Raw genomic sequence first — 72,089 nt, forward strand, 5'->3', positions numbered from 1 at the left:
GCACACGAGATCATATAACGAAGTGACAACAAGATAATTATGAAGCATGTCAAGGTAACGCTGAAAGAACAGTACGGACATCCGTACCTGGATAAACGTGTAAAGCTCACGAAGTCAGAAAGATGCTCCAATATCCTCAACAACAGCTACCTAGAATAATTTAACTAAACTTAGCATTCAACCTCAAATTCCTAATGTTACAATGACCCTTGTCCCAATATTGTTGTTATTATTATTATTATATTATTATTATTATATACCTTATTAGTAGTTTAATATTTTCTTACAGTCAATTTATTATGAGTTTTATCATTTTTTTCTTTTTAATTATGAAATTGTGCATAGATCAGGGGTTGAATCCGTTCATTTACTATTCTGTTAGCTAGTGTTGCCATCTTACACATACTCCAGGGTTACAACTGTATTTAACCAAAAATTCTTATATCATCTTCTTCAATTTCGTATATGTATAGACTAAAATTTCAACTTCAAGATTTATTTCTTCTAAATCTACTAAATACCCGATTTCTTTTAAACTTAATGTAGTGTATTAGCAAACACTATTATGTTCCTATTTGCTGATAACGTTGACACTTTTAAATCCCGAAAGTTTCCTATTTCGGTTATTTTAACGCTAATTTGCATTCCTTAATTATAACAGAGAAATGAACATTCGTTCGATAAAGCTTAATAACATGTTAATGTTCAAGATTAGTTAAGAATTACCTCCCAAAGTTAACCCGAATTTACACCGTAAGACTTCTCGTTTTCGTTACTAAATCATACTCGTACATTTTAGGACCCGAAACATTTCGATATAATCACGAAACATAGTTTTAACTTTAACGTTTGATTTCGATTTGTTTCTATCTTATACATAAATATTGTATGATCATAAAACTAAATAAGATAACAATATTCAAGTTTACTTAAAAGTTACCTTCAAGGGTTAAAAGGAATGATGATCGTAATATAATCTTGCTTCCTTTAATTTGCAATGTGTTATCTTCCGATAAATGTTTTAGAATGGTACTGTGTTGTGTGAAATGGTGATAAGTGGGTACTTCAAATATAGAGATGTATATAACACCAATTTGGCAAAAAGTTCGGGATACTACCCACGTATATGTGCAACGGTTTTTGACTGGTTCATAATAAGTGAATATCTAGTGACTACTTCCAGATAATTCTTAAAATTTCAATTTAATTAAAAGCCATGTTCAGAGATATGATCTATTTATTATTGTCATTTTATTTTATTTTTATTTTTCTTTACGGTAGTTTGCATCTCAACTTACCTCGAGTGTTTAATTACTATTACTGTTAACGTTATTATAGTTAGGATAACAATTAAGATAATTAATGTCTCATTAATTTATTTATCTGGCATACAAGTTTACAAAGTTATGAGTTATTAGTTGAGATGTATTAAATTAAATAGTTCACTCATATATATATTCACATTTTATATATATATATATATATATATATATATATATATATATATATATATATATATATATATATATATATATATATATATATATATATATATATACTTAATACTAAATTTAAGTAACGTTTTATTTAGGGTCATTATAGTACAAGTATCCATTGGCAAGAAAGGCTTAAAATATGCCATGTGCTACATATTATATTAACATAAGCTTCAATTCACTTGCTTCATATATTCTTCGCGCAAATTTCTCAAGAATATGGAAAATATGCGTAAGACCATAAATGAATCGCGATCAAATTTTATCAAGTACAAACGTGTACTCTATTTTTTACAAGTGTGAACCACTTGGCGTATTTAAAACGCATTTTTTTCTAAGGATCTCCTATGGCGGACTTAGAAGATTCATAATGTAAACATGTTATACAAAAAAGATTGTTTCGCAAAAGTAGATAAATAAAAGCAAGTTTTGCAATTTTTTTGCGTGTTTCTTTTATATAAATTGTGATAACTTCGCGTGTTAAGATGTAGTAATATTTAAAAGTGATGGAAAAGCCCGCTATATTTGAACACAAATTATAGTTGAAGTGTTTGCGAATTGATGGAACTTGTACATATTATTTTCCTAAGTTGTGATATTTCCCAACTTAGATGCTTCGCAATCACATTTAACACAATATTTTCCCCAAGGGTTGTTTCGGAGGACTTGGTAGATTCATAAGGTATATTTTATATACGCATAAAGATTGTTTCACGAAAGTAAATATTTGTTATGTGCACAATAATAAATATCGAAATTGCAAAGGACAAGTCTAATATTATGAATAAATGAAAAGCGCTATATAATTAAAAGTTGCAACATGATATTTTCTGCATCATTAAGGGCACGCAAAAGGCTCTACAAACAAAATGCATCATTCACTTGGAAGTTCGACACCATATACGTACAGTATATATGATGTGGTAGCACGGGGTTACGAAATAGTGTATATTTTTAATACGGAATGCTACAAAATTTAACAAGTTTTAATTAAATATTTACAAAATGGATATACCAAAACCTTGCTACAACACAATAGGCAGTGTACCTAGTCGCGAAGTAGTATAGTTTTTAGTAAGTCCGGTTCGTTCCACAGGGAGACGGGCTTATGAAACACTTTATTTTTATATAACAATATATAAATATAAATATAAAAAGGGGGGTTTTACCGTTTAATGACCGGTTTGTCGATTTTAAAACTTTAGTCGCAGTTAAAACCTAATGTAAAATATAAAATAAATACAAGACTTAAATTAAAGCGTAAAGTAAATAACGATAATGAAATTGCGAATAATAAAAGTGCGATAAAATAAACTTGCGATAATTAAAAAGTACGATAATTAAAAGTGCGATTAAATAACAATAAATAAAAGTGCGATAATTAGAAGTGCAATTAAATATAAAATAAAGAAAATTAAATATGAAATAAAAGAATTATGCTTATTTAAACTTCCGTAATCATGATGTTTGACGTGTTGATTTTAGTTTTATGCCCATGGGTTAATTGTCCTTTGTCCTGGATTACTTAATATGTCCGTCTGGTTTTTGTCCATAACAGTCCATCAGTCATAAATATAAAGTGCGAGTGTCCTCGTCAAATTATTCTTATACCCGAAGTTAAATATTCCAACTAATTGGGGATTCGAATTGTAACAAGGTTTTAATACTTTGTTTAATGAATACACCAGGTTATCGACTGCGTGTAAACCAATGTTTTACTACTTTGTTAACAATTACACCAATTACCCTTGAATGTAATTTCACCCCTGTTTTAATTATTCTAGTGGCTATTAATCCATTCCCGTGTCCGGTTAAATGAACGATTATTCGTACATATAAATACCCCGCCCATCGTGTCCGATCGAGTGTATATGGTAATTTATAGGGACGCCCAATTGTAAATCTTTATATTAACATTAACAAACTATCATTTAGTTAAACAAATATAAAGCCCATTAATAGCCCATAGTCTAATTTCCACAAGTGTCGTTCTTTTGTCCAAACCCCAATTATGGTACAAAGCCCAATTACCCAATTTTAGTATTTTAGCCCAACATCATGATTACTTCGGTTCAAATAAGCATAATAACAACTTAGTTACGAGACATTAATTTAAAAAGGAGAACATAGCTTACATTGATTATTTATCGCGTAGTGGTACACGGACAGAGCTCCGACTTTAAAAACTCGTAAAAATAACCTTTACATAACCCAAACTAATCTAATATAACACTAATCTATACTATATATACATATATATATTTATTTATATTATGGAGTATTATTATTATTATGTGTCTGGTAAACTGGAACGAAAACTGGCAATTTATAGAATGTGAGCTGATTCTGATCCTCATGCGACTCGCATGGGTTTATGCCTATTTGCCATGCGAGTCGCATGGCCACGCTGGACAGCTCACATATCTTTTGTCATCTTGTTCGTCGACATATTTATTAAATATATATAAAATATAAATAATTTTAATAATTATTTATATATTATATTATATTTATATGCATAGTAGACTAGATATTTTTGGTCCATTGCGTCGGGCGTTTCTTCTTGGCTCGGGTCCCGGTTCCGGATTTTCGAACGTCCTTGCGTACTATTTTATATCGTGTACTTTGCGTTCCGCAACTTGTACTCTTATCATTTTTAGACGTTCTTCATCAATAATTTGAACCACTTTAATTGTATCTTGTACATTTGAGCATTTTGGACCTTTCCGTCTTCAATTCTTCGTTTTCGCCTTTTGTCTTCGCACTTATTAAATATAAATGAATATTACTTGAATATGGAACAATTACAACTAAAATCCTGTCTTTCTTGGGGGATAATGCTATGAAATATATGTTCCTTTTTAACCTTATCAATATCCCCACACTTGAGCGTTGCTTGTCCTCAAGCAATACAGTCTTGAAATAATATAATACATCACACGAATCACTTCTTTATTCTTCACACTTTGTACATCAGTGATTTTGATAGAGCGGTATAAACAATGATAGTAATGATAGAACCATAGTTAAAGGTGGGTGTGTCATCCACAGTTGCCTTGGGTTTAGGTCAACGACACTTGCAATCAAATAGCCGATTTACTTTCGGTTTCCAAAGCAAAGTGCACATTTGAAAGGCGGTTTACAGTCCCACATGACTATAAAAATTGTAGATCCTTAAGGAAATAGGATCTTTATGAAAACATTTGATCTTTTGAAAATTCATTCTAGCTTTTACCCTAGATAAGTTTTCTGATTTAATCCACCATCTGTGTTGCAAAATATATTTGTGGATCAATATTTTGGCTTAAAACTTTTAGGTTCGTGTAATCCACTGCTATCCCGGTATCGGAAGCACACATCCAGTTTACTTGTTCCGTATATTACCTTTCGGTAAACTACCGTCCGGTTGTAAAGGAAAGCGATGAACAAGAAACTGTTAAGGCAATGTCTAATGACATGCATTTGTTCATGGTCTAATTAACGTGTCGGATGCTAGAACTATCCTTGGTAGGAGCAATAGTAAAGATCATCCTTTGATTTTTCGGTCTGGCACAAGGTCCTGTCTTCGACCATGCTATGCAACCACCGTTCTTACGGTTGACACCCGATTTGGTTCAGGTGACCTAATGAATTCTAGGTGAATTCCTAGGATTTTACGTTCAATAGTAATGAACGCATTGAAAATAGGTTTTCAGAAAACAAATCGGTCTGTAATTTTGATCAAAATATTTTCTCGTTCAAGCTCGAGTTTAGATATCATCGAATTCCATGAGTTTGTAATTCTCAATCTTTAAGGTCAATCTCAAGGATTGAGTAATATCAGGCTTAAAAGCTGATTTTTAATCTTTAAGGAGATTATCCTTTCTGGGGATCTGATTCATTAGTCTTATCAAGCTAATTTGCACGGTGCCTCCCCATTGTACGAGATAAATCCTTCTCATGGTTAGGATAAATCTGACCACTTGGCGACCCTGTTTGATGCTGAGGTCCGTGGATTTCCAGTCGATTTTAGTGATGACTTTTCTAGATTTTTCGTCAACCTACAGCTGGTCTGGACGACAACTTCATGACCTAAATCAAGAAGCGCGTGTCTTTTTCGGAAGACTTTACTTCCTTCTAATGATGGAATTGATTCATCGTGTAGATCCATCTTTCTTTCAAAAGTATCACAATAAACCGGGTAAAACTATTAATTTAGTTCAAAACAAAAGCACCTGCAATAACTTTACAGAAACATGTGATAGATAATTTTTAATTGAATAACTTGGTACATTCTCCCCACACTTAGTTTATTTCTTTGCCTTTTTATTCTCTTCTATTCCATTCTTAAATGAATTCAAGCGTTTTGGGTTGTTTCTCAATTTATGTCCTTTTTAAGGTAACGATAATTTCGGTATTAACACCTAGTTTTCATCGTTCATAAATATGTATAAACATGATTTTAAATTCATTTAGTTGAAATTTTTTTCAAATTTTCACAAAATTTGGCAAATAAACCAAGTGTAAACCCGAGAGAATTTATAACCCTTCCCCACACTTGAGATCATGCAATGCCCTCATTTGCATGAAATCAGACTCTAATTATAAATTCATGAGGGTGATTAGTGTAGAAAAGTGATTAAGAATACCTAGTTTGTACTTACAAAGCTCGACGAATGATAGATGGCGCGCCTCATCGTTCATTCCTTCTTGTATTATCACACATGTTTTTCTTCAAAAATGGTTGCTTTTCTGAACTGTTTGCTAATCTTTGAAAATGCATCTTTTACCCTAATTTATCATGCATGTTTATTAACGAGTTATGCACTAACCCGAACCCCTAATTTAACGTTAAGTGGGGTTAGACTTCCCCACACTTAGCTGACGACATGTGAAATCGGTGGAATAAGTTCCACGAATTAAAATAGTGAGCCAGTTATTTGCATCTCGGGTGGTGTATAATATATCAATGGGTTTAAAGTTTAGACTCACCCGATCGTCACTACTTAATTCTTTTTTAAGTGTAGCTTTTAGTAAATGGATATGTCTCTTTTCTGGTTCTTGGTCAAATGGATCGATATACACCGACATACTTATATCTATAGGGTGGACAATTTCTAATTTTTCCTTCCGTTTATTCTCGAGATCAAAGGTTTCACCTCTATTACCCAATTGGGTAAAATCCGAAGTGTCATTATCTATTACAGCTCGTGGTTCATCTTCTGTAGATGACTCGTCTATTGAGAATATTGGGTTGGAAGGTTGTGAAATGGTGAAGTTTGGTTTGGTCTCGGGGGTAAAATTTTTAACGTTATCGTTTTCCCTAGAGTACCAAATTGTTACCCTTATTTCTTTTTCATCATCCATTGATGGATTGATGATTTCGTCGGTAGAGGCTAATGTGTCGATATGTTGTGAAATTGGTAAGACTGAATAAAAAGTATCATCGGGATAGTTGGTGATTTCGGAACTCTCGAATTCATCAAAATTCGATGATTTGAGATTTTCTTGCACAATACTCCTCAGATCAACAGGTATGTAATCTGATAGAGTTTCAGCTTGCCTATTTACAAACTCTCTCATTTGTTCCTTTTGAGCATCAAGTTCTTCGAGTTTGATTTTCATATTGTCTAAAGAATTTTCGGACACGTAATTTTCCTCGTCTTCTGGTTGTTGGATATATTCTTGGGAATAATCCCAGTTTGAATTGCGTTCTTCATAATCGTTCCATTCAGGTTCTGTGGGTACGTAATTTTCCATAGGAACGTAATAGTAACATTCCCATGTCGAGTGATAATCTCCACAGATTTCACAACCAGTTATTGTTTCATCTTTCGCGATCCAAGATTGACTGACTGAATTGTCATCAACACCCGTTTGAGAGTATTGATTTAATTGATTTTGGAGTTCAAAAAGAGTTTCCAAGGCCTTGTTTTCAAAATTTTCCATTTTATTGCGATGGCCAAATTTTAGCTACAATGTGATGCATTCACGAATTATCCTATTAGTTATAAAAATAAAAAAACTTATATAAGTTGTCCAATTAATAGACTTTTCTGATTTTGCCCACGTTTCGAATAGCCAAAAGATGCAGCAGGTAGCCAGGACCCTTTAAATCGGAAGCCCACAACTAGCCACTAACAAATCCAACTATTACTACGAACCAGAAAAATGTCAACGTCCATTAATTTAACCGCTTAAATAATTTTTCTTTCCGTTTTGAGAATTAGATAAGAAGTAGAGAAAATTCTAGGTCCTAAAAACTAGAGCGTCGAGAAATAAGAAAGAAATAGATTGCGCGTCGAAAAACGTCGAAAAATAAAAATAAGAAAGAAAAACGTCGAAACTTAAAAGTCTAAAAACTAAATCTAAAAAGTTGCGCCTAAAAGTCTAAAGGTAAATGCAATTCTAAAGGAAAAACGGCAATTACGTTATTTAGGCACTAAAATCTATTTAAAACTAAAGCGAAAAACGGCGTCGCAAAATTCTAAAGCAACTAAATCTTAATCTAAAGAAAAAGCACTTAAGAGATTTTACGGCAAAGCCTAAAAATCTAAAAATAAAAATAACAACAGCAAAAACTATGACTAAAAACTAAGTACGAACGATAAAAATACGAAAATTACGCTAAAAACGATTAAAAGGTACAAAAATAGAAATAAGTTTAAAATTGATAAAAATATAATTTTTATAAAAATATTATTTTTATATTATATTATATTAAAGTATTAAGTTTTATATATAATAAAACTAAATATAAGTAAATATAAATTAAATAAACTTAAAACTTAAATATAATAATAATAATAAACTAGGGTTTATAAATAATAATAATATAATACACCGTATTAAATGCGAAAATAGGGTAAAACCTGGCCTGTCAGTTGACCTCATGCGACTCGCATGGGTTTAGGCAGGGGGTCATGCGAGTCGCATGACCTGTTTGGCCAGTTCAGATGACAGTTCAAATAAAGGTTCAATTCGTTTTATTTTATATTTATATTATATTTTCTGTTTTAATATATATAACATAAAATATATATAATTTAAATAAAAACTTAATATTTTTAAAACTAAAATAAAAAGAAAATACTTTATAATTTTATAAATATATAAAAAAAAACTTAAAAATAGATTTAAAAATATATTTTTTTTTCGGTTTTTAAATTTTTTTTTTTTTTTTTTTAAGTTTTTTAATTTTTAGGATTTTATATTGTTTTTCTAAAAATAAAATATAAATATATTTATAAAATAAAAATATAGAGTTTTGCCGACTTCCCCGGCAGCGGCGCCAAAAACTTGATGTGGTAGCACGGGGTTACGAAATAGTGTATATTTTTAATACGGAATGCTACAAAATTTAACAAGTTTTAATTAAATATTTACAAAATGGATATACCAAAACCTTGCTACAACACAATAGGCAGTGTACCTAGTCGCGAAGTAGTATAGTTTTTAGTAAGTCCGGTTCGTTCCACAGGGAGACGGGCTTATGAAACACTTTATTTTTATATAACAATATATAAATATAAATATAAAAAGGGGGGTTTTACCGTTTAATGACCGGTTTGTCGATTTTAAAACTTTAGTCGCAGTTAAAACCTAATGTAAAATATAAAATAAATACAAGACTTAAATTAAAGCGTAAAGTAAATAACGATAATGAAATTGCGAATAATAAAAGTGCGATAAAATAAACTTGCGATAATTAAAAAGTACGATAATTAAAAGTGCGATTAAATAACAATAAATAAAAGTGCGATAATTAGAAGTGCAATTAAATATAAAATAAAGAAAATTAAATATGAAATAAAAGAATTATGCTTATTTAAACTTCCGTAATCATGATGTTTGACGTGTTGATTTTAGTTTTATGCCCATGGGTTAATTGTCCTTTGTCCTGGATTACTTAATATGTCCGTCTGGTTTTTGTCCATAACAGTCCATCAGTCATAAATATAAAGTGCGAGTGTCCTCGTCAAATTATTCTTATACCCGAAGTTAAATATTCCAACTAATTGGGGATTCGAATTGTAACAAGGTTTTAATACTTTGTTTAATGAATACACCAGGTTATCGACTGCGTGTAAACCAATGTTTTACTACTTTGTTAACAATTACACCAATTACCCTTGAATGTAATTTCACCCCTGTTTTAATTATTCTAGTGGCTATTAATCCATTCCCGTGTCCGGTTAAATGAACGATTATTCGTACATATAAATACCCCGCCCATCGTGTCCGATCGAGTGTATATGGTAATTTATAGGGACGCCCAATTGTAAATCTTTATATTAACATTAACAAACTATCATTTAGTTAAACAAATATAAAGCCCATTAATAGCCCATAGTCTAATTTCCACAAGTGTCGTTCTTTTGTCCAAACCCCAATTATGGTACAAAGCCCAATTACCCAATTTTAGTATTTTAGCCCAACATCATGATTACTTCGGTTCAAATAAGCATAATAACAACTTAGTTACGAGACATTAATTTAAAAAGGAGAACATAGCTTACATTGATTATTTATCGCGTAGTGGTACACGGACAGAGCTCCGACTTTAAAAACTCGTAAAAATAACCTTTACATAACCCAAACTAATCTAATATAACACTAATCTATACTATATATACATATATATATTTATTTATATTATGGAGTATTATTATTATTATGTGTCTGGTAAACTGGAACGAAAACTGGCAATTTATAGAATGTGAGCTGATTCTGATCCTCATGCGACTCGCATGGGTTTATGCCTATTTGCCATGCGAGTCGCATGGCCACGCTGGACAGCTCACATATCTTTTGTCATCTTGTTCGTCGACATATTTATTAAATATATATAAAATATAAATAATTTTAATAATTATTTATATATTATATTATATTTATATGCATAGTAGACTAGATATTTTTGGTCCATTGCGTCGGGCGTTTCTTCTTGGCTCGGGTCCCGGTTCCGGATTTTCGAACGTCCTTGCGTACTATTTTATATCGTGTACTTTGCGTTCCGCAACTTGTACTCTTATCATTTTTAGACGTTCTTCATCAATAATTTGAACCACTTTAATTGTATCTTGTACATTTGAGCATTTTGGACCTTTCCGTCTTCAATTCTTCGTTTTCGCCTTTTGTCTTCGCACTTATTAAATATAAATGAATATTACTTGAATATGGAACAATTACAACTAAAATCCTGTCTTTCTTGGGGGATAATGCTATGAAATATATGTTCCTTTTTAACCTTATCAATATACTATCGAACTGGGGGGACTTGATAGTGTACATGACACTATATTCCTCATAGCCTTATTGCATATGATGGCATACTTACAAGTTCGACATTATATATCTTTAGCATATAATACCAAACTTGGGGGACTTGATAGTGCGTATAGCACTACCTTGCGCATTGCACAAGGATTGTGCTAAGTTTCAGCACCCTTTTGCTAAGTTTCAGCGGAATTATGCAATGTTTCAGCGGAATTGTGCAATGTTTCAGCGGAATTGTGCAATGTTTCTGCGGAATTGTGCAATGTTTCAGCACATTGCGCATGCAAAGAATATGTGCAAAGATCAAATGTACAATCCTAGAGGCATGACTGATGTTAAAGCAGAGGGGTACAAAATAGTTATATTTTTGTTACGAAATACTATAAAATACGATACAATTTTACACAAGTTATTTATTTATTTATAGATTGGATATACCTAAACCTTGCTACAACACTTATAGGCAGTGTACCTAATAGTACAGTAGTGTAGTTTTTAGTAAATCCGGTTCGTTCTAGAGGGTGCTAGCCAAGTTTAACGCTATATTTTTAAAACTATATTTGTATAAATATATATATATATATATATATATATATATATATATATATATATATATATATATATAAGTAGTAGTATTATTATTATTATAAAAGGGGGTTTTTACCGTTTAATGACCGGTTTGTCGATTTTAAAGCTTAAGTCGCAATTAAAACCTAATGTAAAATATTAAAAATAAATATAACTTAATTTAAAGCGTAAAGTAAATGACGATAATTAAAATACGATAAATTAAAGTGCGATAAATAAAATGACGGTAAATAAAAGTGCGATGAAATATAAAATAAAGGAATTATGCTTATTTAAACTTCCGTAATCATGATGTTTGACGTGTTGATTTTAATTTATTACCATGGGTTAATTGTCCTTTGTCCTGGATTATTCGATATGTCCATCTGGTTTTTGTCCATAACAGTCCATCAGTCATAAATATAAAGTGCGAGTGTCCTCGTTAAATTATCCTTATATCCGAAGTCAAATATTCCAACTAATTAGGGACTTAAACTGTAATAAGGTTTTAATACTTTATTATCAATTACACCAAGTGTCCTTGCATGTAATTCACCCCTGTTTTAATGAGTCCATTAACTATTAATTCATTCCCGTGTCCGGTTAAATGAACGATTATTAGTACTTATAAATATTCCGCCCATCGTGTCCGATCGAGTGTATATGGTTATTTATGGATACGTCAAATTGTAAATCTCTATATTAAATTAACGAACTATCATTCAGTTAAACAAATATAAAGTCCATTAATAGCCCATAGTCTAATTTCCACAAGTGTCGTTCTTTTATCCAAACCCCAATTATGGTCCAAAGCCCAATTACCCCGTCTTTAATATTTAACCCAACATCATGATTATTTCGATTAAAATAAGCATAATAATAACTTAGCTATGAGACATTAATTTAAAAAGGTTGAACATAACTTACAATGATTAATAATAGCGTAGCGTTACACGGACAGAATTTCGACTTACACACTTACAACATTCGCTAACATAACCTTATTATTATTAATCTTAAATTAAAATTATAAATATATATATATATATATATATATATATATATATATATATATATATATATATATATATATATATATATATATATATATATATATATATATATATATATATATATATCGTGAGAGAGAGATTAGAAAAAGATGTGTTTTTGCTCGATCAGAACCCGACTTTTTATAGGCTAAATTCGAATTACTGTTCACCATGCGATCGCATGGGGATATAGCATAGAAGCCATGCGATCGCATGGCCCCTCTGTCCAGCTCACAATCCTTTGTTTTTTAGTTTGCTGACGGTTTTAATATATAATATAATATATATATAATTTTAAGAATTAATTATATATTATATTATATTCATTTGCATAGTTGACTTGTAATTTTTAGTCTGTTGCGTCGCGTGTTGAGACTTGATTCTGGTCCCGGTTTCGAATTTTCGAACGTCCTTTCGTACTATTTAATATTTTGTACTTTGCGTTTCGCGGCTTGTACTCTTGTAATTTTGAGACGTTTCTTATCAATAAATTGAACCACTTGAATTGTACTTTGTACTTTTTAGCGTTTTGGTCGTTTGCGTCTTCAAATCATCGAATCTGTCTTTTGTCTTCACCTTTTATTATTTAAACGAATATCACTTGTAAATAGAACAATTGCAACCAAAAGCTTGTCTTACTTGAAGGATAATGCTATGAAATATATGTTCGTTTTTAGTATTATCAAATATTCCCACACTTGAGCGTTGCTTATCCTCAAGCAATATCGAACTTGAAATAAAAACATATTTGAATCACTTCTTTATTCTTCAGACTTTGTACATCAGTGATTTCTATATGGTGGTATGAACAATGATAGTAACGTTGTGGTTTACAGTCCCACATGACTATGAAAATTTAGATCCTTTAGGAAATTGGATCTTTATGAAAACATTTGATCTTTTGAAAATTCAATCTAGCTTTTACCCTAGATAAGTTTTCCGGAATAACCCTTCACCGGTGTTTGCAAATTGTTTTTGTGGGTTTTGTGGGTTTCAGATTTGAAAATTTTAGCTCAAAACTTGCGATTTTATGTCACCCACTTGCTAACCTTGTTTTGGGAAAGCAACACGTCCAGTATACTTGCTCCGTGTATTACCTTTCGGTAAACTACCGTCCGGTTGTAAAGGAAAGCGTTGAACAAGCAACTGTTAAGGCAATGTCCCGTGACATGCTTTTGATTATGGTCTATATCGTGTCGGATGCAATTACTATCCTTTGTAGGAGCAATAGTAAAGATCACCCTATAGTTTTTCGGTCTGGCACAAGGTCATGTCTTCGACCATGATATGCAACCACCGTTCTTACGGTTGACACCCGATTTGGTTCAGGTGACCTAATGAATTCCAGGTGAATTCCTAGAATTTTACGTTCAATGGTAATGAACGCATTGAAAATGGGTTTTCAGAAAACAAATCGGTTTGTAATTTGATCAAAATATTTTCTCATTCAAGCTCGAGTTTAGATATCATTGAATTCCTTGAGTTTGAATTCTCAATCTTTAAGGTCAATCTCAAGGATTGAGTAATATCAGTCTTAAAAGCTGATTTTTGATCTTTAAGGAGATTATCCTTTCTGGGGATCTAATTCATTAGTCTTATAAGCTAATTTGCACGGTGCCCCCCATTGTACGAGACAGATCCTCTCATGGTTAGGATAAGTCTGACCACTTGGCGACCCTGTTTGATGCTGAGGTCCGTGGATTTCCAGCTGATTTTTGAGAAAACTTTTCAAGGTTTTTCGTAGACTCTACAACTGGTCTGGACGACAACTTCCTGACCTAAATCAAGAAGCGCGTGTATTTTTCTCTCGGAAGACTTTACTTCCTTTTAAATTTCATTTATATTACAATAAACTGTATAAAACTGATTAATATCGTCCAAAACAAAAGTATCTTCAATTATTTGTACAAAAATATGTGACATATATTCTAAATAACTTGGTAAATTTTTTCCACACTTGGCTTTTATTTTTCTTTCTTTGTCTTTTTATCTTCATCTATTCCATTTTAAATGAATTCTAATATTTTGGGTTGTTTCTCAATTTATGTCCTTTACGAGGTAACAATAATTTCGGTGTTAACACCTAGTTTTATCGTTCATAAATATGTATAAACATAATTTTGAATTCATTTATTTGAAAAATTTTAAAAAATTTACTAGAATTGGGTAGTCGGTATATAAGACTAGGGCTGTTCTTTATTATCAGAGAGCACTAGATTCTAATACAACTACTGCGTTACTAGTATTTTTAATGGTAACCAAGTGTTTAAATTTAAAATTTTAAAAATTCGAAAGAATTTAACCCCTTCCCACACTTAAGATCTTGCAATGCCCTCATTTGCAAGAAATCAGTAGCAATTTAAATTATTGAGGGTGAGTAGCATAGAAAAATGATTAAATTTTATCAAAGTTTCCAAACATATTGATGTTTGTTTATTGAATGATAAATGGTGCACATCATTTATTCATTCCGTCTTGTTGTTACATCACATTTGTTTTTCATTTTGTCGTCAAAATTAGTAGCTTTTGCTGAACTTAATGCCAGTCTTTGAAAGTTCGTTGTTTTACCCTGTTGTGTACATGAGATAAATTACAAACAATACAAATATAAACATGCATGGTAATTTGAAATGGGACTTAATATCCCACTTTCAAATTACAAAAATGAAATATTAGTATACAAAATAATAAAAATATTAAAACTTACATAAAAGTATCACAATATTATATATTTAAATATAAATAAATAAAAATAATAAAAAGATAAAAATCATAGAAATCACCAATGGAACTATATCAATCTGGATAGGGGTTCCAGTTCATGTCGTCGGTCAGGTTCCACGGTTGGTTATAGGTGTGCTGATAGGCTTGGTTGGGGTCATAGAGAGTAAATGGTGGTCGCATATCGGGCTGGTGTGGAGGATAGTAACCAGGTCGGGTTGGTACGTAGTTATTCTGTACCTGAGGTGATAGCTGGCTCATGATCTGATGCTGATGATAGTGCCATCTATCATGATGTCATTGCCTGAAATGCTTGTACACATTCTCGGCGTGCCACTGCTCGTACTGACTATGTCTAGCCTCGTTTGTCATTTCTACCTCATCTATACGCTGGTAAACATCAGTAACAGCCTCCCTAATGACATCCCTAATATCATCCGCTTCCTCCATTTCCTCATCTGAACCTCTCTCTACCTGTGGATGACGGCCCTCATATGGTACTGCCTTATTGCGTCTGCTTTTTAATACCTTTGCACCCTAATAGACCCGCAATCCTAAAGTCTCAACTTGTTCCCTACACATCATCAGTGGACCCCCTTGATCCCTATCTACACCCAAATACTCTTCAATGAGAGTAACAAAAATACCTCCTCCTATTATTCCCCCGTCCTGTATTCCTTTCACCATTTTGGACAGATAAAAACCAACACAGTAGGGGATATTAACAAAGCTTCTAGTGTTTCGAATACACTTAAGGTAAAATAAATCGTGTAAGGTCATTTTCTCCTTGTTGTTACCTCTTTGTGTAATCGAATTAGCTAAAAATCTATGTATAATACGAAGCTCTGCTTTGTTAATATCTAAATAGGAGTGTCTTCCTCCCCGCGTAAAAACATTATAATTTGACATACGCCTCCAGACGGCATCAGCGTCAAAATTCCTATCTACCCTTTTACCATGATAAATTAAATTTGTACAATCAGGTAGTAGTAATTCACCAGGAGTGTAAATCTGTAAATCCCTGGCCATGTCCAGCATGGACATCCTATACATCCTACGGCCAAGTAAAAATCTAAGAAAATTCCTATCGTCTAACCTAACTACATACGTATCAAGTGATATAGTACTCATACGCTCAACACACCATTCCTTATATACAGGCCTACGAATGGTAAATAAACGTTCCCAATCACGAAAAGAAGAATTCCCATACCTTTGGATTAGATGCTGCCTAACTGAGTTAGCTAGTTGGACCATATCCAAAGGCTCCCAATCGATTACCCTCGGTACTTCTACATTTTTCGTTACCAGTTTAAATTTATTACTTTGGTACGTCGGGTAATCTCTCCAACTTCGATCAAATCTCAAATTGGGATGCAACTGTTCTTCATGAATTGTTGGGTGTTCTATTATTGGATGAATCGGAAATTGTACGTAGGCATTAACATATTCTTGTTGCGGATCATAATGTGGTATGTGTTGATCATTATGATATTGTTATTCTTGTTGTTGTTCCTGTTCAGGTTCTGGTTCATATTGTGGCTCATATTGCATTTCTGGCTGTGGTTTGTTTTCAGGTTATCTGGATGATGATGATGCACCGCCAGATTTGGTATATTTCTGCAAAATACATTAAACACAAAATTTGTGCATCCAAATATGCATTAGTGTTAGCAAAATAACAACTTGAAACAATTATAATGACATGTTTAATCCATATTAAACTCATGCTCATTTTCATATTTTTATCAATTCTAAACTTTTTCAAACAAGCATATATGAAAATGTTTACAAAGTTCATAAGCATTCAACTCAAATAACATGTCAAAATAATCATTACTAGCCACAACAAGTTTCAAATGGCATTTATTTCAAATTAATCAAGTTCATGAATTTTAGACTTGAAAAGTCCACTTTAATTCTCAAAAATCATGTTTAGGATCAAAATTTTGATCATTTAGCTACCTAAATATGTTACACTACTTAATTTAGCAATAATTCATGACAAAATTCGGCCATAACCTGTTTATATCAAAAAGCCCCAAATTGCTCAAGAACACAAACCCTAGATTTCTAAAAATTTTGAAGTTTTTGGCTTCAAATCATGTTAAATAGCATCAATCTAGGTTATACATGCATAATATACTAACAATTTAACTCTAATTACACTAGAAATTAACAAAATCAAATTAGGTAAAATTTAGCTCAAGAACACTAAAATTCAAATTTAAAGAGTTTTAGGGGTGAAATCTTTACCTTTCTGCTTCCCCATCTGAGAAAAGACATGATTGTAGCAAGAAATTTGGTTGATTTTGGTTGAAAAATGGCAAATTTAGGGGTGTTTTTGGGAGGATTTGCGTATGTTTGTGTATGTTATTGTGAAGACAGAACACTCGCTGGAACTTATGTTCCTGACCAGAATTTTAGGATCATGCGACCGCATGATATAGTGGAGGAAACCCCATGCGATCGCATGGGGCCCTGACCTTTTTTTTTTATATATAAAACCTTTAACTAATGAAACAAATAATTAATTAAATTTTTAAAAATTTTGTTTCTTTTTAGGATGAGGGCGTTTCGGATCGTTGTCCTAGTTCGTCTCTCGAGAAAATTTTAAAATTTTTCACTTTAAAGCGTTGTTTTAAAAGCAAAGGTTTTTGGTTTTTTTTTTTTTTTTTTTTGCATACTTTAGATCAATAAGATTAAAAATAATGATAACAAAATTTCTCGTCCCTCTCTTGGGTAAAGCAATTTCGGTTCAACGACCTAGCCTTCAACTCACGACGAATTTTCAGAAATCACATTTTTAACTTAATGAAATAAAGTACATTTTTGTTTTTAAATTCACACCAAACTTAAATTTAAAATGCATAAAATTAAAAATTCATATAAATATCATTAATATTTTTATACATTAATTTTACAAACTTATATTAAAAATATTAATTTTTAAAATATTTAAAAACTTAAATATATTGATTTTAAAAATTTACTATATTAATTTAATATTAATTTAAAAACAAGGTAAAAAATAAAATTAAATTTTTTTTTGGTCTTTTATCCCACTTTAATCAATCAAATATTATCAAAAATATACGCCCCTCTTTTGGGTAAAGTAATTTCGGTTCCATAACCTAGTTTTACTCCTGACGAATTTTTAAAATATTTTGGGTTGATTGATTAAAGATATTTATACCTTAAGAATAAACGGTAAATTTCGCAGTGATGTAATAAATTTTTGTATGATATTAATAATTTCGGTTTCGCATACCTAATTTTATTGAATACCAATTTAATAATTTATAGCGAACGATTCGGCGTTTATTATCAAAAGGTTGAAAGCAATAAATAAAATAAAAACTGTACATACTTACCTGTGAGATAGAATTCTCAGAGACCTGATTTAGCTGACTCATATGAGAGTCGTGTGATTTGATTTTCCATAGCTACATAAGCGTAACCTCGATTCTTCAATAACTTTTCTTCTAAACACATGAATGGTCCTTCTCTGCATAGAGTAACAAATTCGGTATTTGAATATGTTTGATTGTTTGAACATTTACCTTCGTGTGACCATTTTCCGCATTTATGACATCTTTCAAGGTGTCGTGCACTTCTTTTTGTTGCGGATTTTGATTTTCCTTTACCAAAATGTGTCTTATGATGATCTTTCCTAAGTTCTTTCCTTACTTCGTCCATTTTTCCTCTTATGAATGATACCAGTTCACTCGGGAAGATGTTATTATTACGTTTAGTAATCATAGCGTGTAGTAGTAGACCATGGTTCAGATCAAAGGAATTCTTCATCTCGTAAAACCTAAAAAATAAAAATTCAGAATGGAGGGAGAAGACTAGTTCTTTAGGGTCTGCTAGGGAAAGACCATTCGGATTCCATTCTCAGAAACTACACGAAAACAGAATATCTAACTCTAACAGAAATATATATTATACTTAAAAGATTCAAACCTTCCCACACTTAGTTAGCTGTGGTGTCGAAATTGTGATTTACTTCATCTTCAACTTCCATTGGATTATCTATGTAATGTTTAACTCTGTGACGATTAACCTTAAATTCAATCCCATTTGAATTTATTAATTCTACTGTTCCGTATGGGAAAACTCTTTTGACTATGAATGGTCCAGACCATCTTGATTTCAATTTTCCAGGAAATAGGTTGAATCGTGAATTGAAAAGAAGAACTCTGTCTCCTTCTTTAAATTCTTTTGAACTTCTGATTCTTTTATCATGCCATTTCTTCGTTCTTTCTTTATAGATTAACGAATTTTCGTATGCTTCATGTCTCAATTCTTCTAATTCGTTTAATTGACTTAACCGTAGACGTCTGACTTCATGTAAATCAAGATTACATGTCTTCAAAGCCCAAAATGGATTATCGGAAATTTGAATTGGAGTACTTGGTCGACTAGATGACGATTCTAAAGAAAAATCAATGGCGACAATATTGGCTAGATGTCTTGATCGAGTTACAGGTGGTGAACGTATGAAAGGTGGTGAACGTTTTACTCGGTGCATTCACTGAATATCCTATTAGTTATAAAAGATAAAAATTATATAAGTTATCAAATTAATAGACTTTTCTGATTTTGCCCACGTTTCGAATAGCCAATAGATGCAGCAGGTAGCCAGGACCCTTTAAATCGGAAGCCCACAACTCGCCACTAACAAATCCAACTATTACTACGAACCAGAAAATTTTGGATGTCTATCAATTTAACCGATTAAAATAATTTTTCGTCGAAATTTAAAGAAAATAAAGAAAATTCTATGTCTTAAAAACTAGAGCGTCGAGAAATAAGAAAGAAAAAGAGTGCGTCAAAAAAGTCAAAAAATAAAAGGTCGAAAAATAAGCGTCGAAAAATAAGCGTCGAAAAATAAAAGTCGAAAAAAATAATAAAATGCAGCGTTGAAACATAAAAGTTTAAAAACTAAGAATTAAAACTTACGTCTAAAGGTATTAAAGCTTAAAAGGAATTCTATATCCAAAACGGCAATAACTTAAAAAGGCACTAAAACTTAAAACGGCTTCGCAAAATTCTAAAGCACCTAAATCTTAATCTAAAGAAAAAGCACTTAAGGGATTTTACGGCAAAGCCTAAAAATCTAGAAATAAAAGTAAACTACGGCAAAATACCAGTCTTAAAACTAGTTACGAACGATAAATTACAAATTACGAATTAAACGATTAAAATATACAATTTGTAAAAATAAGCTTAAAGTTATAAAAATAAATTTTTTTATAAAAATATTATTTTTATATTATTTGTATAAAAGTATTAGTTTTATAAATAATAAAACTAATTAAAACTTAATATTACAAATTAATTAATAAAACTAAAACTAATATGAAAAACTAATTAAATAATTAAACCCTAATTAGGGTTAATTAATAATAATAATTAATAATACTCTAACCCTAAACTGGTCGGACTAGGTATCAGACGTTTCACCTCAGCTCATGCGATCGCATGAGTTGAGGGTTAATTTTTCATGCGATCGCATGGTCCGTGGATCCAGGCCAGATGTTGGGCTGCTACAGTTGGGCCCATTACTTTTACTCTTTTTTTTCCTGTTTTTATATTTATATAAAATACTTATATAAATTAAATAAAACTTATATTTAAAAACTAAAATAGAAATAAAAATACTTTATAATTTTATATATTTTGAACAACTCTTAAAAATATATATATTTTGTTTTTCTTTTTATAATTTTGAATTTTAATATTTAAAACGTATTTTTACAAAAAGAAATTAAAACTTAATAAAAAAAAATTATAACGTTTCGCTTCGGCGATCCCCGGCAGCGGCGCCAAAAATACTTGATGTTAAAGCAGAGGGGTACGAAATAGTTATATTTTTGTTACGAAATACTATAAAATACGATACAATTTTACACAAGTTATTTATTTATTTATAGAGTGAATATACCTAAATCTTGCTACAACACTTATAGGCAGTGTACCTAATCGTACAGTAGTGTAGTTTTTAGTAAGTCCGGTTCGTTCCACAGGGAGCTAGCCAAGTTTAACGCTATATTTTTAAAACTATATTTGTATATATATATATATATATATATATATATATATATATATATATATATATATATATATATATATATATATATATATATATATATATATATATATATAAGTAGTATTATTATTATTATTATAAAAGGGAGTTTTTACCGTTTAATGATCGGTTTGTCGATTTTAAAACTTAAGTCGCAATTAAAACCTAATGTAAAATATTAAAAATAAATATAACTTAATTCAAAGCGTAAAGTAAATGACGATAATTAAAATACGATAAATTAAAGTGCGATAAATAAAATGATGGTAAATAAAAGTGCGATGAAATATGAAATAAAGGAATTATGCTTATTTAAACTTCCGTAATCATGATGTTTGACGTGTTGATTTTAATTTATTACCATGGATTAATTGTCCTTTGTCCTGGATTATTCGATATGTCCATCTGGTTTTTGTCCATAACAGTCCATCAGTCATAAATATAAAGTGCGAGTGTCCTCGTCAAATTATCCTTATATCCGAAGTCAAATATTCCAACTAATTAGGGACTTAAACTGTAATAAGGTTTTAATACTTTATTATCAATTACACCAAGTGTCCTTGCATGTAATCCACCCTGTTTTAATGAGTCCATTGACTATTAATTCATTCCCGTGTCCGGTTAAATGAACGATTATTAGTACTTATAAATATTCCGCCCATCGTGTCCGATCGAGTGTATATGGTTATTTATGGATACGTCAAATTGTAAATCTCTATATTAAATTAACGAACTATCATTCAGTTAAACAAATATAAAGTCCATTAATAGTTCATAGTCTAATTTCCACAAGTGTCGTTCTTTTGTCAAAACCTCAATTATGGTCCAAAGCCCAATTACCCCGTCTTTAATATTTAACCCAACATCATGATTATTTCGATTTAAATAAGCATAATAATAACTTAGCTACGAGACATTAATTTAAAAAGGTTGAACATAACTTACAATGATTAATAATAGCGTAGCGTTACACGGACAGAATTTCGACTTACACACTTACAACATTCGCTAACATAACCTTATTATTATTAATCTTAAATTAAAATTAAAATTGTAAGATATATATATATATATATATATATATATATATATATATATATATATATATATATATATATATATATATATATATATATATATATATATATATATATATATATATATATATATATCGTGAGAGAGAGATTAGAAAAAGATGTGTTTTTGCTCGATCAGAACCCGACTTTTTATAGGCTAAATTCGAATTACTGTTCACCATGCGATCGCATGGGGATATAGCACAGAAGCCATGCGATCGCATGGCCCCTCTCTCCAGCTCACAATCCTTTGTTTTTTAGTTTGCCGACGGTTTTAATATATAATATAATATATATATATAATTTTAAGAATTAATTATATATTATATTATATTCATTTGCATAGTTGACTTGTAATTTTTAGTCCGTTGCGTCGCGTGTTGAGAGTTGATTCTGGTCCCGGTTCCGGATTTTCGAACGTCCTTTCGTACTATTTAATATCTTGTACTTTGCGTTTCGCGACTTGTACTCTTGTAATTTTGAGACGTTTCTTATCAATAAATTGAACCACTTGAATTGTACTTTGTACTTTTTAGCGTTTTGGTCGTTTGCGTCTTCAAATCGTCGAATCTGTCTTTTGTCTTCACCTTTTATTATTTAAACGAATATCACTTGTAAATAGAACAATTGCAACCAAAAGCTTGTCTTTCTTGAAGGATAATGCTATGAAATATATGTTCGTTTTTAGCATTATCAATGACCCTCACGTAAAAATTGGAAGCTTGGCCTCTCATTTTAGGTTGTTGATTCTGTGCAATTGCTCTGGTTCCTTTGTGATATACTTGTGAACACGCCCAACTATCATTCATAATCGAGCTAAGGTAATTATGGATGGCAATAGATCTAAAAAAATCCGAGATTCGCGGATACCCGCGCCCTTGATGGGCAGATAAAATCAAAAATCTTTACCCGCGGGTGGGCGATGGATATAATCTTGTACCCGTTGACGGGTCGCGGGTGGGTGATGGATGTAATAGATCCGTTGCAAGTAAAATCCGATCCGAATATCCTCAATACCCGTTTAAATAATCCACTGATATACACGTTCTAAATGGGTGAAAATCTTAACCTTGAATAAATGGTCAAAAGGTAATAATTTACTCCGTATAAGTTTCTACATTCCTCATATCATTTTGGTATCTAACTTTTTTTAGTAACTAGAACATTTCACAACTACACATTACATGTATTATATAATTAAAGCATGTTGTTATTTGTTTCGTTTATTAGATCATCTCAATAAATTTAATTTTTACCTATCACTTAAGTAATTCGTTAACCTACTGTATGATTAGGTTTAGCAACTAAGTTTTTATTGTTAAATTTAAACATTGTAGCGTTACATATATTAGCAAAAACAAAATATAAATAATATATGTTTTCTCATTTTCTTATATTATATAAATGAGTATATGTTGGATGATATTTTTCATGTCACATTGAATTATATAATGATATTTATTTTTGATTTTTAATACTTTAATTTGCATATACTTCATGAATAAGATCCGCGGGCAAACCCGAGACCCGCGAATATTCGTGGGTACGGGTATGGATCTAAATATAAATCTGTTAACCAAGATCCAAATGGATCTTCAAAAAATCTGCGGGTGCGGGTGATGAAAGTAGTGGATCCGCGCCCACGACCCGCGGGTGCCATCCCTAAAGGTAATGCAATCAAGACCGGGATATGGTTATTGATCACTTGAATCTAAGTGAAAGACGATTATAAGGTCCCAAAAATATTATCAACACCACCATCCACCCCTCATTGCACTTAATTCCTAAATTAGATCTAAACATCTAATTTAGGATTGATCACATTGCACTCAATTCCTAAATCAGATCTTAGCATCTGATTTAAGATTGATCACACACATTTTTTTTCTTTATACGTGTTGTCGATCATAATTTTGTTGCAGTGTACATACTTTAGCTTCTAGCTTTTCTTCTTTCACTTTGCTTTGAGAAAGATGTAGATTCATTTCCGTGATCTGAGCTTTTAGCTTAGAAATCTTTGAACCAATTGTCATTATGGTGTAAAGTACGTGAAACGTCGAGCAATTATCAAGAATTGTCTCCTTTTCTCCCCCCTCAAAATATGATTCTCGTGAATCAAATTTTGTTTTTGGACTTTTCGTTAGCTTCCATTAAGTTTTGTTAACATTCGTTAACTTTTGTACTAGTGAAAATTTTTGCGCCGCAGGTCCAAATCGGTAAGGACCTGTCTTGCAAAGAGTTAAATCCTGAAATGTCCCGTTCATATTGATTATAAACGTTCCATATTAATTGATTTCGTCGCGAGGTTTTGACCTCTATATGAGACGTTTTTCAAAGACTGCATTCATTTTTAAAACCACCATAACCTTTATTTTATCGATAAAGGTTTAAAAAGCATTACGTAGATTATCAAATAATGATAATCTAAAATATACCGTTTACACACGACCATTACATAATGGTTTACAATAAGAATATATTACATCAAAAATAAGTTTCTTGAATGCAGTTTTTACATAATATCATACAAGCATGGAATCCAAATCTTGTCCTTATTTTAGTATGCAACAGCGGAAGCTCTTAATAATCACCTGAGAATAAACATGCTTAAAACGTCAACAAAAATGTTGGTGAGTTATAGGTTTAACCTATATATTATCAAATCATAATAATAGACCACAAGATTTCATATTTCAATACATCCCATACATAGAGATAAAAATCATTCATACGGTGAACACCTGGTAACCGACATTAACAAGATGCATATAAGAATATCCCCATCATTCCGGGACATCCATCGGACATGATATAAAAACTGGAAGTACTAAAGCATCCGCTACAACGGATGGGGTTTGTTGGGCCCAATAGATCTATCTTTAGGATTCACGTCAATTAGTAGACTGGTTTACTAATTCTTAGGTTACCAAGTAAAAGGGGCATATTCCGCTTCGATCGTTCAACCATAGAAAGTAGTTTCATGTACTTGTGTCTATTTTGTAAAACATTTATAAAGCTGCATGTATTCTCATCCCAGAAATATTAGATTTTAAAAGTGGGACTATAACTCACTTTCACATATTTTTACTTCGTCGGGAAGTAAGACTTGGCTACTGGTCGATTCACGAACCTATAACAAATATGTACATATATATCAAAGTATGTTCAAAATATATTTACAACATTTCTAATATGTTTTAATGTTTTAAGTTTATTAAGTCAGTTGTCCTCGTTAGTAACCTACAACTAGTTGTCCAAAGTTAGATGTACAGAAATAAATTGATATATATTATCTTGACCCAATCCAGGACCCAGTGTATACACGTCTCAGGCTAGATCACAACTCAAAGTATATATATTTTTGGAATCAACCTCAACCCTGTATAGCTAACCCCAACATTACTGCATATAGAGTGTCTATGGTTGTTCCAAATAATATATATAGATGGGTCGATATGATATGTCAAAACATTTGCATACGTGTCTATGGTATCCCAAGATTACATAATATATTAGAATATATGTATTATATAATATAAGTTAGCTAGGATATGATTAATATAGATTTGTTACCAATTTTCACGTAGCTACAACAAGTAAAAATATCCAATCTTGTTTTACCCATAACTTCTTCGTTTTAAATCCGTTTTGAGTGAATTCAATTGCTATGGTTTCATATTGAACTTAAGTTTATGAATCTATATCGAAAAAGTATAAGTTTATAGTCGAAAATACAGGTTACAAGTCATTTTTGTAAAGGTAGTCATTTCAGTCGAAAGAACGACGTCTAGATGACCATTTTGGAAAACATACTTCCACTTTGAGTTTAATCATGATTTTTGGATATAGTTTCATGTTCATAAGAAAAATTATTTTCTCAGAAGAACAACTTTTAAATCAAAGTTTATCATAGTTTTTAATTAACTAACCCAAAACAGCCTGCGGTGTTACTACGACGGCGTATATCCAGTTTTACGGTGTTTTTCGTGTTTTCAGGTTTTAAATCATTAAATTAGCATATAATATATATATAGAACATGTGTCTAGTTGATTTTAAAAGTGAAGTTAGAAGGATTAACTTTTGTTTGCGAACAAGTTTAGAATTAACTAAACTATGTTATAGTGATTTCAAGTTTAAACCTTCAAATAAGGTAGTTTTATATATATAAATTGAATGATGTTATGAACATCATTACTACCTCAGGTTTTGTGGATAAACCTACTGAAAATGAGAAAAATAGATCTAGCTTCAAAGGATCCTTGGAAGGCTTGAAAGTTCTTGAAGCAGAATCATGACACGAAAACAAGTTCAAGTTAGATTTCCACTCGAAATAAGATTGTTATAGTTATAGAAATTGAATCAAAGTTTGAATATGAGTATTACCTTGTATTAGAAAGATATCTTACTGTAAATAAGAAAGACTTCTTGAGGTTGAATGATCACTTTACAAGATTGGAAGTAAGCTAGCAAACTTGGAAGTATTCTTGATTTTATGAAACTAGAACTTATAGAATTTATGAAGAACACTTAGAACTTGAAGATAGAACTTGAGAGAGATCAATTTGATGAAGAAAATTGAAGAATGAAAGTGTTTATAGGTGTTTTTGGTCGTTGGTATATGGATTAGATATAAAGGATGTGTATTTTTGTTTACATGTAAATAAGTCATGAATGATTACTAATATTTTTGTAATTTTATGAGATATTTAATGCTAGTTGCCAAATTATGGTTCCCACGTGACTCACATGGGCTGCTAAGAGCTGATCATTGGAGTGTATATACCAATAGTACATACATCTAAAAGCTGTGTATTGTACGATTACGAATACGGGTGCACACGAGTAGAATTGTTGATGAAACTGAACGAGGATGTAATTGTAAGAATTTTTTGTTAAGTAGAAGTATTTTGATAAGTGTCTTGAAGTCTTTCAAAAGTGTATGAATACATATTAAAACACTACATGTATATACATTTTAACTGAGTCGTTAAGTCATTGTTAGTCATTACATGTAAATGTTATTTTGAAGCCTTTAGGTTAACGATCCTGTTAAGTGTTGTTAACCCATTGTTTATTATATCAAATGAGATGTTAAATTATTACATTATCATGATATTATGATATATTAATATATATTAATATGATATATATACAATTAAATGTCGTTACAACGATAATCGTTATATATATGCCTCGTTTCGAAATCCTTAAGTTAGTAGTCTTGTTTTTACATATGTAGTTCATTGTTTGTTAATATACTTAATGATATGTTTACTTATCATAATATCATGTTAACTATATATATATATATATATATATATATATATATATATATATATATATATATATATATATATATATATATATATATATATATATAACATCACATAGTTTTTACAAGTTTTAACGTTCGTGAATCACCGGTCAACTTGGGTGGTCAATTGTCTATATGAAATCTATTTCACTTAATCAAGTCTTAACAAGTTTGATTGCTTAACATGTTGAAAACACTTAATCATGTAAATAACAATTTCATTTAATATATATAAACATAAAAAAGTTCGGGTCACTACAAATCCTGTCAGGGACTATACCTGAAAATTGTCCCCTAGTTACACTTGGGCTTAATTAACTATTGGGCTTACAGATTTGGTAAGCTTGTTGGACTTGATAACTTGGATACTACTACTTGGGCTCAAAGTGATCCGGTTAGGAAGCTTGAGGCCCAGTAACAATACATTCACTGCAATCTGGTAACCGAATTAGGAATATGAACCGATAAGCTGTGAGATCTATACCGAATTAATCAACACCGAATCATCTTCATCTACCGAAGCTCATACCGAATTTGTTCATAAATTTACCCGAATCAGTAACTGCGACCGAAATCAGATAAAGAGCATTACTGAATCATCTTCATCGAGTGTTCTGCATCTTCAACCTGCTTCTGATTCATCCTTGTTTATTGATTGATTAAATTAAGACATATAATCACTGGAACTTAATTCCAATAGCGGCGTCTAACAAGATTCGTGAAGAATCTATAACTAAAACAGCATCAAATCTCAAAAATCACCACGAATCTAGTCATTTTTCATCATATGAACACTAAAATCAAAATCATCTTCTGATGCGTTTCAAGTGTTATCATCAACATGAAATCGTCTCATAATCACCTCCTAAATCCTTGAAAATTATTAATTGATTCTAAAATTGAGTATATCGTTTGAATTTGAAGTTTGAAGATGCAGTTGACTTTTTATAACGAACGTTTGACTCCAAAATTAGAACTCTAATCAATGAATTATAGCTTCAAATTTTGCACGCACATTCACGAGATGCAAATGAAGAGATCTGCACTTTTACTTTTTCTCGAATTCCTTCCGAAATGATCCGGTGACTAAATTCGTTTGACTTTTCGACTAATGATGAACTCGATCTCAATTCTTCAAAATTTGTTGCTATTAATCAATGATGATCACACACGAGAGCTGTATATTGTATAAGGATTATGAATCCGAACTTCGATTGTGTAGATTATCATCACAAAATGAATTTGAAATTTAAAGCATGATGAAGTTCATGTTCGTGGAAAGTAGCAGACAATTTGAATCTGTGAATTGAAGTTCTATATTTTGAAATCAGTAAATGAATATAATAAAGATAATGAGTATGATCTCAGGTTTGTGTTTGATGAAAATGAAGAGATGATGTTGAAGATGAAGGTTAAGAAAAATAGATTGATGAATTTTTCCTTCATTTTTAGATGAGAGAGATGATGTTGACTGATATCTGTATGTATATGTGAGGAGAGAGATTCGGTAAAAGAATATGATATGTGTACAGTAGTTGTCAGAAAAGAATTTTTAATTTTTAATTTTTTATTTTGAGTTTTGAAATATGAAAGTGAATTTTGTTGAGATTCGGTTTCGGATATTATTTTCGATAAAATTCGGGTTCGGTAAATTTGATTTGAATATTTGAAGATTCGGTTGAAGACGTAGTGAAGATATGAAGATTGGATGAAGAGTCGATGAAGATTATGAAGGTGGTTTGAAGATTGGTTGAACATACACACGATATTCAATAAGGATCTCCCTAAGTTTCGTTATAGGGGTGGCTCTGATACCAAATGTCAATATGAATATCATATGAATGTGTGTAAATCTAGGAAGACTGTAGAGAAAACGATTATCCTATTCCACAACTTCCTTGAACTCTTTGAAGTGCTTTGGCTATGTATGTGAATGGCTCACTTCTAAGGATGCCTTGTGGGATATATAGCCCTCATCTATATACCACCATTCTAAGGCTTAGCACACAATCTATGCAATTCCTTGAGTTCTAATAGATACGAAGATCTTTCATTTAAATGTAGATGATATGTACCTTTTCCGATAGTGAAACCCTTCGGGAAAGGCACCAACAGAATGTGATAACCATGCAAACCTTTAAGCAATGATAACAATGTGATCCCTCACTTTAAGCTTCTTCTAAAACATAACCCGCACCTGCAAATGCTGCAAGGTCCAAATGGGGAGTGTCAAATATTGAATCTAAACAATAGTAAAACATATAAAGTTGCATACAATTTTGTAACTATAAACCCAAAATACTAATTCATTCACACATTAGGCTTCTCTAAACCAACACATATTTCCCGTTCAATTCAATTTAGTTAAAATAGCGATCAAGTGTTTACACAAAAACCTTAAGATAGACTAAAATGAAATAAATTAGGGTTTCTCTGTTAGTTACCCCAACATTACCTTTGGTTCCTTTTATCCTTGTAAAAACCTTCTTCTTATTCTCATCCCTGTAAAATACATTCATTCATATGTCGAAATCAAAGAGGTAAACCTAAAACCTAAATCAAAATCAATTAAAAAACAATTAAAAACAAACCTGATATTGAAATTGTATAGGAGGAATTATAATTATAAATTATAACTATAGATTATAAATATTATCATAAATTGCAAGCTTCTTCCCAGAACGCCACATTAAAGCAACTTGTAACAGACATGTGAAGCACCAACATTTTCATGACAAGAAATATGAAGCAGATACATGCTTTAGATTTCTACCCAAATCAACCTAAAACACGTAATTCTGAATGGGTCAACTACAACATTGCCAACTGATTTCTATGTTTCCAATTTGTTAGTATTAAAGAATGTATCGATATCTTATATTTTTTTTATTTTCTTGAACATTTTTATGCTACCCTAACCTGCTCAACATTAAGTAAATGATAAGAAACAACTTTATTAAGTCTCAAAAATAGGCTGCATTGGCATAAATAAAAAGCGGGCATTAAAAAAAACATTAAATACGATAATGAATACAACCTAATACTCTACTATTTTGGGTAAATCCAACCCATTTTGGTACACTAAAAGACATCTTTTTCATTATTAGTTTTGGGTCAACCCAACCCATTTTGATACACCAAAAGATAGTTTTCCTTATTGTTTTTGAGTCAATCCAACCCATTTTAGCACATTAAAATGATGATTAGCATTGAATACTTTACAAAATCGACTAAAAGACTAAATCGATACTCAATTTTAAGAAATGTGACTTAAAATCTAGTGAAGGTATCTTACTTTGAACTTTTAAGTAGCGCTTAAATTAGAGTTAATGACACTTGCAAAAGGTTGTATTTTCAAAGATAGAGTTAATGACACTTGCAACAAATATGTTTATAAGCATATTGTGTGTTACTTAAACAAACTTACCAATGCATATTTTACTTTAAATACAGGATTCAATGACTTGGTCCACCAAGTTAGCCTCATCTAAGCAAACTCATGTTCAGTCCACCAAGTTAGCCTCATCTAAGAATAATCAATACTACATATCGAACTTTAAATCATCTTTGCTTCCGTAATATATAAATAAGAAGAAACCAAATATAATCTTACATTTTGATAGATTCAGAATCAGATACCGCTTCATCAACATCGTAAGCAAACACTTTAGACCATAACACGTCTATGAACAAATCTATAAACTTAAAACCATAACAACTGTGTATGCATAATTACATTAGTAATAAAACATATAAAGCACATTATCATCTAATGTTTTCATATAAACATAAATATAAGCACATATAATATGGCAAAACTGTTTAACAATTCAATTCTTGAAATAATTCACAACTTTCATCAGTAAGACAAAATATCAAATACACAGCACATATTATAGAAGCATCAGGTAACAAAGTTTGTGACATTTTCACACATTGCATTAAGAAATAAAGTTTCAACCCACTAAAAACCCCAACTTTACGGGATTGATTCATGATATAATACATGTAACATCCTCATATCGATCTTAGATGTAAGATGAATTTATTTCCCTTAGGCATAATTGTGTAGTTATTTATACCTTTATTTTATTTAAATATTTAATGTTATTTTATTAGTTGGTTAAGACCAGTTTGTGACAAGGGTCACAGAACAGGTTCATTTATTTAATTTGAACGCCGTTAGGGTTTTCAAATTAAGTACGAAAGTTATCAGATAACTGGTAAATACCCGTGTGTGATGGGGTATGAGTTTTTAACCCTTTATATGGTTAAGGATCAACTTCTTTTCTCATTTTCTCTAGAAATTTCCAATGACATCGTACCTAACTTCTTCCTCTTGAAAACCCTAAAGTCTTAATCTCGTTTTTGGATTTTCAATTGTGTTTAAGGCTTGTTACTACTGATTTCGTGATCATTTCAAGGTAACAATTCATGATTTTCAGAATCAAATTGATGGATTTATGTGTTTTTTAAGTTAGCTTTTGTCAAATAGGATTTTGAGTTAAATCTAGCTAATTTGGTGTTATTGATGCTTAAAATTAGAGGGTTTAAGTCTCTAAACATTTGCCTAACTTGCTGTGTGAGGATTTTGGGTCGTAAACATGTCTGGAAATGAGATTAAGTGATTTCGGCTCGAAAACCCGTAGTTAGCTGCTGCTGTCGCTGAAGAACACAACTGTACGGTTGCAGCTTACAACCGCACGAATACAACATGCAACTGTACGGGTGTACGTGCAACCGTACGGATGCAGTAGTGTTTGTGCAACTGGATTGTGGACTTGCAACCGCACAGATACATGATGTAACCGTACGGATGGGCTTGTAACCGTACGGATGCATCTGCAACCATACGGATGTAGATCAGTGTTGTACTTGTTGTTTAATTTGGCTGTTTTTTAGCCGTTACGCTGCCCGTGCGTCTAATTTTGATTAGAACATTGTACTAACTTGAATTGCCTTACGTTCAGGTGATAAGGATAAGGAAGCAGCTCAGTGATAGATTATCTGAGCTAGTTGCTGGTATTGGGTGAGTGGGTCTATCTCCGGATAGAGTATTAAGTAGCTGACACGCTACTTGTTCAGACTCTTTATTATTGTGTTTGTTTATTATAGAAATGTTCAGTATGATTGCCATGCGTAGTTAGATATTGCCATGCTAGTTAGGACGATTGCATGACTGATTATCTGTGATCTTATGTACGCACTGTTTGTCAGACACAAACCGAGGCGGCAAGGTTGGGAACCCACCGAGGCGGCAATGTAGGGTTTGTGTGAGGTCGACTGTGGTAGCCTGGTTGGGTCAAGATGTTACTGGTTGTTCAGTATAGCTTAGAAGGAAGCATGTGTTACGTCTGGACGATTATGTAGTGGATTCAGTCTAGCGTACTATCGGTTGACTGTAGCCTGATCAGCTAAGTCGTGTGCTCGTACAAATTGTCGATCCTCATATTGTTAGTTGATGTTGTTATATGCTAGTTCAGGACGTTAGCATATATATGACCCTTGCATGTTCAGTTGCTTATGCTTGGTCTGTTAGATAGTATCCATTCACTTAGCAGTCGTGCTAATCCCCCCATATTTCCACTCATTGCAGGTTCAGCAACTGCTAATTAGGACGGGTGTTGCGGACGGGTTAGAATACACATTTAACTATGAGCTTAACTCTGATGTTTTATTACTTCATTTTGAAACTGGTTGAGTCCAGGGTTTGGTACTGTGTTTATGTAACACCGTTTTGTGTAGCGTTGTATGGATGTTAATTATGCAGATCTATTGACTATGTTTTGTAAACATTAAACATGGCTATTTTGGTAGTTATATATTTACTTCCGTTGTGATTAAAAAATAATCAGGGTGTTACAATACAAAACCTAAAACAACACATAAAAGTTACACTTTGGTCTGAGCCAATCAACAACATCTCCTTTCGAACGGTTATAAAAATGGCCCGTTTAACCCAACCTACTTAGTCGCACATCTTACCACTTCTCAACTCTAATCACCGTAATAGTTTTCGTGCTACTTAGTTAGAGAACGTGAATTTCAAAAAGAGGAAATTCACATTGTACCAAAGGCAATGTCTTTTAGAGAAATGCCAAGAAGAAAGAACAATATAAAATGTAACTCAACTGAGCAGTTGGTACATGGAGATGATCACCAAGCCAAATTCCAGTGATGATCAGTGTGTTGCTCAAATAAAAAATTAACATCAATGCGGATTTATGCTTGTCAAATTTTAGTAGCTCATTAGTCGTCAAAAATTAAGTTTGTGATCATAAGTGGTGTTGCTAATATCTCTGATTTGGTAAAAGTTCTAACCCATTCATAGATAAAATGGGCTATAATTGCCACCCTTTAATACCCACTTAAGAATGTGAAATAAGATGGATTTGTATATACCTCTTGTGATAGGAGTGATGTCATTAGTTTTAAAGAAGAATAAGCCAGAATCTATAGTTGATGACATAAATGTTGATGTGCAATTTACTTTGAATTAACAACTCCGCCTATATTGCTGCCTTTGGATTTATTCACAAATGGGATTTCTTCCTCAAAGTCATAACACAACATACTGCAAAACAATTTATAATTAAACTATGAGGTAACAAAGGCTATCAAGTCTAAATGTATTCATACATATAGGGTTCCATATATAAAGCTTGTAAAATAAAGAGCAACAACATAATACATTGTAAAAAAGTTATTGCATTTAGGGTTCTATGACGTCCATAGGTTGCATCCACTTTTTTCCACTATAAAGGCAGGAAACTCAGTGGTAACATTCAATTGAAACTCCTTCAGCTAAGACTGTTTTTTTTACTAAATGGTGTAAACTATTTAATCATTGATATAAACAAATATGTTTAAATCATGTATTCGACAAATTAAACAATATAAAGCCAGTAAATTCATGTATCCGACAAATTAAACATAGGATTATTCATTAATTTAAAACATATTAGTTGTTAAAATACACCTAATGATAAACTGTACCTGAATAATTGATTTATCAGCCAAAAGGGGTACCAAATCACAGACGATTCTAAATTTTTTGATGCAATTCAAAGCTAAGGTACCGTCATCCATCCTCGAGAAAGAATTACGGATATGCAATTTTGCTATGAATCGTGTAGACCTGTATAGATCTTAAACCATGAGACCGAAATCGTCAAATTTATTGCAATTCATTTTAGTAACTCACTGATTTATTATCAGAATCGATTTTTCGGATTAAGATTTGGGAAGAAAAAGAGTATCGTGGATCAGTGTTGGGGAGAATTGTTAAGCTTTGCAGATGTGGTATGTTTGTGTGAAATATATGAATGTCGACGAATTTAGAGAGAAATATAGGGTTTCATAGTTTGTATGAATGTCGTGAGTAAAATGTATTAGCGTGACCCCTAATTTTTGATGTTTCACCCGCATGTTTAAGGGTAAAAAGGGAGTTTAAAGGCGAATCAAATAGATGTAAATCTGTTGTTGTTAATGTATTTTGATTGATCACGGGTGTTAGATTATTGATGCGAAACAAAAATTCGAGCTTAGAATGTGTTGAGATCATCATTAGAGATAATCGAATTTGTGATATTGATGATGAAGATATGTGTTCGAAGATACGTGTTCGTTACTGTAGCAGAAACTTATGAAACTTGAATATGAAATTTTTGAATTTGTTTTGTGATCTATATTAAGATTTGTATTTGAATATAATTCTAATATCTATTTAAATACTAGCTAAGTAGCAGCTAGTTAGAATTAGTTTACAATTGCTACTGTATTAGTTTATAATAGTTATCTTAAACTCACAGGAAAATATCGAGTATATATACTCCTCTGATGTACTTTTATCATTCAACAAAAGGATAGTAAATCATATTATCTTTATATCAATTTCTTTAGTAATCCTGATAAATTTGAATGAAAAATGAAAATAAGATAACTGTTTGTGAAATGAATTGTGAATTCGATAAGTCAAGTTTGATGTTGTAATATGAAGAACAACAGATTCAAGATAATAAAGAGGATGTTTGTTGCAATCTTTTAAGAAACTCCAAAGACCAATCGTGTATTTTGACTAACGATTGTTAACATAGGCGGATCAAATTCATTAGGATCGGGGGCAGCCGCCCCCGGTGGATTTGAAATTTTTAGTGTAAAAATTTTGGATTTTTCGACTTTGCCCCGGTGAATTTTTTTTTTTTGTCCCAAAATCTACATATTTTGCCCCAAATCATTCAAATTTTGCCCCAAAACCTTTAAATTTTTGCCACAAACCTTCAAATTTTGCCCAAAAATATTGCTACGGTTTTAAAAATTTTTATGCCCCCGGCGAAATAAAATCCTGGATCCGCCACTGATTGTTAATGAATTTGACGAATATTACCTAAATTTTAAAAATTTTGAACAAGTAATCATTTTCTTGCGCAAAAATAAAATTGAAATCTTTTTTGTTCTTAGGCAAATTGGATTAACTTGATTGTCAAATTGAATAACTTAGGTTACCTTTTCAGACTATTTGCTCATATAATAATAATATGGATAGATAGATAGATAGATGATAGATAGATAGATAGATATAGATAGATACTTTAATAATTTAAAAATTAATATGAGAATGGGGAACATAGTAGATAAGTAATTTAGATTTTAAAGTGTTAAATTTAATAGAGGCATTCTTTGATCGTCTTGCTCGGAATAATAAAAGGATCAGGACCGGCCATGAACTATGCGCATTATTTGGGATTATATCTCAGTACATTTACCTTAAACATAACTCGGGCCAAAATTTCATTTAGGCAACATACAAATGGATTAACTCATCTTAGTGGGGTACTGTTACTTAATTGTGGCCAAGCAAAGGCCAACGCAACTCATGTGCTGTTCAAACAAATGGCCCTGCAAATCAACGACATTTTATTAATTGCCACGTCCAAACGTCGACGTAAGGAACTAATCGTTCGCACATTCATTATACCATCATTTAAATTTCAACATTCCACATAATAATAATATATATATATATAATCTTAGATATATATTTTTCAAGTCACAACTTTTATCACACGTTCAACAAGTAATTTAAGTACTTAATTAACCTTTATATATGAGTATAGTCATGGTACTGATTCATAAAGATCGTAAAGAAAGGGTAGATCAACTCGCGATTACAAAGGCAGCAGCATGGGCATGGTACGAACGAGGATCATGGTTCGAGAATAAATCAATACCAGAAACGGAATACTGCAAAAGAACACAAGATAGTTACACGCATAAGCCTTCTAGATACAAGCTCGAAGCTATGAACAAACTACAAAAGGAGAATGATGATACAAAAACGGGTATTAGCAATTCGTTGTTATGTAATAAGCAACTTGATCGTAACACCCTTTTGGATACGTATGAAATAGAGACGATTTCTAGGAAGCTTGATTGTCATGTAAAGACTAGCCGAGTAGATCATGATCTACGTAACTTTGTAGATGGTGGTGATCGAGGTGGTCGTAGAATTGTGTCGGAGGGAACAAAGACTAAGAAAAAGGGCATGAGTACGAAGCCGAAGGGGTTTCGGATACAACATGGACTAATGTGTCGATCTAGTAGAGATGATGTAGTGGAGGTTGGAAATTTAGTTAGAGGGCGAAGACGACAAGAAAAAGAAGATGTTACGGCGAATGGAGTTATAAATTCACGACGATCCATCATTCGTGGTTGATTTAGATGGATGTAGTTACGTTATAGCTATCAAGAATTAACTAGTGTATTTATATTTATATGTCTCTAATTTTCTGGTATAAATGTAGTTATGCGTAGAGTACGTACTTTTGATGCATATATACCACTTAGCTCGTTGTATCGTAAATTTGGATTAATTAATAAAAAGACTGGTGATGGAGTTTGAACAAATTTATAGAAGGCAAATATAGCATGTTTAATCCTGAAGAATGATTTTGACGTATGATATGAATTTCTAGAGTAACTAAACCCAAAATTGGCCGATCAAACTTCAATTCACCAAATCAAGGTTCATATTGTGTGGTGATTATGGACTCGTACAAGGTTATTGATCACATGCAACATTGACTTACACTATTTAGTATATAAAAAATAGATAAATAGTATTAACAAGATTGAGGGGTGCGCGCTTCGCTGCTGACAATTGTATGCGATTACGATGGTTATTGACTACACATCGAATGATAATTCTATGCGATTACGATAGTTAGTTACTCGAAAGCTGGTCAGATGATCTGTAACGACCCTGGATTTTCCAACGTTTAATTAATAATATTTATTATTAATGTTTGTGTTTAATGAATGTATTTTATTACATTTACTTGTTAACGTACATGACTTTGCATGCCCCGAATCGTCTTTGTGACACACGAACTTTTCACGAATAATATTTCGGATATTATTTACATTCATGATTAATTTTTATTAATCATTTTTAATTAACTAAGGTTACTAGTTAATTACTTGGGCTTTGTTTATTTAATTGTTACTTACTTATATACTTGGGCTTTATAAATGTACATGGACTTAGAAGTCCACCCTACACACTTAATGGACTAAGTTAGTCCATCTTTTATGCAAGTAGTTCATTATGATACAACTAGAATGGTTAGTGAAGTAAAGAGGCTAGTTACATGTAAACTTACAACACTTTCTCACACCAACTTAACTTTATTACCATTTCAAGCCAACATCTCCTCCCCATGCATGGAAACAAGCTTGTGACCACCCTCTTTTGGCCACCCTTGGGCTGTCGGTTTTGATGGGGGTAAAGGGGGGTTCCAAACTTTTTTTTTGAGTTACTTATTCACTTGTATCTCATTTCATTTCACACACACAAAAATACTTGCAACTTTCTCTCATCTTTTCTCTCCATTCTTGTAAGTAACAAGGCTTCTTTTTCTTTCTTTTTTTCTTGTGAAAACCGAATCATAAACAAACATATCATCATCATTTGCTTGTTTGTTACTTGTTCTTTTGTTGTTGTTGTTTACTTACTAATTATTAAGAATCAAACTTTCTAGTTTGTTCTTCATATCATCTTGTTCATACAAGAACATACAAGAACCTAAACTTTCTAGTTATGGTTCTACATTTAATGTTTAAAAGATTTAAAGTTCATGAGTTAAAATCATACTTGAGTTCATGTTTAAAATCATACTTGAGTTCATGTTGTAAACTTAAGGTTTACTTTCTTAAAGATCAAAGCCTTGGCTTGAATCTTTAAAAGTATGAACAACCATGAACTTATTACTTGTTTATTTAGTTTATTACTTCATTTCCTTGCACTTTGAATTCGTGAGTATGGCTTTGTTGGTCAAGAACTACTAGTTAGTCTTGATCTCATTTTTCTTGAACTAAAGTTAACTTTATAAGTTCAAGAACATGAAAGTATAACTTTCTAGTTATAACTTCATATACTTGTGAAAGATCTAAGTTTCTATAGCTTATGGTATTCTAATTTTGTTGTAAACAAGAGCTTATGAGCTTACATACACTTTACTAGATGAAAATCTAAGTTTCATAACTTATGGTTTCATTAAAGTAAAGATTCAAGTGTTATAACTTAGGATCTAATTTAATAACTTTAGATCTAGACTTTTGGGTCTAGGATCTTCAAGATCTAACTAAGAACTATGTTCTACAACTTAAGATCTTGATTAGTTAGTTTACTTTCAAGTTTGTAGCTTAATATTACCTTTAGAGTTCATGTATGTGTCGGATCTAAGATCTTGATGTAACTTTGGTTCATCAAACTACTTGCAACACTTAATTGAGTTGTGCTACTTATCTTAGACTTACACTTGTGTTATGATGGTCAAAACTTGGTAAAGATGATGCAAACACATCAACGAGTTGTACACTTGAAGCTATATGCATCAAGGATGAGAACCGTGATGAGCATCGAGCACCAAGAACCCACCGAAACACTAAACCTACTATTTTTCGGGTCTGATCAGAATACCTGGGCTACTGTAAAGTTGATTTTCAGTTAGCTCTGTTCGAGTAGATAATTTTTCGTTAAGACTCGTCTTAATCCGAGTTACGGTTTAGGATCTATGGCCCCCCGAACATTACTATGTCCTTTTAACGTTGTGCTAAAAATTCTGACCTACTCGCACTTAAACCGTCGCCACGGTCAAACAAAGATGAGTTTGGTTCTGGAATTTTTACAGCAACTAAAGGACTCATATACGGAGCCATGGCCACTGGTCCCACCTCAATTCAGTTTGTATAGAGGTCGTGGCGACTGATCGAAGTCAGCCTTTGTTTTAAACTCTTTTCTAGAATGAAACTTACTTTATATTTTTTGTTTGATGATGAATGATGATGATACTTAAGACCTAATTTACATACATTTAAACCTATTGGGACGATTTACTGACTTAGTGACTTTTGACTTAGGTTGAGGACCTTTTGGACAAACGTACTTGCTTACTTTTCCCAAGTCAACTTTACTACTACTTTTCCACTGTGAGTTATAGCATCCCTTTTTACTTTAACTATTTTGGGAACTGAGAATACATGCGCATTTTACGTTTTACATACTAGGAACGAGTACTTAAACTTCATATATGTGTGGGTTATACAACGACATAAACTTTCCCCTTAGCTCGGTAACGTTTAGTCATTGGTCTTTGAACCGGTGAACGCGAATCTTAGATATGGATCCATAGGGTTTGACATCCCCACTCGGGCTAGTAGCGCTAGCATTTAACGGGTGTTTAATACTTCATAAACATACGCACTCGCCAAGTGTACTTTTAGGGGGTGATAAACGTTAAGTTAGTTACCAAGTACCCACGGTTATACATATACTTTTCATACTGTTTTGAAACACTGAAATCTCGTGGCCTACCTTACATTACTGTTATACTTAAACTATAGCTCACCAACCTTTGTGTTGACGTTTTTAAGCATGTTTTTCTCAGGTGCTTAAGGTTGCTTGCTTCCGCTGTTGTACTAGTCATGCCTTGTAGACACCCGCTGCGCTTGTTAGAGTTGTCATCGCATGAAACGTTTTATTTGCATTCAAACTATGTTACCTTTTGAAACAATGATTTGTAACTACCATTGGGTCACGTACTATTACTAATTGCTTCTGTTCATTGAAGCATACTTTTGTTGTAAGACATTTGATGTTGGTTAAGACATCACCTTTATTCACGAATGCAAACTTATTTTGAAACAGCATATAGTATTTGACCTTGTAATGATCATGTTGTTGATGATTCGTACACGATGGTTTTGTACGGGGCATCACATGATCCCTGAAATATGTTAGAGTCAATGTAAAAAGTTTATGTATACTAACACCAGCATATGAACAATTACCTACGAGGTATAAATTCAAATGACATACAGTTGAAAACGTTTTTCTTTCGAAAACGTTTTCCGTTATTTATTCAAGTTATCGTTAATTTGCAAAAAAAAAACAAAAAAACAAAAAAAATTCTACGAGCTGCTTCTAACTGAGACATCTCGGCATCGAATGTATTCAGCACTTCTATAATTTTCGAGGTACTGACAAAAAGCACAAACTTGGTGGCAAAAGCTACTAATAATTATAACATATACAGTTACAGTTATTATTGACCATCAAGTAACTACAAATTTATATACACACACTGATTATATACATACATATGTATATGTATAATTTTAAGTGTGAAATGTTGCTTAAAGTTAAAGACGCGAAACTGATGAACCGCGGTGAATGTTAATGAATGCAGTGAGATTTCACATAATATTAAAGAGTGCGTAGGATTCTCGCAGTACTTGTGCGGAATTCCTAAGTGCGCGCACATCTTACTTCCGCGCAGATCTCAAACCTGTAAATAGGGAGCTTGGCCTCTCATTTTAGGTTGTTGATTTTGGAAGAATTGATTTAGCCATATTGATCTCTCTCGTGAGCTTGCCCGAGACTTGATCTTTGTTAGTTAAAGTAATTTACGAAGACCGGGACATGGTTGTTGATCGTTTAGCACTTAACGAAATATGACAATAAGGTCCCAAAATCCTAATCGACATCCATTATACCCCCTCATTGCACTCAATCCTTGATTAGCCTTTATAGGATAATCTAGGATTGATCAATTGGCGCCATCCGTGGGACATGAATAGAACTGAAATGAGAAATTTGCGTTCGTTTTAATCGAGCTATTAAACTCATTTCTTAATTCTAATAGTGTTATTTTCTTTATTGCATTGCAGGAAAGCGTTCTTGATTCCTAAAAAGTGAAAACTCGAAGGTGCTTTTGAATAAACATGACTATGTGTAATAAAAAGAAGAATACAAGCACTATAGGTGCATCTGATCCAAAAAATACTTCGAATTTTGACTTTCAAACAAGTCCTGAAGTTAGCCAACAAACTAAAGAGTTACTTGTAAAAGCATCTGCGAATGTCAAAGTAACTGAAGAAACGCAATTAAATATTATGGTTGAAAAAATGAACGCGGCAAAACGAAATTTTCAGCAAGCGCGTGAAGAACAAAGATTAGAAGAAATGCGGTTAAAATTGGACTCTACAAATGTGCAGGCAAATGCAGATAAAAGTTTAGCCAAAGAAAGTAATGCGCATAACAACATTGAAAGCGCAGTAAAGAAAATTCCCAAAAAGACTGCGAAACAAGTGCTTACGCCCTTAGAGGCCAAGAAATTGCTGAGGGAAAGATGTTTTGACCTCTGTATCCCAAACAACTATGAATGGCCGCTCAATGATATATCACCAAATGCGCAACGATTAAAAACATATCATGATACAAGTCGCGAAATAAAAGCCAACAACAAGATGCTTTTGGTTCACCAGTATTAGTTTTGAAGAAAGCAAAACGTATTAAACCTCTGTTGCAAAATTCTAATAATTCTGATACTTCTGAAAAATCTGAAAGTTATCAAGAGATGGTTGAAATTTCCAAATTAAAATGGAAAAGGCCTCCTACGCCTGTTCCGCGTTGTTATGAAGAAGGAGAAACATCTCACGTCATTAAATGCAGAATGCACAGACATTTTTGGCGGATATGTTCAAAAAGTTGGTACCAAAAGTGATAATACTAAAAACGAACATATATTTCATAACATTATCCTTCAAGAAAGACAAGCTTTTAGTTGGAATTGTTCTATTTACAAGTGATATTCGTTTAAATAATAAAAGGTGAAGACAAAAGACAGATTAAACGATTTGAAGACGCAAACGACCAAAAAGCTAAAAATTACAAGTTACAATCCAAGTGGTTCAAATTATTGATAAGAACCGTCTCAAAATTACAAGAGTACAAGCCGCAAAACGCAAAGTACAAGATATTAAATTGTACGAAAGGACGTTTGAAAATCCGGAACCGGGACCTGAACCGAGTATCAACGCGGGACGCAATGGACCTAAAATTAAAAGTCAACGATGCACAAGAATATAATATAATATATATATATATATATAATTATATAAAATTATATATATTATATTATATAATAAATAAATCAAGAGCCGCCCACGTTTTAAACTCCATATGAGCTGGGACAGCTGGCCATGCGATCGCATGGCCAGGAAGGGGAAGAAGCATGCGATCGCATGACCCCAGATATCAGGCCAGGTCCTATAAATTGCAACGTTTTTGGACGAATTTTACACACCTTTTCTCTATCCTTCTCTGCTCTCTCTCAAATATATTTATATTTATATTATAATTATAATTTTAATATTAAGTTAATAATAATAAGGTTATAGTAGCGAATGTTTTAAGTTTGTAAGTCGAAACTCTGTCAGTGTAACACTACGCGATAAATACTCATTGTAAGTTATGTTCAACCTTTTTAAATTAATGTCTCATAACTAAGTTATTATTATGCTTATTTAAGCCGAAGTAATTGTGATGTTGGATTAAATATTAAGACGGGGTTATTGGGCTTTGGACCATAATTGGTGTTTGGACAAAAGACCGACAGTTGTGGAAATTGGACTATGAGCTATTAATGGGCTTTATATTAACTAAGGGACTGTTTACTTTTTTTCTATTAAGTCCAATATGGATATGTATGGTAGAATGGATATGTATGACTGTATGGGTTAAGTTGTTAATAATTTATTGTTGTTTACTTTTTGTGCTGAATGAAATATCTGAATGATAGAAAATTACCATTTTAACCTCATATTCTAATATAGAGTACATGATATTAATTACTCCTATTAAATTTATGAACTTTTAACAAAATATATTATGATTAAATAATTCAGAAAATAATTACCAAAAACATACCAGTTGTTTAATTCAAAAGGAATACAAAACATACCATTTGTTTAATTCAAAAGGAATACAAATAATTTAGTCTTATATTATTTCGAGTAGAAGATATGGTCCAATTGAATCCTAGCTTATATATTATCCAGTTAGTAAAATGTGAAGAAAATAAATATTCTTCACACCAAGAAGATACTATAATTACATATTGCGTTACATATGGAGTACGATTCATGAATAAAATATCTATTTGTTTTTCTTTAAACCAAGACCCTAAAAAATATCTATCGGCATCTCTATCGTCACTTGTTTATTCGATGACTTCGATAACAGCAGCTCCGTCGTGCCGCCAGCGAATCATTCTTTCTTTTTTATTACAACCAACAACAGATCCACGAGCAAACGTGAACTTGTTTCTCTTTTTCATTTAAACAAAATGGACCCAAAATCGAACAAAAAAGCGTAAGGTCGGTGAAAAAATTCACAGAACAAATCCAGACATGTTATTAATGATTAATTATTATTCTAACTATTGAGTGGATGTTGGTTCTCAATTTGGGGGTTAAAATTATAATGGAGGAATATGAAAAAAGATGAAAGAGATGACGGCTACTTTAGTAAAATGATGCAATTAATCCCATCTATATGGAGAGGACATCACTTTCTCACATTAACCATTAACCTCATCATATGGATAAGATAAAAAAAATAAACTGCAAGTAAACACATAGGCCTGGTGACCGAATAATCCATGGGTACAATTAAGTCCATTAAGGCCTAAAGAAACAGGCCCTAAATGATATCTCAATAATTTAATATAGATATTTATAATTTAACGTATTTATATATAACCACATACGCTTGACTGGGTACTGTGGGCGGGATATTTATAAATACTAATAATTATTCATTTGACCGGACACGGGAATGGATTAATAGTCAATGGACTCATTAAAACAGGGGTGGATTACATTCAAGGGTAATTGGTGTAATTGTTAACAAAGTATTAAAACCTTGGATTACACGCAGTCGATAACCTGTTGTATTCATTAAATAAAGTATTAAGACCCTGTTACAGTTTGAATCCCCAATTAGTTGGAATATTTGACTTCGGGTATAAGGGTAATTTGACGAAGACTTTCGTACTTTATAATTATGACCGATGAACTATTATGGACAAAACCAGATGGACATATCGAATAATCCAGGACAAATGACAATTAACCCATGGTAATAAATTAAAATCAACACATCAAACATCATGATTACGGAAGTTTAAATAAGCATAATTCTTCTATTTTATATCTCATCACACTTTTATTTATCGTCATTTTATTTATCGTACTTTAAATTACTGCACTTTTATTTATCGCATTTTTATTTATCATCATTTACTTTACGCTTTAAATTAAGTTATATTTATATTTAATATTTTACATTAGGTTTTAATTGTGATTTAAGTCTTAAAATCGACAAACCGGTCATTAAACGGTAAAACCCCCATTTATAATAATAATACTACTTATATATATATATATATATTTATACAAATATAGTTTAAAATAAATATAGCGTTAAACTTAGCTGTATCCCTATAGAACGAACCGGACTTACTAAAAACTACACTACTTTATGATTAGGTACACTGCCTATAAGTGTTGTAGCAAGGTTTTATGTATATCCATTCAATAAATAAATAAATAACTTGTGTAAATTGTATCGTATTTAATAGTATTTAGTAATAAAAATAATAGTATTTCGTATACACCTCTACACACATCAAGTATTATTAGCACCGCTGCCGGGGACCATCAAGCGAAAGCGAAACGCTATAAAAAAATATATTTTAATCTATTTTTGTGAGAATATATTTATAAGTTTCAAAAATATAAAAACATAAATATATATATATATATATATATATATATATATATATATATATATATATATATATATATATATATATATATATATATATATATATATATATATATATATTATAAGTTATATTTTTAATATTTAGTTTATAAAATTATTTTTATTTTTAAGTTTTTAAAATATAAGTTTATTATATTTTATATAAATATTTTCTATAAATATAAATCAGAAAAAAAAATGAACTGAACCTGCATTTTTTTGCCTGCACCATTTCTGAACCTGCAATCCATGCGATCGCATGGCTGCAGTGTTTTAAAACCATGTGACTGCATGGTTAAGTCTGACACGCTCTATACCTCGTACAACATTTAATACGGAGTAGATTATTAATTATTATTATAATTTAACCTAATTAGAGTTTAAGTATTTAATTAGTTATTAATATTAGTTTATAATTAGTAATATTAAGTTTTAATATTATTATTAATTATATAAATTAATACTTTTATAAAATAATAATATAAAAATAATATTTTTATAAAAATAAGTAATTTTATCAATTTTTGTCTCTTTTTATAAATTGTATATTTTTAATCGTTTAATTCGTAATTTATATTTTTATCGTTCGTAATTAGTTTTAAACTTAGTTTTTGCCATAGTTATTTTATATTTCTAGATCTTTAAACTTTGCCGTAAAATCCCTTAAGTGCTTTTTCTTTAGATTAAGATTTAGGTGCTTTAGAATTTTGCGACGCCGTTTTAAGATTTAAGTGCCTAATTAAGTTATTACCGTTTTGGATATAGAATTCCTTTTAAGCTTTAATACCTTTAGACGCAAGTTTTAATTTGTAGTTTTTAGGCTTTTAAGTTTTGACGCTTTACGTTCTTTTTATTATTTTTTGACTTTTTGTTTTTCGACGTTTATTTCTCGACGCGATTTTTTTCTCATTTCTACGCTCTAGTTTTTAGGACATAGAATTTTTTTTATCTTCTTTAAATTTCGACGAAAAATTATTTTAAGCGCTTAAATTGATAGACATCCAAATTTTCTGGTTCGTAGTAATAGTTGGATTTGTTAGTGGCGAGTTGTGGGCTTCCGATTTAAAGGGTCCTGGCTACCTGCTGCATTTATTGGCTATTCGAAACGTGGGCAAAATCAGAAAAGTCTATTAATTTGATAACTTATATAATTTTTATCTTTATAACTAATAGGATATTCAGTGAATGCACCGAGCAAAACGTTCACTACCTTTCATACGTTCACCACCTGTAACTCGATCAAGATATCTAGCCAATATTGTCGCCGTTGATTTTTCTTTAGAATCATCATCTAGTCGACGAAGTACTCCAATTAAATTTTTGATAATCCATTTTTTTGAACCCGACTTCACAATTGAGAACCCGGAGGATATTCAAGGACAATTCAGAGATCCTGAACTACTAATCATTCCTCCTGAACCACTAATCATTCAACCAGAGATTGTCGAGGAAAAAACCATTAAATCAGAATCCTCTAGTGATTCAGATTCAACAAATTCAATCATGAAAAATCAGGAACCTCTAAGTATGGAAGATCGAATGAGAGCTACACGCACTGGCCAATGTCATGCCATTACTCAACTAGACATTAATGCACCAGATTACGAAATTAAAGGATAAATCCTACACATGGTAACTAATCAATGCCAATTTAGTGGTACGCCAAAAGAAGATCTAAACGAACATCTTCGAACCTTTAATAGGATTTGTCCTCTATTCAAAATCAGAGAAGTTGAGGATGAACAGATCTATCTCATGTTATTTCCCTGGACTTTAAAGGGAGAAGCCAAAGATTGGTTAGAATCGTTACCTGGAGGAGCGATTGATACATGGGATGTTTTAGTTGAAAATTTTCTTAAAAGATTCTTTCCGGCATCTAAAGCCGTGAGACTTCAAGAAAAAATTGTTACGTTCACGCAAAAGCCAAATGAAACTCTATATGAGGCATGGACAAAATTCGGAAAGTTGTTGAGAGGATGTCCTCAACATGGTTTAGATACTTATCAAATAGTGTAAATATTCTACCAAGGATGCGATGTTGCTACAAGAAAAGACATCGACACAGCAGCTGGTGGTTCCATTATGAAGAAAACCGCAACTGAAGCTCACAAAATTATTGATAACACAGCATCCCACTCACATGAGTGGCACCATAAAAAAGATATTTTTCATTCATCTAAAGCGGCTAGAGCCGATTCTAGCCATGACTTTGATTCTATTTCCGCAAAGTTAGATGCTTTCGAGAGACTAATGAAAAAGATGACTAAAGATATTCACGCAATACGAATTAGTTGTGAGCAGTGTGGAGGACCATATTTGACAAAAGATTGTCTCAGTATTGAACAAACAATGGAACAAAGAGAGAATGTTTCATATATGAACCAAAGGCCTGAAAATAATTATCAGAATAATTATCAACCGCCAAGACCAAACTACAATCAAAATCATAATTATAACCGAAATGTTCCATACAACAACCAACAAGGTCCTAGCAATCAACAAGTATTTAATAATACTTACAATCAGTAAATACCTATTTTTCCAAATAAACCACCACAAACCGATGATAAAAATCCAAATTTAGAAGACATGATGTCGAAGCTAGTTGAATCTCAAACTCAGTTTTTCACATCTCAGAAACAAACTAATGAACAAAATGCTCAAGCATTTAGAAATCAACAAGCTTCAATCCAAAATCTGGAACAAGAAGTGAGTAACCTAGCAAGGTTAATAGGTGAAAGAAAACCGGGGAGTCTACCCAGTGATACAAATGCTAACCCCCGAAATGAAACAGCTAAAACCATTACCACAAGAAGTGGTATTACACTTAAACCACCTGAAATTCCTGTAATTTCTGATGACTCTATTTCTACTCTACATGAACCACAATCTGAGCAAGATAAGGAAAAAGAACCGGTAGTTGAAAAGGTTAATGAAGATAACTCAGTTAAGGTAAAGCCTTATGTTAAACCATACCAACCACCACTTCCTTACCCGAGTAAAATGAGAAAAGAAAGACTTAAAGCTGAGCAATCTAAATTCTTGGATATGTTTAAACAAATAAATGTCAATCTTCCTTTCATTGATGCGATTTCAGGAATGCCAAGATATGCCAAATTCCTGAAAGATCTAATCACAAATAGAAAGAAAATGGAAGAACTCTCGGCTGTTACAATGAATGCTAATTGTTTTGCAGTGCTGTTGAATAAGCTACTAGAAAAACTCTCTGATCCAGGAAGTTTCACAATTTCATATTTTCTGGGAAGTCTTAATTCAATAGAAGCATTGGCAGACTTAGGTGCTAGTATAAATTTAATGCCGTATTCACTATACACTAAACTAGACCTCAGAGAATTGAAACCAACACGAATAAGCATACAACTAGCCGATCGATCAGTAAAATATCCTAGAGGGATAATGGAGAACATGCTAGTTAAAGTTGGTACTTTAGTATTTCCAGTAGACTTTGTTATTCTGGACATGGAAGAAGATTCTCGAGTTCCTCTTATATTAGGAAGACCATTCTTAAACACGGCTAAAGCAATAATAGACGTGTTCGGTAAGAAATTGACCCTAAGTATAAAGGACGAGAGTGTTACCTTTTCTGTTGATAGAGCCATGCAACAACCACAATCTGCAGACGATACATGTTATTATATTCAAACTATAGATTCACAAGCAGAATTATTACAAGAATTTCTAGAATTACAAGGAACAGGAGAATGTTCCTTAGGAGAAGGAACTGAACCAATTGATGAAGCTGAAATGTTAGCTACACTTATGGCTAATGAATACGAACCAACAACAGAAGAACTTCAAATACTGAAAGAGGAAGACAGATATCAATACAAATCATCGATAGAAGAACCACCGATATTAGAATTAAAGCCACTTCCAACCCATTTGGAATACGCTTATTTACATGGTGAATCTGAATTACCTGTAATAATATCGTCTTCTCTTACGGAAAATGAAAAATCTCAGCTCATTTCTGTGCTAAAAGCTCATAAACCAGCTATTGCATGGAAGATTCATGACATTAAAGGCATAAGTTCTTCGTATTGCACACATAAAATCCTTATGAAAGAAGGTCATAAAATATATGTGCAACGCCAACGAAGACTAAATCATAATATGCAAGATGTTGTTAAGAAAGAAATTATTAAACTGCTCGATGCAGGTTTAATTTATCCAATATCTGTTAATCCATGGGTAAGCCCAGTTCAATGTGTACCTAAGAAGGGTGGCATCACTGACATCACAAATGAAAAAGATGAGCTTATTCCTACTAGGACTGTAACGAGATGGCGTGTTTGTATTGATTATAGAAAATTAAACGACGCCACCAAAAAAGATCACTTTCCCTTACCTTTCATTGATCAAATGTTGGAAAGGTTAGCTGGGAATAGTTACTATTGTTTTCTTGACGGTTTCTCCGGATACTTTCAAATTCCAATCGCACCCGAGGATCAAGAGAAAACCACATTCACGTGCCCTTATGGTACTTTTACTTACAAACGCATGCCATTTGGACTTTGCAACGCCCCTTCAACCTTTCAAAGGTACATGATGGCGATTTTTCATGACATGATAGAAGAATGCATGGAAGTTTTCATGGATGAATTTTTAGTCTTCGGTGATACTTTTGAATCATGTCTAGTTAATCTTGAACGAATGCTTATTAGATGCGAACAATCAAATCTAGTACTTAATTGGGAGAAATGCCATTTCATGGTTAAAAAGGCATCGTTCTTGGTCATAAAATTTTAAATGAAGGAATTGAAGTGGATAGAGCTAAAGTAGATGTAATTGCTAAACTTCCACATACCACCAATGTTAGAGGAGTTAGGAGTTTTCTAGGGCATGCCAGTTTTTACCGACGTTTCATAAAAGATTTTTCTAAAATTGCCACTCCTATGAATAAACTCCTAGAAAAAGATGATCCATTCATCTTTTCGGATGAATGCATCAAATCTTTTAATATTCTTAAAGAAAAACTCACTAATGCGCCGATCATGATAACTCCAAATTGGAATCTACCATTTGAACTCATGTGCGATGCAAGTGATTTTGCAATGGGAGCCGTTTTAGGTCAAAGAATTGAAAAACGATTTCAACCTATCTATTACGCTAGTAAGACGTTACAAGGAGCACAAACGAATTACAAAACTACTGAAAAAGAACTCCTTGCTATTGTCTTTGCTTTTGACAAATTTCGTTCATATCTCGTTCTAGCTAAGACGGTGATCTATACTGATCATTCTGCTCTTAGATACCTATTTTCAAAACAAGATGCCAAACCACGATTAATCTGTTGGATCTTACTCTTACAAGAGTTCGATATTGAAATCCGAGACAAAAAGGGAGCAGAAAATCTCGTCGCTGATCATCTTTCTCGCCTTGAAAATCCCGAATTAGAAGTTCTAAACGAATCGGCCATACAAGACAACTTTCCTGATGAATATCTCTTGAAAATCGATTATAATGAAATTTCATGATTTGCAGACTTTGCAAACTACTTAGTATGTGGATTCCTTGAAAAGGGATGTCGTACCAAAAATGAAAGAAATTATTTAGTGATATAAAATACTATTTTTGGGAAGATCCACATTTATTCAAAAGTTGTCCCGATGGAATAATACGTCGATGCGTATTCGGGGATGAAGCTAGTCAAATCTTAAATCATTGTCACACAGGACCAACAGGAGGGCATTATAGGCCTCAACTCACAGCAAGAAAAGTCTACGATGCTGGATTCTATTGGATTACAATTTTTAAAGACGCACACCTTCTTTGTAAATCCTGTGATGCTTGTCAAAAGGCCGGAAAAATAAGTCAACGTGATGAAATTCCACAAAACGTCATTCAAGTATGTGAAGTATTCGACGATTGGGGTATTGACTTTATGGGTCCATTTCCAAAATCTCATAATAATCTCTACATTCTCGTTGCCATTGATTATGTATCTAAATGTGCAGAAGCACAAGCTCTCCCAACTAACGATGCACGAGTTGTAGTAAACTTCTTAAAACGTATTTTTGCTAGGTTCGAAACACCGAAAGCTTTAATAAGTGATCGGGGTACTCATTTCTGTAATAATCAACTTGAGAAAGTTCTCAAAAGATATGGAGTAACTCATAAAATCTCAACCGCTTATTATCCACAAACAAGTGGACAAGTTGAAAATACCAACCGAGCATTAAAACGTATTCTAGAGAAAACTGTAGGATCAAATCCGAAGGAATGGTCCATGAAATTGGAGGATGCACTTTGGGCTTTTAGAACAGCCTACAAAACTCCAATTGGCACCACACCTTTTAAACTCATTTACGGAAAAGCATGTCACCTTCCAGTAGAAATTGAGCACAAAGCATTTTGGGCTTTGAAGACATGTAATCTTGATTTGCATGAAGCTGGCCGTTTACGATTAAGTCAACTAAATGAATTAGAAGAATTAAGACATGATGCATATGAAAATTCATTAATCTATAAGGAAAGAATGAAGAAATGGCATGATAAAAGAATCAGAAGTTCAAAAGAATTTAAGGAAGGAGACCGAGTTCTTCTTTTTAATTCACGATTCAAGTTATTTCCTGGAAAATTGAAATCAAGATGGTCTGGACCATTCATAGTCAAAAGAGTTTTCCCATACGGAACAATAGAGTTAATAAATTCAAATGGGATTGAATTTAAAGTTAATGGTCAAAGAGTTAAACATTACATACATGATCCGATGGAAGTTGACAATGAAGTTAATCATAATTTCACCACCAAAGAAAACCCTCAGAATGAAAACATAAATATGTTTTCAACATGTGAAAAACCAAAAGTAGAAGATGGGGAGGCTTCAAATTGGAGTGATGAAGAAGAATTTCTATATAAACCTCCCATTCCAAGAAACGAAGAAAAATATGAACAAGAAGTTCAAGTAGAAGTGAAAGAACCAAGAAAAGATCACCCGGAAAAGGTTAATAAACCAACTCTACTGACTAAAGTAGGAGACCCGGGTGAATTTATCATTTCTTGCTTGCTTAATGATGGTGCTATGTATAATGGGCTCGCAGATTTAGGAGTAAGTGCAAATGTTATGCCTCTTTCCTTATACAAAAGATTAGGTGTAGGTAAATTAAGACCAACCAAAATAGGTGTTCAATTATTTGACCAAACCATTAAACACCCAGTTGGAATAGCCAATAATTTACTTGTTAAAGTGGGAAGTTTGACCTTTGCTGCAAATTTCATAGTTATTAATATGGAGGAAGACCTTGATATTTCTCTAATTTTAGGTCGCCCATTTTTAGCAACCACCAAGGCGTTCTTTGATGTAAGAGAAGGTAGAATGACACTTAGGCATGGTGATAAATCGGTCACCTTTGTGAATCGAAAGTTTCAATCTTCACCAACCAAAACTGTTGAACCAATAAAAATTCCTAAGTGTGGGGAAGATGAAGAAACACCTAATGATGACCTGATAACAAAGAACCCCGTTGTTGATACAAAATTAGATGAACCCATTTTTAACAGTACAACGAAGAAACTTTATAAACGGATTCAAGATGCTAAAATTAAGGGGAACTTTAAGTTATGCAACAGATTAGTATCCAATTTGTCGCCTAAAGAAAAGGCGATGTTAATTGAATTTGTGAATGTTACAGAGGAAATCAACAAATGGCTTGAAGCAAAAGTCAGAGATATGCAAGTTGTTGATGTTCAAATTGAAGTTAATAATAAAGTTAATCACAATTTCGATACCACGGCTAACTAAGTGTGGGGAGATTCAAATATTTTAAAGGATAATATAATGTTGTCTAGAGTTAGATTTTCTGTTTTCGTGTAGTTCTCGAAAATGGAATCCGAATGGTCTTTCCCTAGCAGACCCTAAAGAACTAGTCTTCTCCCTCCATTCTGAATTTTTGTGTTTTTAGGGGTTTTACGAGATGAAGAATTCCTTTGATTTGAACCATGGCCTACTACTACATGCTATGATTACTAAACGTAATAATAACATCTTCCCGAGTGAACTGGTATCATTCATAAGAGGCAAAATGGACGAAGTAAGGAAAGAACTCGGGAAGAATCATAATAAGATACATTTTGGTAAAGGAAAATCAAAATCCGCAGCAAAAAGAAGAGCACGACACCTTGAAAGATGTCATAAATGCGGAAAATGGTCACACGAAGGGAAATTTTCGAACAATCAAACACATTCCAATTCTGAATTTGTTACTCTATGCAGAGAAGGACCGTTCATATGTTTAGAATAAAAGTTATTGAAATTTTGAGGTTACGCTTACGTAGCTATGGAAAACCAAATCGAACGACTCTCCTAAGAGTCGACTAAAGCAGGTCTCTGAGAATTTTATCTCATAGGTAAGTATGTACAGTTTTTATTTTATTTTTATTTATTGCTTTTAACCTTTTGTTAATAAACGCTGAATCGTTCGCTATAAAGTATTAAATTGATATTCAATAAAATTAGGTATAATAAACCGAAATTATTGATATCAGATAAAAATTTAATTCATCACTGCGAAATTTACCGTTTATTCATAAGGTATAAATATCTTTAATCAATCAATTCAAAATATTTCAGAAATTCGTCAGGAGTAAAACTAGGTGATTTAGCCGAATTTACTTTACCCAAAAGAGGGACGTATATTTTTGTTAATATTTGATTGATTAAAGTGGGATAAAAGACCAAAAAGATTTTTAATTTTCTTTTTACCTTTTTTTAAATTAATATATAAATATTAAATTATTATTGTAAAATTTTAAAACCAATATATAATTATAATATTTTAAATGTAAGGTTGTAAAATTAATATATATAAATATTATTAATATTTATATGAAATTTTATGCTTTTTAAATTTAAGTTTGGTGTAAATTTAAAAACAAAATTTACTTTATTTCATTAAGTTAAAAAAAATTATTTTTAAAATTCATCGTGAGTTGAAGACTAGGTCATGAAACCGAAATTGTTTTACTCGAGGGCGGGACGAGAAATTTTATTATCATTATTTTTAATTTTATTGATATCAAGTATGCCAAAAACATTAAAAAAAAGAAAAAAAAAACCCAAAACACTTTGCTTTTAAAACAACCGCTTTAAAATGACAAATTTTAAAATTTTGTCGAGGGACGAACTAGGTAAACGTACCGAAACGCCCTCAATCTAAAAAGAAACAAAATTTTAAATTAAGTACTTATTTGTTTTTATAAGTAAAAGATTTTTATAAAAAAATAAAAAAAATTAAAAAGAAGAAATACACCCTATGCGATCGCATGGGGTTTAAACACTGAAACCATGCGATCGCATGGAGATAGATACCTGGACAGATTCATAAAGCCAGCGAGCTACTTCTATCTCATAACACACACACAAAACACTAGAACACACTCCAAAACCCTCTCATATTTCACCATTTTTTCACCAAAATTCACCAAATTTCGTGCTACACTCCGCTATAAACATGCCTTTCTTCAGATGGGGGAGCAAAAAGGTAAAAATTTCACCCCTAAACTCCTAAATTTCCTAATTTTTGTGATAATTACAATAAATTGCAATAATCTTAGTTTGATAATTTTTAGCTTAATTAGAGTTAAATTGTTGATATATTATGCTTGTATAGCCTAGATTGATGCTATTTGTCATGATTTGAAGCTTTAAACTTCAAAAATTTTAGAAATCTAGGGTTTGTGTTCTTGAGCAATTTGGAGCTTTTTGATATAAACAGGTTATGGCCAATTTTTGTTATGAATTAGTGCTAAATTAAGTAGTGTAACATGTTTAGGTTGCTAAATGATCCAAACTTTGATCCTAAACATGATTTTTGAGCATCAAAGTGGACTTTTTAAGTCTAAAATTCATGAACTTGATTATTTTGATATAATTGCCATTTGAAACTTGTTTAATTGCTAGTAATGGTTATTTTAACATGTTATTTGAGATTAATGCTTATGAACATTGTATACATTTTCATATATGCTTATTTGAAAAATTGTAGAATTGATAAAAATATGAAAATGAGTATAAGTCTAATATGGATTAAACATGTTATTGTAATTATGTTAAGTTGTTATTCTGCTAAAATTAATGCATATTTGGATGCAAAAATTTTGTGTTTAATGTGTTTTGCAGAAAAATACAGATACTGACGGTGCATCATCGTCTAGAGAAGCTGATCAAGAGCCACAGCAAGAACCATAGCCAGAGATGCAACAAGAACCATAACAACATGAACAACAACATCACTATGATCAACATTTGCCATATCATGAGCCTGAACAACTGTTTTACACTCATTATCATCAATTTCAGCCTCACCCGAGGATTACGCACCTACTTATCAACGAACAACAGTTACATCCCAACCTAAGATTCGACCGATGTTGGACAGAGTACCCAAAATTTCAAAAGAACATGCACATCCTGTACCACAAAAATATTGAAATGCCTCGGGTAATCGATTGGGAGCCTTTGGAAGCGGTTGGCCTAGCCGATTCGGTTAGAGGTTTACTAGTTCAAAGGTATGGTAACTCTACATTTAATGATTGGATCCACCTATTTACCACGCATAGAACTATATATAGAGAATGGTGTGTTGAATTGCTTAGCACTATAGAGTTAAATAATCAGGTTACTATGTTAGGAGATAAAAGTTTTATTAGATTTTTGTTAGGCGGTAGAATGTACAGGATTTCCATGTTGGACATGGCTAGAGCTTTATTAATCTACACCCCCGCTGAGATTAGTACACCTGATTGTAATAGTTTAATTACCGAAGGTGAGAGAGTAGATAGTAATTTTGACAATCACGCCGTATGGAGGCGTATGTCAAGATTTAGGGAGTTCACGCGGGGTGGTAGACACTCCTATTTAGATATTGATAGAGCAGAGCTTCGCGTAATTCATAGGTTTTTAGCGAACTCGATTACACAATGAGGTAAAAACAAGGAGAAAATAACCCTAAACGATTTATTCTACCTCAAGTGCATTCGAAGCCCCAGAAGCTTTGTTAACATCCCCTACTGTATTGGTTATTATTTGTCCAAAATGGTGGAAGGTATACAGGAGGGGGGAATAATAGGAGGAGGAATTTTTGTTACACTCATTGGAGAGTATTTAGGTGTAGATAGGGAACAAGGGGGTCCAATGATGGTGGTTCAGGAACAAACCGAGAGTATAGGATTGCAGGTATATCAAGGTGCAAAAGTACTAACTCGGAGTCACAATAGGCCAATACCATATCGGGGCACCCATCCACAGGTAGAGAGGGGTTCGGATTGTAGTGACCCGAACTTTTCCATGTTTATATATATTAATTGAGATTGATATTTACATGATTAAATGTTTCCAACATCTTAAGAAATCAAACTTGTTAAGACTTGATTAATTGAAATAGGTTTCATATAGACAATTGACCACCCAAGTTGATCGGTGATTCACGAACGTTAAAACTTGTAAAAACTATATGATGACATATATATGGATATATATATATATATAGTTAACATGATACTATGATAAGAAAACATATCATAAAGTATATTAACAATGAACTACATATGTAAAAACAAGACTACTAACTTAATGATTTTTAAACGAGACATATATGTAACGATTATCGTTGTAAAGACATTTAATGTATATATATCATATTAAGAGATATTCATACATGATAATATCATGATAATATAATAATTTAAAATCTCATTTGATATTATAAACATTGGGTTAACAACATTTAACAAGATCGTTAACCTAAAGGTTTCAAAACAACACTTACATGTAACGACTAACGATGACTTAACGACTCAGTTAAAATGTATATACATGTAGTGTTTTAATATGTATTTATACACTTTTGAAAGACTTCAATACACTTATCAAAATACTTCTACTTAACAAAAATGCATACAATTACATCCTCGTTCAGTTTCATCAACAATTCTACTCGTATGCACCCGTATTCGTACTCGTACAATACACAGCTTTTAGATGTATGTACTATTGGTATATACACTCCAATGATCAGCTCTTAGCAGCCCATGTGAGTCACCTAACACATGTGGGAACCATCATTTGGCAACTAGCATGAAATATCTCATAAAATTACAAAAATATGAGTAATCATTCATGACTTATTTACATGAAAACAAAATTACATATCCTTTATATCTAATCCATACACCAACGACCAAAAACACCTACAAACACTTTCATTCTTCAATTTTCTTCATCTAATTGATCTCTCTCAAGTTCTATCTTCAAGTTCTAAGTGTTCTTCATAAATTCCAAAAGTTCTAGTTTCATAAAATCAAGAATACTTTCAAGTTTGCTAGCTCACTTTCAATCTTGTAAGGTGATCATCCAATCTCAAGAAATCTTTGTTTCTTACAGTAGGTTATCATTCTAATACAAGGTAATAATCATATTCAAACTTTGGTTCAATGTCTATAACTATAACAATCTTATTTCAAGTGATGATCTTACTTGAACTTGTTTTCGTGTCATGATTCTGCTTCAAGAACTTCGAGCCATCCAAGGATCCATTGAAGCTAGATCCATTTTTCTATTTTCCAGTAGGTTTATCCAAGGAACTTAAGGTAGTAATGATGTTCATAACATCATTTGATTCATACATATAAAACTATCTTATTCGAAGGTTTAAACTTGTAATCACTAGAACATAGTTTAGTTAATTCTAAACTTGTTCGCAAACAAAAGTTAATCCCTCTAGCTTGACTTTTAAAATCAACTAAACACATGTTCTATATCTATATGATATGCTAACTTAATGATTTAAAACCTGGAAACACGAAAAACACCGTAAAACCGGATTTACGCCGTCGTAGTAACACCGCGGGCTGTTTTGGGTTAGTTAATTAAAAATTATGATAAACTTTGATTTAAAAGTTGTTATTCTGAGAAAATGATTTTTATTATGAACATGAAACTATATCCAAAAATTATGGTTAAACTCAAAGTGGAAGTATGTTTTCTAAAATGGTCATCTAGACGTCGTTCTTTCGACTGAAATGACTACCTTTACAAAAACGACTTGTAACTTATTTTTCCGACTATAAACCTATAATTTTTCTATTTAGATTCATAAAATAGAGTTCAATATGAAACCATAGCAATTTGATTCACTCAAAACGGATTTAAAATGAAGAAGTTATGGGTAAAACAAGATTGGATAATTTTTCTCATTTTAGCTACGTGAAAATTGGTAACAAATCTATTCCAACCATAACTTAATTAACTTGTATTGTATATTATGTAATCTTGAGATACCATAGACACGTATACAATGTTTCGACCTATCATGTCGACACATCTATATATATTTCGGAACAACCATAGACACTCTATATGTGAATGTTGGAGTTAGCTATACAGGGTTGAGGTTGATTCCAAAATATATATAGTTTGAGTTGTGATCAATACTGAGATACGTATACACTGGGTCGTGGATTGATTCAAGATAATATTTATCGATTTATTTCTGTACATCTAACTGTGGACAACTAGTTATAGGTTACTAACGAGGACAGCTGACTTAATAAACTTAAAACATCAAAATATATTAAAAGTGTTGTAAATATATTTTGAACATACTTTAATATATATGTATATATTGTTATAGGTTCGTGAATCAACAGTGGCCAAGTCTTACTTCCCGACGAAGTAAAAATCTGTGAAAGTGAGTTATAGTCCCACTTTTAAAATCTAATATTTTTGGGATGAGAATACATGCAGGTTTTATAAATGATTTACAAAATAGACACAAGTACGTGAAACTACATTCTATGGTTGAATTATCGAAATCGAATATGCCCCTTTTTATTAAGTCTGGTAATCTAAGAATTAGGGAACAGACACCCTAATTGACGCGAATCCTAAAGATAGATCTATTGGGCCTAACAAACCCCATCCAAAGTACCGGATGCTTTAGTACTTCGAAATTTATATCATATCCGAAGGGTGTCCCGGAATGATGGGGATATTCTTATATATGCATCTTGTTATTGTCGGTTACCAGGTGTTCACCATATGAATGATTTTTATCTCTATGTATGGGATGTGTATTGAAATATGAAATCTTGTGGTCTATTGTTACGATTTGATATATATAGGTTAAACCTATAACTCACCAACATTTTTGTTGACGTTTAAAGCATGTTTATTCTCAGGTGAATATTAAGAGCTTCCGCTGTTGCATACTAAAATAAGGACAAGATTTGGAGTCCATGTTTGTATGATATTGTGTAAAAACTGCATTCAAGAAACTGATTTCGATGTAACATATTTGTATTGTAAACCATTATGTAATGGTCGTGTGTAAACAGGATATTTTAGATTATCATTATTTGATAATCTACGTAAAGCTTATTAAACCTTTATTTATGAAATAAAGGTTATGGTTTGTTTTAAAAATGAATGCAGTCTTTGAAAAACGTCTCATATAGAGGTCAAAACCTCGCAACGAAATCAATTAATATGGAACGTTTTTAATCAATAAGAACGGGACATTTCAGTTGGTATCTGAGCGTTGGTCTTAGAGAACCAGAAAATTTGCATTAGTGTGTTTTATCGAGTTTGTTAGGATGCATTAGTGAGTCTGGACTTCGACCGTGTTTTCTTTAAAAATGATTGCTTAACATTTTTGTTGAAAACTATATATTTTTAACATATGAATATTATGTGATATATTAATCTCTTAACGTGTTTGATATTATGTGATAGATGTCTACCTCTAGAACAAGTCCCATTGACTCATCTAATAATAATGAAGAGTCAAATGTAAATTGGAATGATTTGTGGACTGATTCACAAGTTCCCGAAGAGGAACCGGAAGAAGAGTCGGAACCGGAAGAAGAATCGGAACCGGAAGAAGAATCAGAACCGGATGAAGAAATAGAACCGGTGGGGGAAATAATAAAACGGTTAAGTAAAAGAAAATCCTCAACCAACCGACCAAAGTTAATTATGGTCAATGGTGTTTCTGCCAAGGAAGCAAAATATTGGGAGGATTACCAATTCTCCGATGAATCGGATTCCGACGAGAATTCCGATGATGTTATAGAAATTACCCCAACTGAATTTAAAAAGGCAAAAGAAAATAATAAGGGAAAGGGCATAAAAATAGAGAAATCTAATTCCAACCCCGATGAACTTTATATGTATCGTCAACCCCCGAAGTCCTTAAGTTGTAACAATGACCCGGGAACCTCTAAACCACCAGGTTTTTCTAAACCAATGTGGACAACGACGGCTCGTATTAGGGGAACATCATATATCCCTAGAAACTTGGCAAAACGAACCAAAACCGAAGAAGAAGAAACGAGCGAGTCGGAATAAGATAGTTGTATTCGTGTGGTGTAATATATGTAATATAGTGTTCTTATGCTTTATGATATATGTAAAAATTGCTTGTATTAATAAGTATTTTTTTTATGAATCTAACTCTTGTCTATTTTACAGTTTAAAAACACAAAATGGATAGACAACCCAATATTTTAAGAGACCTACCCGGAGACATGATTGATGAAATCTTGTCTAGAGTCGGCCAGAATTCTTCGGCACAACTATTTAAGGCGAGATCAGTTTGTAAGACATTCGAAGAACGTTCCAAGAATGTCTTGGTTTATAAGAGACTTTCGTTTGAAAGATGGGGGATATCACATTGGGAAACCCATAAGTTACGATGTGTTTACTTTGACGCATATATTGCGGGGAACCCAAATGCTATTTTACGCAACGGGTTAAGAAATTATTTTGACTCAATATATCCGAATATTGGACTTCGTGATTTAGAAAAAGCGGCTAACATGCAACATAAAGAAGCATGTTATGCTTACGGATTAGTAATGTTCGCTTCTCACCAAAGTGAGAACAAGAACATCGGGCTACAACTATTAAACAAAACGTTTCCACAAGTGACGGAGTCGGTAATTGGGGTAAGAAATGAGGTTTTTAGATTATTACGGGACTGTTGGACATTACGTAACCCTCGTCCCTTTGATGACGTTACAACACGCTGTCTTATCAACGGCCATAACGGTTATGTTGCACAAGACCAAGGATGGGAAGTAGTCCTAGTAAAACCAGAATGCATGACTTGTTTCTGGACGTATGAATTACGTGTCTTTATTGCCTTTGCTGAACGACTTGTGTACTAGCTAGAATTGTCTTCACAACTATCTTGTATCAAAGTTATTGTGTGCTATATTTCATGCTTTATGTAAAATAAGCGGTATTGTAAGTTTGTAAAATATTGTATAAAAGTTTGAACGCGAAATATTATTATAATCAGTTTTTCATATAGAATTGTAGTAGTTGAATTGTATATTAGCTACTAAGTATGAACTTAACGGGTAGGTACTACCCGAATTTAAACTTATAAAACGCTAATATGAAGAAAAAGCTTTTATAAATGAGTTCATATTATGCTACGAAATACTATTAACTACTCTTAATATTCTGTATGATTAACTTGTTCCATTTAACTATTTTGAAGGAAATGGCACCGACTACTCGACACACCGTGAATATGAATGAAGAGGAATTCCGTACTTTTCTAGCTTCAAACATAGCCGCAGTACAGGCTGCGCTACATACCAACAATAACCTTGGATCTAGCAGTACAGGAAATCGTGTAGGATGCACCTACAAAGAATTCACTGCCTGCAAACCTTTAGAATTTGATGGAACCGAAGGACCGATCGGATTGAAACGGTGGACCGAGAAGGTTGAATCGGTGTTTGCCATAAGTAAGTGTACTGAAGAGGACAAAGTGAAGTACGCTACGCATACCTTCACAGGTTCTGCGTTAACATGGTGGAATACCTATCTAGAGCAAGTGGGACAAGATGATGCGTACGCACTACCGTGGTCAGCATTCAAGCACTTGATGAACGAGAAGTACCGTCCCAGAACCGAGGTCAATAAGCTCAAGACAGAACTTAGAGGGTTACGAACCCAAGGATTTGATATTACCACGTACGAAAGACGATTCACAGAATTGTGCCTATTGTGTCCGGGAGCATTCGAAGATGAGGAAGAGAAGATCGACGCGTTTGTGAAAGGATTACCGGAAAGAATCCAAGAAGATATAAGTTCACACGAGCCCGCCTCCATACAACAGGCATGTAGAATGGCTCACAAACTCGTGAACCAAATTGAAGAAAGAATTAAAGAACAGACTGCTGAAGAGGCCAATGTGAAGCAAGTCAAAAGAAAGTGGGAGGAAAACGGTGATAAGAATCACCAATACAACAACAACAGCAATTACAACAATAATCGCAACAATTATCCCAACAATCGCAACATCAATCGCAACTACAACAAACGGCCCAACAACAACAACAACAACAACAACAACAACAACAACAACAACAGCAACTACAACAATCATCCCAACAACAATAATAACCGCAACAACAACAACAATCAGAAGCAGCTATGCCAAAGGTGTGAAAAGAATCACTCGGGGTTCTGCACCAAATTTTGCAACAAGTGTAAAAGAAATGGTCATAGCGCGGCGAAGTGTGAGGTCTACGGACCAGGGGTTAATAGAACGAAAGGAACAAATGGTGTCGGAACGAGTAATGGCGGAGCAAGTAGTGTCGGAGCAAGTTATGCCAATGTAGTTTGTTATAAATGTGGAAAACCAGGCCACATTATTAGAAATTGCCCGAACCAGGAGAACACGAATGGACAAGGCCGTGGAAGAGTTTTCAATATTAATGCGGTAGAGGCACAGGAAGACCCGGAGCTTGTTACGGGTACGTTTCTTATTGACAATAAATCTGCTTACGTTTTATTTGATTCGGGTGCGGATAGAAGCTATATGAGTAGAGATTTTTGTGCTAAATTAAGTTGTCCATTGACGCCTTTGGATAGTAAATTTTTACTCGAATTAGCAAATGGTAAATTAATTTCAGCAGATAATATATGTCGGAATCGAGAAATTAAACTGGTTAGCGAAACATTTAAGATTGATTTGATACCAGTAGAGTTAGGGAGTTTTGATGTGATAATCGGTATGGACTGGTTGAAAGAAGTGAAAGCAGAGATCGTTTGTTACAAAAATGCAATTCGCATTATACGAGAAAAAGGAAAACCCTTAATGGTGTACGGAGAAAAGGGCAACACGAAGCTACATCTTATTAGTAATTTGAAGGCACAAAAACTAATAAGAAAAGGTTGCTATGCTGTTCTAGCACACGTCGAGAAAGTACAAACTGAAGAAAAGAGCATCAATGATGTTCCCATTGCAAAAGAATTTCCCGATGTATTTCCGAAAGAATTACCGGGATTACCCCCACATCGATCCGTTGAATTTCAAATAGATCTTGTACCAGGAGCTGCACCAATAGCTCGTGCTCCTTACAGACTCGCACCCAGCGAGATGAAAGAACTGCAAAGCCAATTACAAGAACTTTTAGAGCGTGGTTTCATTCGACCAAGCACATCACCGTGGGGAGCTCCTGTTTTGTTTGTCAAGAAGAAAGATGGTACATTCAGGTTGTGTATCGACTACCGAGAGTTGAACAAACTTACCATCAAGAACCGCTACCCACTACTGAGAATCGACGACTTATTTGATCAACTACAAGGCTCGTCTGTTTATTCAAAGATTGACTTACGTTCCGGGTATCATCAAATGCGGGTGAAAGAAGATGATATTCCAAAGACTGCTTTTAGAACACGTTACGGTCATTACGAGTTTATGGTCATGCCGTTTGGTTTAACTAATGCACCAGCTGTGTTCATGGACCTTATGAACCGAGTGTGTGGACCATACCTTGACAAGTTTGTCATTGTTTTCATTGATGACATACTTATTTACTCAAAGAATGACCAAGAACACGGTGAACATTTGAGAAAGGTGTTAGAAGTATTGAGGAAGGAAGAATTGTACGCTAAGTTTTCAAAGTGTGCATTTTGGTTGGAAGAAGTTCAATTCCTCGGTCACATAGTGAACAAAGAAGGTATTAAGGTGGATCCGGCAAAGATAGAAACTGTTGAAAAGTGGGAAACCCCGAAAACTCCGAAACACATACGCCAGTTTTTAGGACTAGCTGGTTACTACAGAAGGTTCATCCAAGACTTTTCCAGAATAGCAAAACCCTTGACTGCATTAACGCATAAAGGGAAGAAATTTGAATGGAATGATGAACAAGAGAAAGCGTTTCAGTTATTGAAGAAAAAGCTAACTACGGCACCTATATTGTCATTGCCTGAAGGGAATGATGATTTTGTGATTTATTGTGATGCATCAAAGCAAGGTCTCGGTTGTGTATTAATGCAACGAACGAAGGTGATTGCTTATGCGTCTAGACAATTGAAGATTCACGAACAAAATTATACGACGCATGATTTGGAATTAGGCGCGGTTGTTTTTGCATTAAAGACTTGGAGGCACTACTTATATGGGGTCAAAAGTATTATATATACCGACCACAAAAGTCTTCAACACATATTTAATCAGAAACAACTGAATATGAGGCAGCGTAGGTGGATTGAATTATTGAATGATTACGACTTTGAGATTCGTTACCACCCGGGGAAGGCAAATGTGGTAGCCGATGCCTTGAGCAGGAAGGACAGAGAACCCATTCGAGTAAAATCTATGAATATAATGATTCATAATAACATTACTACTCAAATAAAGGAGGCGCAACAAGGAGTTTTAAAAGAGGGAAATTTAAAGGATGAAATACCCAAAGGATCGGAGAAGCATCTTAATATTCGGGAAGACGGAACCCGGTATAGGGCTGAAAGGATTTGGGTACCAAAATTTGGAGATATGAGAGAAATGGTACTTAGAGAAGCTCATAAAACCAGATACTCAATACATCCTGGAATGGGGAAGATGTACAAGGATCTCAAGAAACATTTTTGGTGGCCGGGTATGAAAGCCGATGTTGCTAAATACGTAGGAGAATGTTTGACGTGTTCTAAGGTCAAAGCTGAGCATCAGAAACCATCAGGTCTACTTCAACAACCCGAAATCCCGGAATGGAAATGGGAAAACATTACCATGGATTTCATCACTAAATTGCCAAGGACTGCAAGTGGTTTTGATACTATTTGGGTAATAGTTGATCGTCTCACCAAATCAGCACACTTCCTGCCAATAAGAGAAGATGATAAGATGGAGAAGTTAGCACGACTGTATTTGAAGGAAGTCGTCTCCAGACATGGAATACCAATCTCTATTATCTCTGATAGGGATGGCAGATTTATTTCAAGATTCTGGCAGACATTGCAGCAAGCATTAGGAACTCGTCTAGACATGAGTACTGCCTATCATCCACAAACTGATGGGCAGAGCGAAAGGACGATACAAACGCTTGAAGACATGCTACGAGCATGTGTTATTGATTTCGGAAACAGTTGGGATCGACATCTACCATTAGCAGAATTTTCCTACAACAACAGCTACCATTCAAGCATTGAGATGGCGCCGTTTGAAGCACTTTATGGTAGAAAGTGCAGGTCTCCGATTTGTTGGAGTGAAGTGGGGGATAGACAGATTACGGGTCCGGAGATTATACAAGAAACTACCGAGAAGATCATCCAAATTCAACAACGATTGAAAACCGCCCAAAGTCGACAAAAGAGCTACGCTGACATTAAAAGAAAAGATATAGAATTTGAAATTGGAGAGATGGTCATGCTTAAAGTTGCACCTTGGAAAGGCGTTGTTCGATTTGGTAAACGAGGGAAATAAAATCCAAGGTTTATTGGACCATTCAAGATTATTGATCGTGTCGGACCAGTAGCTTACCGACTTGAGTTACCTCAACAACTCGCGGCTGTACATAACACATTCCACGTCTCGAATTTGAAGAAATGTTTTGCAAAAGAAGATCTCACTATTCCATTAGATGAAATCCAAATCAACGAAAAACTTCAATTCATCGAAGAACCCGTCGAAATAATGGATCGTGAGGTTAAAAGACTTAAGCAAAACAAGATACCAATTGTTAAGGTTCGATGGAATGCTCGTAGAGGACCCGAGTTCACCTGGGAGCGTGAAGATCAGATGAAGAAGAAATACCCGCATCTATTTCCAGAAGATTCGTCAACACCTTCAACAGCTTAAAATTTCGGGACGAAATTTATTTAACGGGTAGGTACTGTAGTGACCCGAACTTTTCCATGTTTATATATATTAATTGAGATTGATATTTACATGATTAAATGTTTCCAACATCTTAAGCAATCAAACTTGTTAAGACTTGATTAATTGAAATAGGTTTCATATAGACAATTGACCACCCAAGTTGATCGGTGATTCACGAACGTTAAAACTTGTAAAAACTATATGATGACATATATATGGATATATATATATATATATAGTTAACATGATACTATGATAAGAAAACATATCATAAAGTATATTAACAATGAACTACATATGTAAAAACAAGACTACTAACTTAATGATTTTTAAACGAGACATATATGTAACGATTATCGTTGTAAAGACATTTAATGTATATATATCATATTAAGAGATATTCATACATGATAATATCATGATAATATAATAATTTAAAATCTCATTTGATATTATAAACATTGGGTTAACAACATTTAACAAGATCGTTAACCTAAAGGTTTCAAAACAACACTTACATGTAACGACTAACGATGACTTAACGACTCAGTTAAAATGTATATACATGTAGTGTTTTAATATGTATTTATACACTTTTGAAAGACTTCAATACACTTATCAAAATACTTCTACTTAACAAAAATGCATACAATTACATCCTCGTTCAGTTTCATCAACAATTCTACTCGTATGCACCCGTATTCGTACTCGTACAATACACAGCTTTTAGATGTATGTACTATTGGTATATACACTCCAATGATCAGCTCTTAGCAGCCCATGTGAGTCACCTAACACATGTGGGAACCATCATTTGGCAACTAGCATGAAATATCTCATAAAATTACAAAAATATGAGTAATCATTCATGACTTATTTACATGAAAACAAAATTACATATCCTTTATATCTAATCCATACACCAACGACCAAAAACACCTACAAACACTTTCATTCTTCAATTTTCTTCATCTAATTGATCTCTCTCAAGTTCTATCTTCAAGTTCTAAGTGTTCTTCATAAATTCCAAAAGTTCTAGTTTCATAAAATCAAGAATACTTTCAAGTTTGCTAGCTCACTTTCAATCTTGTAAGGTGATCATCCAACCTCAAGAAATCTTTGTTTCTTACAGTAGGTTATCATTCTAATACAAGGTAATAATCATATTCAAACTTTGGTTCAATGTCTATAACTATAACAATCTTATTTCAAGTGATGATCTTACTTGAACTTGTTTTCGTGTCATGATTCTGCTTCAAGAACTTCGAGCCATCCAAGGATCCATTGAAGCTAGATCCATTTTTCTCTTTTCCAGTAGGTTTATCCAAGGAACTTAAGGTAGTAATGATGTTCATAACATCATTCGATTCATACATATAAAACTATCTTATTCGAAGGTTTAAACTTGTAATCACTAGAACATAGTTTAGTTAATTCTAAACTTGTTCGCAAACAAAAGTTAATCCCTCTAACTTGACTTTTAAAATCAACTAAACACATGTTCTATATCTATATGATATGCTAACTTAATGATTTAAAACCTGGAAACACGAAAAACACCGTAAAATCGGATTTACGCCGTCGTAGTAACACCGCGGGCTGTTTTGGGTTAGTTAATTAAAAATTATGATAAACTTTGATTTAAAAGTTGTTATTCTGAGAAAATGATTTTTATTATGAACATGAAACTATATCCAAAAATTATGGTTAAACTCAAAGTGGAAGTATGTTTTCTAAAATGGTCATCTAGACGTCGTTCTTTCGACTGAAATGACTACCTTTACAAAAACGACTTGTAACTTATTTTTCCGACTATAAACCTATAATTTTTCTGTTTAGATTCATAAAATAGAGTTCAATATGAAACCATAGCAATTTGATTCACTCAAAACGGATTTAAAATGAAGAAGTTATGGGTAAAACAAGATTGGATAATTTTTCTCATTTTAGCTACGTGAAAATTGGTAACAAATCTATTCCAACCATAACTTAATTAACTTGTATTGTATATTATGTAATCTTGAGATACCATAGACACGTATACAATGTTTCGACCTATCATGTCGACACATCTATATATATTTCGGAACAACCATAGACACTCTATATGTGAATGTTGGAGTTAGCTATACAGGGTTGAGGTTGATTCCAAAATATATATAGTTTGAGTTGTGATCAATACTGAGATACGTATACACTGGGTCGTGGATTGATTCAAGATAATATTTATCGATTTATTTCTGTACATCTAACTGTGGACAACTAGTTATAGGTTACTAACGAGGACAGCTGACTTAATAAACTTAAAACATCAAAATATATTAAAAGTGTTGTAAATATATTTTGAACATACTTTAATATATATGTATATATTGTTATAGGTTCGTGAATCAACAGTGGCCAAGTCTTACTTCCCGACGAAGTAAAAATCTGTGAAAGTGAGTTATAGTCCCACTTTTAAAATCTAATATTTTTGGGATGAGAATACATGCAGGTTTTATAAATGATTTACAAAATAGACACAAGTACGTGAAACTACATTCTATGGTTGAATTATCGAAATCGAATATGCCCCTTTTTATTAAGTCTGGTAATCTAAGAATTAGGGAACAGACACCCTAATTGACGCGAATCCTAAAGATAGATCTATTGGGCCTAACAAACCCCATCCAAAGTACCGGATGCTTTAGTACTTCGAAATTTATATCATATCCGAAGGGTGTCCCGGAATGATGGGGATATTCTTATATATGCATCTTGTTATTGTCGGTTACCAGGTGTTCACCATATGAATGATTTTTATCTCTATGTATGGGATGTGTATTGAAATATGAAATCTTGTGGTCTATTGTTACGATTTGATATATATAGGTTAAACCTATAACTCACCAACATTTTTGTTGACGTTTAAAGCATGTTTATTCTCAGGTGAATATTAAGAGCTTCCGCTGTTGCATACTAAAATAAGGACAAGATTTGGAGTCCATGTTTGTATGATATTGTGTAAAAACTGCATTCAAGAAACTGATTTCGATGTAACATATTTGTATTGTAAACCATTATGTAATGGTCGTGTGTAAACAGGATATTTTAGATTATCATTATTTGATAATCTACGTAAAGCTTATTAAACCTTTATTTATGAAATAAAGGTTATGGTTTGTTTTAAAAATGAATGCAGTCTTTGAAAAACGTCTCATATAGAGGTCAAAACCTCGCAACGAAATCAATTAATATGGAACGTTTTTAATCAATAAGAACGGGACATTTCACGGATGAGGAGATGGATGAAGCAGATGACATTAGGGATGTCATTAGGGATAGTTATACTGATGTTTATCAGCATATAGATGAGGTGGGAATGAATAACCAGGATAGGCATCGTCAGTATGAGCAGTGGAGAGCCGCGGATTTGTACGAGCAATCCAGGCATATCCAACATGATAGGTGACAAGTTCATCAGCACCAAATCATGAGCCAGCTATCATATCAGGTACCACAAAACTACATCCTGACTCGACCTGCTTTTTATCCACCACATCAGCCTGACATTCGACCGCCCTTTAACCTGTACGACCCCAACCAAGCCTATCAGGACACCTATCACCAGCCATGGAACCCGAGCGATGACATGAACTGGAATCCATATCCAGATTGATACAGTTCCATTGGTGATTTCTTATTTTTTTATCTATTATTGTTTAAACATATAATATTTTGATATTTTTATGTAATTTTTAACATTTTTTTATTATTGTGTTACTAATATTTCATATTTATAATTTGAAAGTGGGATATTATGTCCCATTTTAAATTACCATGCATGTTTATATTTGTATTGTATGTATATTGTGAATTGTACACAACAGGGTAAAACAGCGCACTTTCAAAGACTGGCATTAAGTTCAGCAAAAGCAACTAATTTTGACGACAATATGCAAAATAAATGTGATATAACAACTGCAGGAATGAACAAATGATGTGCACCATTTATCATTCAAACAAACAACAATATGTTTGGAAACTATGGTAAAATTTAATCAATTTTCTACGCTAATCACCCTCAATAATTTAAATTGTTACTGATTTCTTGCAAATGAGGGCATTGCAAGATCTTAAGTGTGGGAAGGGATTAAATTTTTTCGAATTTTAAACATTTGACTTATACACTTGGTTTAATAGCCACCATTAACTTTTACTAGTAACGCAGTAGTTGTATTAGAATCTAGTGCTCTCTGATAATAAAGAACAGCCCTAATCTTATATACTGACTACCCACTTCTAGTGTAAATTTTTAAAAAAAATTCAACTAAATGAACTCAAAATCATGTTTATACATATTTATGAACGATAAAACTAAGTGTTAACACCGAAATTATTGTTATCTCGGAAAGGACATAAATTGAGAAACAACCCAAAACGCTTGAATTCATTTAAAATGGAATAGAAGATAATAAAAAGGCAAAGAAAGAAAAATAAAAGCCAAGTGTGGGAAAAATTTACCAAGTTATTTAAAACATATATCACATATTTTTGTGCAAATAATTGAAGATACTTTTGTTTTGGACGATATTAATCAGTTTTACCCAGTTTATTGTAATATAAATGGAATTTAAAAGGAAGTAAAGTCTTCCGAGAAAAAGACACGCGCTTCTTGATTTAGGTCAGGAAGTTGTCGTCCAGACCAGTTGTAGAGTCTACAAAAAACCTTGAAAAGTTTTCTCGAAAATTAGCTGGAAATCTATGGACCTCAGCATCAAACAGGGTCGCCAAGTGGTCATACTTATCCTAACCATGAGAGGATCTGTCTCGTACAATGGGGGGCACCGTGCAAATTAGCTTATAAGACTAATGAATCAGATCTCCAGAAAGGATAATCTCCTTAAAGATTAAAAATCAGCTTTTAAGCCTGATATTACTCAATCCTTGAGATTGACTTTAAAGATTGAGAATTACAAACTCATCGAATTCGATGATATCTAAATTCGAGCTTGAACGAGAAAATATTTTGATCAAAATTAAAACCGATTTATTTTCTAAAAACCTATTTTCAATGCGTTCATTACCATTGAACGTAAAATCCTAGGAATTCACCTGGAATTCATTAGGTCACCTGAACCAAATCGGGTGTCAACCGTAAGAACGGTGGTTGCATAGCATGGTCGAAGACAGGACCTTTTGCCAGACCAAAAAACTAT

The 72,089-nt window shown here is 32.6% G+C and overlaps 1 long non-coding RNA gene across 1 annotated transcript; it reads right to left on the reverse strand.

The window, feature by feature from the left end:
* Nucleotides 1–29,740: 29,740 nt before the first annotated feature.
* On the reverse strand, nucleotides 29,741–34,653 carry LOC139866294 (uncharacterized). The gene is made up of 4 exons (XR_011765357.1): nucleotides 34,576–34,653; nucleotides 33,982–34,153; nucleotides 30,035–30,081; nucleotides 29,741–29,785 (listed from the first exon to the last, which is right to left on the reverse strand). It is a non-coding gene; the product is annotated as an uncharacterized lncRNA (long non-coding RNA).
* Between the last annotated feature and the right edge of the window lie 37,436 nt (nucleotides 34,654–72,089).

Source organism: Rutidosis leptorrhynchoides, chromosome 9 (assembly GCF_046630445.1).
Source record: "Rutidosis leptorrhynchoides isolate AG116_Rl617_1_P2 chromosome 9, CSIRO_AGI_Rlap_v1, whole genome shotgun sequence".
Taxonomy (NCBI): domain Eukaryota; kingdom Viridiplantae; phylum Streptophyta; class Magnoliopsida; order Asterales; family Asteraceae; genus Rutidosis; species Rutidosis leptorrhynchoides.